This window comes from Bidens hawaiensis, unplaced genomic scaffold (genome assembly GCF_021521415.1).
Source record: "Bidens hawaiensis isolate Kalapana, Puna unplaced genomic scaffold, B.hawaiensis_p1.1 tig00004282_1, whole genome shotgun sequence".
NCBI lineage: Eukaryota > Viridiplantae > Streptophyta > Magnoliopsida > Asterales > Asteraceae > Bidens > Bidens hawaiensis.
This window is the reverse complement of record NW_027491257.1, coordinates 494045-565907: the sequence shown is the minus strand read 5'-3', so window position 1 is coordinate 565907 and position 71863 is coordinate 494045. Positions and strand designations below refer to the sequence as shown.

At 38.3% G+C, this 71863-nt stretch overlaps 6 protein-coding genes and 2 pseudogenes across 7 annotated transcripts; 5 read left to right on the top strand and 3 right to left on the bottom strand.

Moving 5' to 3' along the window:
- Positions 1-15733: 15733 nt before the first annotated feature.
- LOC143625994 (uncharacterized) lies at positions 15734-17187 on the top strand. The gene has a single exon (XM_077096197.1). It carries the CDS (start codon positions 15883-15885, stop codon positions 17185-17187), a length of 1305 nt encoding a protein of 434 aa, XP_076952312.1. The 5' UTR covers positions 15734-15882.
- Positions 17188-27037: 9850 nt separating this feature from the next.
- On the bottom strand, positions 27038-30205 carry LOC143625993 (NF-X1-type zinc finger protein NFXL1 pseudogene; annotated as a pseudogene).
- A 4269-nt stretch (positions 30206-34474) lies between these two features.
- Positions 34475-37158, bottom strand: LOC143626048 (uncharacterized). Its single transcript, XM_077096233.1, has 3 exons — positions 36989-37158; positions 35655-35799; positions 34475-35565 (listed from the first exon to the last, which is right to left on the bottom strand). Exons 2-3 carry the CDS (start codon positions 35791-35793, stop codon positions 34475-34477), a joined length of 1230 nt encoding a protein of 409 aa, XP_076952348.1. The 5' UTR covers positions 35794-35799; positions 36989-37158.
- Positions 37159-38787: 1629 nt separating this feature from the next.
- Positions 38788-41562, top strand: LOC143626047 (putative mitochondrial-processing peptidase subunit beta, mitochondrial). Its single transcript, XM_077096232.1, has 6 exons — positions 38788-39252; positions 40012-40176; positions 40282-40422; positions 40563-40656; positions 40739-40847; positions 41551-41562. The coding sequence occupies exons 1-4, from the start codon at positions 38788-38790 to the stop codon at positions 40653-40655; spliced, it is 864 nt and encodes a 287-aa protein (XP_076952347.1). The 3' UTR covers position 40656; positions 40739-40847; positions 41551-41562.
- LOC143626046 (putative mitochondrial-processing peptidase subunit beta, mitochondrial) lies at positions 40788-42422 on the top strand. Its single transcript, XM_077096231.1, has 5 exons — positions 40788-40847; positions 41551-41649; positions 41721-41774; positions 42001-42108; positions 42336-42422. Exons 1-5 carry the CDS (start codon positions 40788-40790, stop codon positions 42420-42422), a joined length of 408 nt encoding a protein of 135 aa, XP_076952346.1.
- A 14031-nt stretch (positions 42423-56453) lies between these two features.
- Positions 56454-58255, top strand: LOC143626045 (uncharacterized). The gene is made up of 2 exons (XM_077096230.1): positions 56454-56973; positions 57618-58255. Exons 1-2 carry the CDS (start codon positions 56454-56456, stop codon positions 58253-58255), a joined length of 1158 nt encoding a protein of 385 aa, XP_076952345.1.
- A 2137-nt stretch (positions 58256-60392) lies between these two features.
- Positions 60393-65113, top strand: LOC143625992 (putative mitochondrial-processing peptidase subunit beta, mitochondrial; annotated as a pseudogene). Its single transcript, XR_013152353.1, has 9 exons — positions 60393-61033; positions 62312-62476; positions 62561-62698; positions 63241-63392; positions 63624-63732; positions 63822-63920; positions 64011-64076; positions 64209-64316; positions 64923-65113. The product of XR_013152353.1 is annotated as a putative mitochondrial-processing peptidase subunit beta, mitochondrial (transcript).
- Positions 65114-65603: 490 nt separating this feature from the next.
- On the bottom strand, positions 65604-70333 carry LOC143625991 (beta-glucosidase 40-like). The gene is made up of 13 exons (XM_077096195.1): positions 70193-70333; positions 69398-69464; positions 68871-68929; positions 68479-68554; positions 67589-67660; positions 67422-67509; positions 67076-67331; positions 66880-66995; positions 66570-66793; positions 66330-66361; positions 66156-66258; positions 65955-66063; positions 65604-65864 (listed from the first exon to the last, which is right to left on the bottom strand). Exons 1-13 carry the CDS (start codon positions 70331-70333, stop codon positions 65690-65692), a joined length of 1518 nt encoding a protein of 505 aa, XP_076952310.1. The 3' UTR covers positions 65604-65689.
- Positions 70334-71863: the final 1530 nt, after the last annotated feature.

The window sequence follows — 71863 nt, the reverse complement described above, 5'->3', positions numbered from 1 at the left end:
ATTCTCACTAGTCCTTGCGGAGGATGCGAAGCACCCGACGCGCACGGGCTGGGGTGATGGGTGCAATGTGGCGCTTTGATGGTGCACTTTGCACTTCGCATCGCCGCAAGCCGCATTAGTATTTTTGAACTGTGGAAGATAGATCAAGACGTGACGAGCCACTAGGGACTTAAAACAAAAATTTTGAGATTTAAGTTCCTTCGCGCGACACAAAGGAAATAGGTAAGAAACTTCACGCCACGCGAAGAAGCCACGAAGTAACCTTGTCATATGCTGACACGTGTCACCACGTGGCAGGTCTAGGTGATGACATACTGGACCTATATTTGTCCTTTGCGCGACACGAATGGCTATCGAATCAACTTCACGCTACGCGAACGACAAGAAATATCAAAGGCGGCTAGTTTGTCCTTCGCGCTACGCGAAGGAGCACAATTCAACCTATAAATAGGTGGCACTAGGGTGGGAACCACTTCATCACCAGTTCACCACACACCCACATTACCTCGAATTTCGTGCCATAATCCCGTCATTTCCGACACGCTCGTTGTCTAGAAGTACGTGCAAGTAGAAGTGCTGCCCACATCAAGTTTACGCATTTCGTATAGACAAGCCATACAAGGAAGGGGTTTTGCCCGATTATTTTATTATATATGGCTTAGACCCTAGTCGGGGTTATAGTCTATATTTTGATTAGATAAATAAGTGAAATGTAGCTTTCGTAAGATAAGATTATAAATGAAATATTATTTTTTATTTTATATAAAGATGTTTTTTATGAAAGAAGAAATTTGATATAAATATTTCTTCATGAAGAAGAAACGTAGTATATAAATATAAAACAAATGTTTTATAAAAGAAATGAATGTCAAGGTAAAGGTTATGCAAGTAAACTAAAGGTCTAAAGCTAGATTGTAGATCTAGCTATTTATGAAATATTATTCTCATATTATAGGTCCGAGATAAAGATCAAGCATATATCAGTGAGATACATTGATTATAACAAAAGGTGAATTCGCTAAACCTTTTTATAACATGAATATGTTTAAAGTTTCTTTATTATGTGAATACGTCTATGTACTATTTTAAAGATATTTACTCTTTTAGATTAATTATGGAGGGTTATCCATATGTAAAGAGTTATGCAAGTATTTACATGAGGGTTGGTTCAAATCCTCTAAAACATTTTGATAGAAAGTAGTACTAAACACTCAGACTAAAATACGCATGTGTCTAGATCCTTACATATATGTACTGTAGTAGGCACACTGCAGATATGCTAACCATGAGGCAAGTGACTGTCTCTAGGGCGAGTGAAGCCCAATTATGTGGTTTGTGTGTATGTTTAGTTCCGATGAGATGGAATTGAGGCCCAATGAGTCGTTGATTGCTATTGGTGTTGTGTCCTAACAAATTGTGAAAACCTTTTATCGAGTCAGCGTGTTCACCAGCATATAGCTAACGTATTTTTAAAAGTGTTTTCAGGTAATCAGGAATAAAGTATAGAGGTGGATATACCGATGGAGATAGAAGATCACTAGGCATAGAATACAGGTGGTGGCTCAGCTAATTTTGTAATGAAGCATATACGAAACTTGTTTTAAACAAGTAATTTTATAAAACGAAAAAGGGTATTTAATTCCCTATGTTATGAAAAGTAAATATTTTACTTAAACATTTTCCGATGCATACTCAAACTTTGATAAATTGACAGAATTGGTACCAACTATTGGTCACACGCCTAGGTCCAAAGGTCGGGGGTGATAGAGCAGGTGAAAAAACTGCTCCATATGATGGCATGCCAATTTATGATCCATCTACTGGAGATGTTTCAAGAAAAACAAGGGATCTGGATGCAAGTTTAGATGATGAGTTTAGATCCATTTTTAATGTTGATGAATTTGCAAGTACTCAGTCACCGATCAAGGAAACGACGGTCTCTGACATTGATGATGGCATCTTTATTCTCCATGTCATGATACACCTGAACAAGAGGTTGTTACTGCTTTCCCTGCCAACACTGCTGATACCTCACAAGTGCCGAAACCAAGAAAGAAGAAATGACATTGTGTGAGAGATCATGGCAGTATTCGTTGCCGAAATTATTTGTACCATGATGATTCCTTGATCCTCTACGCCAAATGGCACGATGAGAGCAAATCTTGGGCTATCAAAAGGGGAAATGGAGACATCACTTACATGCATCACATCGAGATGCATACACTATCTGATCTTGATATGAACTACTTCCGAAGGACAGTGGGTGATGGGGCAGGAGAGAAGAGACTAGAAGGATGGTTCAAGTGGCACGTGCACAGACAGTCGAAGGATGACTACCCCAACTTCAAGCTAAATAAGGGGAAGACCTACAAACATCCGACTGAGATTGATCCCGTCACAGGCAAAGGAAGAAAGGCATGGAGATACAAAATGCTTAATGACGGGAGAGCAGTCTATCATGGAGAACCATTAGAGCCAAATATGCTTCATGATTTTTTGTGATGGGAGTTCGACAATAGTACCGGTGAAGCAATGATACGACGCAAAGCATGCATCCTCTTCGTATATTTGTCGAACACGAATTGATGGGTCTCAGCAAAAAAGACTTGTTGAAGCTGTACCATTTACCTATGCACACACTTGAAGATTGATGAGTGGGTGTTTGGCAGTGACTTATTATTAATAATATTGCATATTTAGTATAAATATTTGTTAGAATATATCATATTAAGTTGTTTATATACGGTAGGTTATATGAGTTTAAATAATAATAATAATAATAATAATAATAATAATAATAATAATAATGTGACATGCTTGTAAACGAACTGCATTTACATGTTTTTGTTATCACACATGTGAGTTAATAAAATATCATGATTAATACTTGTTTATTAAGCATAGTGACTTTTGATTTGGACGTGGATTTTCGATATTATTGTTAATCATTTAAACTGGATGGAAGGAAAGGTCCACTAAATCAAATTGTGGGCTATTGGGCTGGCTGGACAAACAAAAAGAGAAAAAAGGCTTTTGAGGGGTTGATTGGTAAAACAACACACGTGAGGCTGGTGGGGGGAACGAGGTTTTGGAACGGTGCAAAAATGAGGCAATAGCCTTGCTGCCTGGGTGGCTGCACGCAAATCGAAATCAACGAATATTCTCCATTAAGATGCAAGGCTAGACACACCAGTGGCTTCCTCCAGGCGGACGGTTCGTAGGGTTTAACACTTTTCTCAATATTATTCATGTTTAGATTTGTTTTTGACATTGGCAACGTTGTATGAACATATTGATGTGTTGGTTTATTTAACTATTTGCATGTATTAGTTATCCCTGCTTTAACAACTTGTTCGGTTGATGACAAAACCTAGTAGCTTGTTGGGTGACATAAAGTGGGTTGATTCATACTAGTAAATGGAGTAATTGAATTATAAAAGATCGGATGACAGTTCTATTTTTGATTACCACCTAAATTAACCAACTTTCCAACACCATGTCTATGTGGTGTCCAATTAATAAATGAGTTTTATGTGAACCCTAGAACCTGGAATCCGGAGGAGGTTACATTTTCCTTAAATTGTTTTTAAAATCAATCTTTAAAATTTTGTTTGACATCGTTTGTCCACCTTAATTAGTTAAAAATTTATATTAAAAATCAAACACACTTTGTAATACTGACCACATGCTCCTCGTGGATACGATACCCTACTTACTTTATCTATATAGTTTAATTAGGTTTTTGCATGACTAAAACGACGGTCATCAAAGATCACGGCAAAGAAAACACCGATCTGATAGTTGAAAAATTCATAAAGTTCGTACGTCGTCTTGTTGAGGATCAACTACAAGAAGATGGTTGCCTGGTGTATAAGACGGATTGAAGACGAAAGCGGCAAATAATACTAAAGACTAAAGGAAGATTGTAGGACCCTATCATGTTGTTTAGTCTTTTGTATTGTTTCGTTTTGTATTAGCTTGTTTGTTACACTTTCGTATGTGTATTTGTATGTTTTGGGGTTGACCCATGTAAACAAAGCCTTTTTAAAGGCCCATGAAATAAAGATATGCATACCATACCTTCACTATAAATGCTAAAGGTATGGACATACAAACCAACATTTTGCCAAATACCAATTCTCACCTAACAACTTTCTCTCCTCTTTATCTCTTTCTTTTCTCTTCAGGTAATAACCCAAACACAACAAGATCCGAAATCTCAGTTCACTTGTAAGCGATTTCCGTTAGCTGTTAAAATGGTACTGGAAGTCTATATGTTTTGATAGTATACATGTTTTGGTTGGCTCCTGGTCCGTGGGTGGAATGAAAATTTTTTAAGTCTTCAAAAAAAAAAACAAAAGAAAAGGACGCATGCTATGGTTGGTTGTGGGTATGGGGTTAAAAAAAAAAGTGGAATGAAATGATTGGTATAAGTGTCAATATCGGGTGGAATTCTATGTTGCTTCAGCCGACACAATTTATTCTTCATTTTCTCCTTTTTCCTTTTACCCCTTTATATCATGCATTGCATTGCCGACAATTCTTTTTTCAGCTCATTTTTCTGTCACATGCCATTTTAAGATGCGTTTAATGCTACTGGATATTAATTATTAAATTATAATACTTCAAAATCTATTTAGTTACTTCTGCAATTTATATACACATATATTATATAATGGAAAATGCTTAAGTTATTGATCAGCCGTATCCGAGAACCCCTTAAAATTTTGGGGCCTGAGACAAGTGAAAAAACGGGCTTTTAAAATCGCGTTCTCAATTATACAATAGATACTTTGACAATTTTACCAATAAGATTGTATTTCAAAAGCCTTAAAACAAATAAATAATAATAAACATGTTACTAAAATAACTCATATAAAACACAAATGAAAGTTCTTTTTATGGAAAAGAACATTAATTGTGGGAATTGAACACATGGCCTTTGTTTCCATAGTGTTCAGATTTCAATTCGCATTCGAAACATTCGAAATTTGTTTCGAATTCGATTATTAAGATTCGAATTCGATTTTAAAAAATTCGAATTATATTTGTATTCGAGTATATTAATCGAATATGAATCGAATACGAATTTATAATTTTGTTATTCGATTCGATTCGAAATTCGAATTAAAATTATATATACATATACATATACGTATACGTATATATATATAATTATTTTTTATTTGTATCAAATACATAAATAATAAATGTCCATTACAAATTAATTAAACCCCATAGGTCATATTATTGTTTCTTAGCCCATACTAATATGAGTGTTATTTACTTCTCGTTTTGAATATTTTGAATTTTAGACTATTTGTACTTTAGTTTTGAATTTATTATCATGTAGTATTGTAGTTATGTTTGTTTTGCAATTATGATTTTTGTTTTCGAAATTTTGGCATAAGTACACTTGAATTAGATCGAATTTATTCAAATTAAAATCGAACTTATTCGAATTCGAGTTTCAAGTAAGAATTCGAATCAAATTTCGAATTGGGTAAATAATACGAATACGAATCGAATAGTTCAACTTTTAATCGAATACGAATACTGGCAAAAAAAATAATTATTCGGATTATTCGATTCGATTTTTCTTGAAAATTCATTATTCGATTCGATGAACACCCTAGTTTAGAACACTTTTCATTCAACCAAAGAGTCATCTGTAGGCTTTTGTGTTAAATCGAAATTATATAAAAAAAATATATTTTAGTTTTAACAATTATGGCCTCTCGGGAGAGTCGGTTTGGGACCATCGCCGTCCTTGCCCTCCCATTGGGCCGGGCCTGTATGAGATCATGCCTAAAAAGACGCGAACCCAAAAAAAATAAAGAAAAAGATATGAACAAACGTAGACAACTTATATTAAGTCATCATTAATGAGTAGGGCTCACGGATCTTATCTCGTGTTAATCTCTCCACGTTAAGTAGGGCTCACGGATCTTGTCTCGTGTTAATCTCTCCACGTTAGAAATATATAACCACCCCCCCCCCCCACCTACTCATCATATTTTTTTGCTCACGCTAGCTTTTTCCCTTCTCCCTTTAAGACCGTCCTAAATAAACATCAACATATGTCGCTTTCCTGCAGCTCAACGCCAGTAGTTAACCCTGTCCCATTCCGTATTGTGAACGCCTATGCATTTTAAGCAATAATGGTTCAAAAAGACGTTGCACTATTTTGAATTGTTATTTAGTTTGTCTCTTTTTAGTTTGAAGATATAGCATGCAAAGTTATCCTGGTGAAAATATATTATTTACAACACATATATAAAACTAAGCACATCGCAATGATATATAACAAAACATCCTCAAAGGGAAGGTAGATGGTGAATCAAGACGTTGCGCCCTTCAGCCTATATATATGACCAAAACTCCAAAGGTACTCATTTCAACCATCATACACTCACTACCGCTCTTACTTTCTCTCTCGCAAGTAACTTATTATCTGAGTCACTGATTCTTACGTCATAGGCTGATCGCAGAAGGTCCCCTCTTACAGTAAAACTAACGATCTTTCTTTCTTAGCAACAAGTCCATGCTCTCCGAACGAAGGCCCTCCCGAATACCATAATCAGACTCAAGATTACCTTGTATCAACACTACTAATAATAAGTTAATAATAATGCATACCGAGTTGGTGATGTAAGGCCCAACAACGGAAATGAGGCTTTACAATGTACATGCATGGCCCAAACTTCCAAAGTAATGAATTATTGTGCTTGTGAAAAAGCAGAAATTAATAATTTGGACCATAAATTAAAATTATGTTGGTGAGGTATTTTTCCACTGTTTTTCTGTCCCATTGTTGATTTTTCTACTTTGAATGTTCTTGTTAGTTGTTATGTCGTTTATTAGGTTCAGTCGTCATAATTACATTAAATAGATTTTGATACAATAAATGAAAACCATAAATAAGATAAAAATAATGTGGATTATTTTGGAATAAGGAAATTGTTTAAACTTTTATATTTACAATCTTGTATTTGCAAATTATGGAGTAGTATTTAGCCGTGTGAGCTATAGCTGATTAACGAGCTGGTTGAGCCAAGCCAGTAAGCTAGCTACACCTCAAGCTCGAGCTTGAGGTAAAGAGTAATCTCGATTCAATTTGTTTATTTTTATCGAGTTGAAATTTGAGCCCGCGCTAGCTAATGGAGTAATGGCTCGACTAGCTTGCTTGTGTTAATTTAAAATAAATGTTTAATATTTATTTTAAGATTTTAGTAGCAATAAGTTAATGTTAGGTTGATCTCTAAAGGGCTTATAGACTGTTACTTGGGCTTATTTTTTATAAATGGAGTTGGGTTGTAAGTTTATAAGTTATAAGCTTTAAAAATTGGGTGTATAACAAGCAAGCAAGCAAGCGAACGAGCAAGGTTTCCTCGCCTCGAGCTCACGTTGATTACAAACCGATTCAGCTCAGTCCCACTTGTTTATAAACGAATTAATATGAGTTTTTTTTTCAAACGTGATTTGAGTCGATGACTTTTTAACCCATCAATAGTCGCTGTTGGATCATCCATTAAGCCCAACTGACCCAAGTCATATTCAGCTAAAGAAATAATATATGTAGTGGGCTGACTTGAGGCCCATTTTCATCTATGAAAAGTCCAATACACAATACACTCACTCTCATTTTAAGCGGAATAACGTATAAGGTTATAATTAATTAATAACAATTTGTTAAATTCATAAAAAAAAAAACAAAACAAAACAAACAAAAAAACTTCTATTATGTTTAAGGAAGTTATCATACTGCAAAAGGAAATATCAGTTAATTTTATACCAATTAAAGTACCCTTAGAACACTAAGCTAAGGCTAAGTGTTTAGGAGAACCACCAAAGGTGCGCTAACATTCCTACTAAGCACCAGGTGGCACTGTAGTAGCCCGGAGGGGCGTTAAGCGGCAAAGATAGAGGCGCGGAGGGGCGGCAGATGGGGTGGAGGGGGTTAGCTGATGGGGATGTGCGGATGGTGGTTGTCACACCCCGACCAATGAAGGCGAAAACGTCGAGGCGCGACATGATTGTTCATTGCACAATGACACTATAAAGTTACAATATTTAAACAACTCATTTAAATCCATATCATCATAAATAACACAACAATTGTTCATACAAAATGCCAAATAGATAGATAAACAAATAACTTGTTCTTTTATTTTCTAATATCCTAAAGCCAAGATAATAAGTTTCTTCAAGTAATCCAATCAAGCTAACATCAAACCTGTAACATTGCATAAAATAGAGTTTGTCAACACAAAGGTTGGTGGGCAATTTTCATAGGTTTGGACAATAAGTATATAGTATGAAATCCACAACTAGTATATGAAAACAATAAATAATAGCAACTATTTAGATAATAAAACCGTCAATAAGAATACATTGACGAACCGTCAATAAGAATACATTGACGACAATAATGAAATCGTCAATAAGAATACATTGACGACATCTTTCTATATGGGGATAACATATATACTCGGAATTAACGTATGATCATACTTTGATGAGGCTACCCGCCTTAGCATTCAAGAGGCTACCCGCCTTAGCATTCAAGGATTTGCACATAATCATGTAAAGCATATAACACCAAATCGAGCATTTATTTAAGTAAACATATACAATACGTGTTGTGGTTTAAGACTCAAGTATAAATCATTTGAATTTGAATAAGTATGCAATGCCACCCCCAAAACGAAAGATGGAAAACGGGGGATGAAAAAGTACTCACATTAACAAGTAACTTGAAAGATAGTGTTGTGAATAATTGGAGAGATCGGTTTAACGAGCAAGACCTATATTAAACAGGTCTTGTGTTAGTAGGTAGTCCTGGAAGGGTTTAAAATAAAATACATGACAAATAAAGTAAATAAATAAAGTTTAGGATTTAAAATGTAAATATTTGAGAAATTAAAGAAACGAGTTTTGTAAAATAAGTTTACTCGAAACCGGGTCTCGGTATTCTATTCATTAGTTTTTTTCTTTTTTTTACTCAACCTATGTTAAGTAATAATGTGGGTTAAAATGCGATATTGCAAAACCCTTGGTTATAAGAATACCAAAACGAGGTTTAAACGAGTGTTCGGGTTTGTCGGTTGGAGACTTGATAATTGACTAAGCTCACAGTTAACTTCCCAAAATAATAAATGTTATAAGATAACTCAATAAAATCAAAATAGACTTAACCAAGTATGTAGTTCTATTGTGAAGAACCTTAACGTTCGTTAAGCGAGTATACGACCTTATCGGTTCGAACTTGTTATAAGATCAAGTTGGTTACCGACATGCCAAGTATGTTTAGACATTAACTAAAATTGATTTAAAATATAATCTTGAAGAAAAATATGAGTTTTGGTGGCTAAAAACACACTTGTGTGTCTTAAGCGAGTGAACTAGGTTTAGTTCGGTTATTGGTTCGGTCCTTGACTCGGAATAAGACCGAGGATGGTTACCACATACCCAATTACCATGGAACTTGTAAAATAACTTATAAATAATAATACTCAAGTTTTACATTCAAAAAGTTAACAATAAAGCTTTTAAACAAAAGTTCGGTTTTTGGTTCGGTCCTTGACTCGGAATAAGACCGAGGATGGTTACCACATACCCAATTACCATGAAACTTGTAAAATAACTTATAAATAATAATACTCAAGTTTTACATTCAAAAAGTTAACAATAATGCTTTTAAACAAAAGTTCGGTTTTTGGTTCGGTTCTCAACTCGGGATGAAACCGAGGCTAGTCACCACATACCCAATACCATGGAACTTGACAAATATGAACAATAAACTAAAATATGTAGAAGTTAAGCAAGTATAACAAGTTATATGGTTAGATTTGTTAAATATATAAACAAGGACTACAAAGTCCTCCATGTAACCTTGCCTTACTAGCCCGACATTTCAACCGGCCGAGACCGGAGAAATGAAAGACCGAAGGTAAATAAGGAGTGCATATTATATATATGTTGTAACATCAAGCTTTAAGTATTGAGAAGTTACTTAAAATGAAAGATTAGCTTGTGAAGAACAACCTTAGAATTCAAGAATTTGAGAGAGAAATGAAGAAATGAGCAAGCACAAATGAAGAAGATGGGTGTGTATATATAGGGTAAGTTGAATGGGTCTTTCATAAAGGGTGTTTCATGAAAATGGGTTGATTATAGACCCAAGAAGACACAAACTACAAATGGGTCCTTCAAGTCTCCATTTTGGTAGTTTTAGTCCCTGGAGTTCGTTTTGAGCGTTTTCGGGGAATTTTAAGAACCGAAAAGGGTGTTTTTTTTTATCCAACAACTATAAAACAAATATTTAACATACAATTCATTATTTTGATAATATTGAAAGGTTCGGGATACAAAACTGGTCGGGTTTACATTAAGAATACAAGTATAAAATAACCCGAAATTGACAAATGTCACAGTGGTGACATGGCTCTGACGTGGATGGTGTTAGCACCTCCGACGTTAATCCAAACGAACAACCTAAGAGCTGTTCAATTTATTTATTTCTCTCTTTTTTAATAGAATGTATATGTATATAACCGGGTGAAAGTTACAAGCATTTAAAATTATTAAAACTTAATAAAAAATATATGAACTTATATTTTTTAAGACCGGTCTAGTTTACTCCTAATATTACATACGCAGGACTTGATCCCCCAACCTCTTAGGAAACGTCACCACTTTCCATTACTCATGGAAACCGCTAGGCCAATGGCCAATAACTCTATAATATAGGCAATGTTGTAAAACTCTCGAGTAGGCGGCCGAGTACTCCCCGATTACTCCCCGCCTAGATTGAGTACTCCCCGCCTCGGCCGAGTACTCCTTAGGTATTTTTTGAGTAATCCCCGACTACTCCCGAGTACTCGCAAACTCTCCAGTCGACCGCCTAGGACCGCCTAACGACTTTTACAACATTGAATATAGGGTAAGTTTACTTTTTTTTTTAACAAAAATAAAGAATTTCATATTAGAAAATTTTATTTATACAACATTAGAAACTAAATTGGTTATTAAATTAAACAAATGGTTGTAAGAAAATAAATGTAAATGTTAGATGATAATATGAAAAAAGTAAGAACATTTTTGGAATTGTATGGAACAGTAGTTTGAGAAAAGTTTGCGACTATTGAAAGTGTTTAAAAACTGCGGTTTTCGTCTTTTGGTTTGTTTAATTATGCGATTTTAGTTTAATAGTTTCAAATTTGCGATTTTCGTCCCTGTGGTTTCATTTCACTTGCAATTAAACCCGATCACACTAACCCTGTTAAGTCTAGCCGTTCACGTGAGGGGCCGTTTGTCCCTTTTCTCTCCAAATAAACCCTAGCTCTAATTCGCAAATCCCCTTACGTAAGATGCTGGATGTATTAGGTCTCATAACACTTTGTACCAACACAGTCTTTGGACCTTGAAAGTACTATTATTTTTGTTGGGTATCCCCAGAAAAGAAATATATTTTCAGATAACTATTTACTCAAGCTATGGTCTAGTCCTCATCAGTTTTTATTTTTTATTTTTGAATAGCGGTCCTCATCACTTAAATTCTTACCTTTAGTACTTTACATTGCATATTCTTCAATAAAAGCCCTAGTTAAATAATTTTAATAATATGATAGTCACTTGCATTATTGGAACCAGAAATCTATGAACTTTACAAATCAGTTATAACTTTTCTATAGAAAAAAATAATCTTCATAAAATTCTAAATCTTGATCAAATATGACAAATACTTAAGAAAGCTTGAGTATGACACACTTCTTAGAGGGGACAAAGTGGGGTCGGGATTAGGGATGAGTAACATGTACCGAACTGGTACCGATACCGAAATCGGTACTGATTTGGTACCGTTGTATTGATACGGTACCAAAGTTTTGAGTTTCGGTATCGGTACTGTGCAGTACAGACTGTACAGTACCAGTATTTCCCGAATTTTACCATAAATACCGGTACCAAACCAAAAATTTCAGTACTGGTACCAAGAATTTACGTTTTTCGGGATTGGGATTTTTGGTACCGGAACGGTTTCGATCTCATCTCTAGTCAAGATTAGCCGGGTTTTTTCTCTTGGATCTGGGGGGCTACAAGTCGGTTAAAGGGCGAGGGAGATGGCGAAAACATGCCTACAAGCGATCTTTTATTTTGCATCTGACATGAAAACAATCTTTCTGGATGTGATATTAATAAACATGCATATTTATTGGCATGTTGAACCGTCAACCAATTTACGACCCATTTAACATTTTTCTATATAAACGATCAACCTGTTTAACATGTTTACAATTTGAGTGGCTGGGAAGAATGATAGATGAGATAGTGAGATGACGCTGATATGACGAATAGTTTAGAGTGTTGAATGGTATGTATAACACATAGCCTTGGTGGCATCTAACCTACACACTTTTGAACAGGGCTAACAAAATATGTCTTATCGTGCTAAGCATGTTAGAGACGACATGCTTAACATAAGTGACAACTATGCATACTACTTGTTTAACTGCTTTATATCTTATGCCTATAACACAATTTTAAGTTTCATGTATTAATTAGGAGAAATGATCGAGCCTAACCTACTAATTCCAATTATTTAGAAAAATTAAAAAAAAATCATATAGCGTACTTTGATATTAACATTTTTAATTGTGTCTTAAGCAGATGTTCAATTGACAACCAACCCTCACTACTTTTAACAAGGGAAATACTTTTTCAATTTTTTTTTGAACGACCAACAAACAGAATTGCCTAGGTACTCTGTATGGGGTGACCCAATGGCATAAGACCACTGACAGTTAGCCCAATCCAGCCGTACGGAGACGTTAAACGCCTCCAAGTTATCTCTAGTTGCGGGAAAAACCTACCCGCCTAAAGGCCCACTGGTGGTAAAACCCGGACGACCTCCGTATCAAACTGGAGATCACAAAGATCTCAGTCTTCCTTCGTTGAGCCACCTATGCCCCCTTCAAAATATTGTTAGTAGGGTTTAAACTTTAGTCTCCAATAAAAAACTCATACTTCTTACCACTACACCATATTAAAAACGACTAAATACTTTTTTAATTAACTTAAAAATGTCACTTATAGTAAAATAAAAAACTCCATAAAAAAAAGTCAACTAAATCAAAAATCTTGAAAGGTGAAATATGCGTTACAGCATTAAACTTTTGAATTTATTATGATATTATTAGAACTTTAAAGTTATTCTTTACCCTAAATTTAGTATTCACTATTTTTGATACCCAATAACTTAAGGATGCTTATCAAGGCAGGTAACTTGAGTTAGGCTGAGGGGTGTGGAGCGCTAGGAAGGGCGCAAGAGGCCAGACGCTCGCGCCCCGGGGCGCGAGCACCACACCACCGAGGCGCGATAGGGGCGCGAGAGGGGTGCGAGAGCGGAAAACGAGGCAGGCGCCAGGGTGCTAGCGGCTGAGAATGGCGTGAAGTTTTCTTGGAAAGCGTGAATAGAGCCGTTGGGGGGGTGATTTATTAAAAAAAAAACGTTTTTTTTTCCTATATATAATAACAAACCCATATCAAACCCATATCAAACCTATATCAAACCCGATTTTGTTTCTCTGTATTAAACATATATCAAACCCAAACCAATATCACATACCAAGTGGGTTGAGCTGGTGGCGCCGGACCTTGATGCGGAAGTAGGGCCGAAACGGACTAAAACTAGTTCGTCTGGAGCGTACAGCACTTCCGCCGGGTCGGATTGCCGGGTTGGATTCGACCTAAACGTTGCGGGGGAGGAAACGTCTTCACCGCCGAGGAGGCGGCCATTGGGAAGGGACGCCAGGGGGAAAAAACCGGCTGAGGGGGAAGCCGTAAACATCAACGATCTTGTTGAATCCCTCAATAAATTCAACAAAACCATGGAGGTGGTCTCTATTGACAAAAAGGAAAAAAAAAAAGAATGAGAGATTTGGACTTCCTTGCAAGAGACTTCAGCCACCTAAATCCGGTCGACCAAATGCTGATGGAAAAACAAAAGGAACGTATCCGGAAGAGGTTGATCGAAGAAGACGAAGCCGAATAATAAGAATAATGTTTTTCTTTAGTACTTTAATTTTTTTTTATATATTAATGTGTTTTTTTAATTAATGTGTGTTTTTTTAAATAATTTCTTGTTTTTTTAATAATACGTTTTTTTAATACATTTATAAAAAAATAAAAAAATAAACCGCTCGCGCCCCCTCTCGCGCCCCTCCACACCATGGCCCGGGGCGCTATCACCACTACCAACACCCATCTTATCAAGTTTCTCTCTCTGCCACACGTCACAATATTATTGGCTGGCGCCCCCACTCGCGCCCCCTCTCGCGCCCCCCACACCCCTCAGCCTTATTGTTCAAATTATACAAAAAAATTAAAAATAAAATTAAAAAAATGCTTGGTGCTGCAAGCATGATTTTGTTTTGGTGTCACAATCCGATATCGATCGAATTTGTATCTAGGCTGTCATCATAATGCGCGGGTTTTGTTTTTTATTTTTCTAAATACGCTTATTTGTTGTATATGGTGTTGACATTTTCTTTTTATGTTATTTAGTTCCGGTGCCATAACCTACTACCGACCGAATTCGAGTCAACTCACACCCGTACCGTGGGGTTTTAAATATGTTCTTTTATTATTAGTTATACAGGTGTCAATACTCTTTTGTGTATTTAATTTTTTTGGGGGTTTATTATCGTTACCATTACGAACCTAAGCGATATCCATCGAATTCATGCCAAGTCTTTTTACCCAGTTCTTTTTTGAAACTGAACCAGCAACCGAACACACATAAACGGACTCTTTCTGTCTATTTGAACTGCTTTTACTTGAACCGACTGGTTATTGGTCAAACTGAAGAATCATACGAAACTTCAATTTTTTTTTTAAATTATTCGTCAAAATCTCAATTACTGGTGAACGGAGGTATGGTTCCCGGGGGAACGTCCATGCCAAACACAGAAATGAGCCCAGTCAAGATAACATAGTCTGGGCATAGTAATGCGATGACCAAAACACAAGAAAATCGCTGTTTAAAAAACGCAATTCAATATTTAAAAACTCATCCCTTTAAACTTTTAAATTATTTACGACGTTACCTGATTTTTTTTAAACAAGTTCGCCTGATCCGACCAGTAAAACACAGAATTTAACACCGGTTCGTTACGCGGGCCCCTTATTAAAAAAAATATATTTTTCCTTCAACAAATCCTCTGCACAACTATCTGTTTCTCTCAGTATAACCTTTCTGAAACCCTGGGATCCTCCAAATTCGATCCAACTAATATTCTTGACCGTCAGATCAAATCAACAAGCTTCTCTCTCTTGATTACACGTGCTACCACTCTCTCTCTCTCTTTCTCTCTCTCTCTCATAACCCCTCTTATTAGTACTTTGCTTCCATGCATGAACAATAAACACACAGATGAAACAGTCATGGAGTCTGTTTTCATTCCTCCAAAAAATTAATTTTTATTAAAAAGTTCCAATTTTTATTTTCTGGGCTTTCTTTATTTTTCAATCTTTAGCTATTTTGAGTATTACAATTGCATAGTATTGCTTGTTTTGTGATAATCTTGAACTTGCCCCAAATTGGAAAAAAATAAAAAGTTTTGATTTTTTTAGTTTAAAAAAAAAATTACAAGACACATGATCTGCCTTGGAAAGTGAAAAAATCCCTGAAATTGATTGGCTTTTGGGAGTAATTTTGTTAAAGTTTGAAACTTTTTGGCTTTGGGATTTGAGCCCTAAAGATGTTGGTTCAAGAATAAGCAAATGTAGTAAGTTGATCTTTTTTCTTGATTTTTTTTATTTCTTGGTTTTTACAATTTGGGATTTTTATAAAGTTGTGATCTTTACATTAAAAGATCCAAGATGGATGAAGATTGTTATTATGAGTTGAGATTTGTGTGCAAGTTGTGTTATAAAAGGTTTCCTAGTGGGAAATCATTAGGTGGACATATGAGGTCTCATGTAGTTGCTTCGGCTTCTGCGGTTGCTGTTGCTGGTGCTGGTGCTGATTCCGATGAATCTGATGACAAATTCATTGGAAATGATAAGAATTTGAATTCATATGGGTTGAGGGAGAACCCTAAAAAGAGTTGGAGGGCATCTTCATCTTCAACTTTAACTTTACCTTCACCAAATGCGAAAACTTGCAAACAATGTGGCAAAAAGTTTCAATCTTTGAAAGCTTTATGTGGTCATATGGCTTTCCATTCAGAAAAAGACAAGGGTTTGAAGGCTTATGATGATGATTCTTGGACAAGTGAGAATCTTGATGATGAAGATAAGTTAATTGGGAATAATGGGAATAATCATAGTGATTCCGATACCGATGAGAACGAGGTCCAAGATCCGGTTTTTGTGACAAGATCCAAGTCAAGAAGGTGCAAGAAGGTTAAAGTTAAACCATGTTCTTTGTCTTTGACCAATACTAATAGTACTAATAGCAATTACAATTATGGGTCATCATCTGTTTCTGAAATTGATGAGTTTGAACAAGAGGATGTGGCAATGTGTTTGATGAAGTTATCTAAGGATTCCGCGAACTGGGTCGGTGTTAATTCGGTTGGGGAGTCCTCAGACAACGCCTCGGTTGACTTAAAGACTAAAAAGTCTTCGGTTGAGATGAACATTAAAAAGGAATGGAATTTGGCCAAGAATGAGAATTCGAGTTCCGGGAATTGTAGGAATGGAGTCAGGAAACTGGATTTGTCGTATGAGGAAAAACAAGAAATTAGGCGAAATTTGTTTAGGGAGTTTATGTATGATAGTACTTTAACGAAAAGAATTCGAGACGACGACGACGATGATGGTTTATATAAGAAGAAAACCAAATATGAGTGTCTGAATTGTAACAGAACTTTTAGTTCATTTCAAGGGCTTGGTGGACACAGACCATGCCACAAGAAGAACAATGGTTTTATCGCGAGTGAATATGCGAAGGCTAAAACCGAGAAGAGAGTGCCGAAAAAGAACAAATGGCACGAGTGTCCGATTTGTTTCAGGATGTTTAAGTCAGGGCAGGCTTTAGGGGGTCACAAAAGGTCTCATTTCATGAATGGTTCAGAAGACAGGAGTGATGACATGGCAGCAATGGAACAAGTGGATGCAACTGCAACTGCAACTGCAACTGATATGTTTGATCTTAATCTCCCTGCTCCGGAAGAGGATTAGCAGCGTAAACCGTCCATATCGGGCTTGTTTTTGTGTTTTTGGTTGTTTATCAGAGTATGTTAGAGAGGTGAAAGTTTTATCTTTTATTTTACTGTTTATAACTTTTGAGCATTTTCTACAATTCATTCAAGAACATTAAATTAAATTTCCCAGTTTTGTTAATAAGTTATTTTCAAGAAAGTTTAAATCTTTTGTCCAATTCTTGAATTTATGCCTAGTTTTCAAGAAAGTTCATAGCTAACTTCCCACTTTTTTTTCTTTTTTTTTTAAGTTCTGATAAAAGTTATTTTCAAGAAAGTTTCCCACTTTTGTTTTAGTTTTTTAAAGATATTGTCATGCTTTTTCTTAATTTTTAGATATTATAACTTCTCTCTGCAATCATCAAAATCTTGAATTTATGCTTTAAATTTCAAGAAAATGTAAGCTGAAGAAATCAAGAATTTAAGGTGTTCTGTTGTTAACTGTTGGAATTTGTTGGCATCTGTTTTAGTGGGAAGTGCTATGAATAATGGAGATTTACTTTTTGAAACTACACCATGATTCCATGTTTTAATGTATGCATTATGTGTGTCTTTATATGGTGCATTTGTGTGTTTTAGTGTGTGTGTGGTAGGCAGCCAAAGGAAAGACTTTCTTGAAGTTGTTTTTGGAACATTGCAACCAAATGGGCCCTATAGAATTGATTTTACTTAAACTACAAAATGCAACTTAAACTACAAAATGCAGGGGTGTGCAAGAACCGAAAAAACCGATCCAAAATTAAAAGAATCGAAAAAACCAAATTAAAACAAAAACCAACGGTTTGGTTTTATGTTTTTGTAGAAACCGATCTTACAGTTTGGTTTAGGCCCAAATTCATTATCTTGGGCCGGGCCGTTTTCTTTAGAGTAAAAGTTTTAAGCTCAAATGACAAAACCTAAAAGACTGAAACCGAATGTAACCCAAAACGAAAAATTGAAAGCGAACGGTTTTTAAAAATTCCAAAACTGAAGTTTTGATTTTTGGTTTGGTTTTTTAGCCCAAAACAGACCCAAACCGAACCATGCACACCTCTAACAAAATGATACTAATTATGTGCAATCTTTTTAATTATTTATTTTGTTTTTCATTTAATGACCTCTAAACTAAAGGATTACTCAAATGGTGTTAAGTTTTTAGCAATTGTTGTATCTTTTTAAGGGTTTTTTATCATGCAAAAATGATTTTAAAGAGAGGGGCCATGTTTAACTACCCTAACCAAAAAGGTATTCTTTTCAATCGGTCCTTTGCAAAAGGTACTGAAGGGGTATGCATCCGCCTTAACATCGAGCGAAGCGGGTCAACCCACAAGATATAGACAAGAGGCTTGAAATCAAGATGTCATGAAGACACAAAGCCAAAACCTATGCGCGTGGCGCATATCACATATGCTCACGCATATCACATATGCCCACGCATATCACATATGCTCACGCATCACATATGCTCACGCATATCACATCTGCGCGTGGCGCACATCACATATGCTCACGCATATTACATATGCTTACGCATATCACATGCTCACGCATATCACATCTGCGCATGAAACATCTGCGCGTGAGAATTAAGAGAAGACCTTGCGCATCCCCGGGATAGGCGCATAAAGGACAACACAACAAATGAGACAATAGTCTAATCCAAATCAGGATAAGGACAACCATGATTGTACTCATCAGACAACCTTCCAGAAGGTATCTTTTAAGGAATAAAGAATGTGCTGATGTTGACAGCTGCCAATGAAGGGTGGACAACTCAGCAAAACCCATGTGCCACCACGTGATGGCACATGGGTCAGGTAAAATACCTTGGTCAGAGAATAATCAATGAAAAAGCACCAGGTGTCCTAAGTACACGTGGCGCGAAGCAATAGGAGGAGGCCAAAAAGGCCCTAATTGGGTCTGAGCCCAATCATTGGAAATCCTAATATTATAAATACCACACCACCTCCACAGTTGGGGTCAAGCAAGAAATACATTCTGAATCCTTTACTCATTTTCACATTCTTATCTTCTCCTGCAATATCTTATTCTCACACCGGAGGGTTACCCCAAAGAGGACCCCTCTGTCCCTTTCTGAGGGGTAAGCTCACGGTGTTGTTCGTTTTGTAGGTGGAAGAACTCGTATCTCGGAAAACCATCGGTGATATAGCACACTCATACCCGAGGAACGTAGATCGAATACAAGTAAGTCGATACACGTTTCTTCATTGGCGCCATCACCTGTTACAACGGCAACAAAACTACTATTTCATCAGTTTTCTCTCTGAAAATCTTCACCATGGTTTCCGGTGTTCGAAACAATGATCAAGTTCTGGAGGATAATGAGCTTGAGGATGTTAATGAGGGACATCAGGTTCTGAGGGTGCCGCGTGACACTGCGCGCACCACCAGTAACCATCCCTTCAACACAACACCTCATAGCCAAACTGAAACTCCCCCAGACGATCTCACGTTCCAAAATCTGACTGGTACAAAACAAAAAGGACCAATGGGTCCGGAAGTTGAAACCAATGACCCTAAAGAATGGCTCATAAACGAACAACGGCGTTTAATGGACAAATACAATGAGCTGGTAAAACACAAAAAGTTAGCCGACTTAACACAAAGGCTCGCATTTGATAAACAAACCATTCAGGGAACAACAAAAAAGGCGCGCGCGCCGGAAGACGGTCATTCTGTTCACACCGAACACGCTGATATTAGTGATGAGGAAGAGGTGCACAGCATGAGGAAGACGCGAGATACTCATGCAGGAGGTTCACAGCTTCGTGCACACATGAACATAGCACCTGGAGCCAAAGCTGATATGGATCTATACACACCATACAACCCACAAGCGAAAGAGCAAGTGGACGTAACCACACCATATAGGCCAACCATCTTGGTAAAACATTCAAAATTCACTGAGCGCATTGCGAAGGCTCCCATTCAACACAAAACCAAGATGCCAAGTGGTTTAGGCAAGTACGATGGTACAACAGATCCAGATGATTTCTTACAAGGTTTTTACAACACTGGAAACCTAGAAAGCTGGACGATGCCAACATGGTGTCACATGTTTGCTCGCTGCCTCACGAGCGCAGCGCGTGTCTGGTTCGAAAGCTTGCCGACAGGACAAATCGATGGGTTCGAAGAGCTATTGGAAAAGTTCCAGGCTCACTTTGTACAGCAGCGCAGACACACGCGCGACCCCGATGACATCATGCACTGCGTGCGCAGGAATGATGAAACCATTGAGGACTACATAACTCGTTTCAATCAGGAATCTCTTGCAATTGGAGGCATCACTGAACAACTCTTGCGCGTTCTTTATACAAGGTGCGCGCAGTGATCAACTCCGCAGAGCTCTCGTGAGCAGAGAAGGCATGCCAACCACTTGGGCTAAGCTTATGGAAGCATCGCGAGTCTTCGCGCGAAATGAAAAACAAATTGCCCAAGACAGAGCAAGAGATAGAGGGCATCAAACAGAAGCACCACGCAACAATGAAAGGAGGGGCAAACAAAACTCCGTATGGTCCAGGTTGCAACAAACCAATTATTCTCCCGCAGAAAAGCAAGCGCAACAAAATTCACCCCAGCCCCAAAAAGACATTCTTAATCGCGGAGAGGGTGACAAGAAGGAAGGCGGCAGAGAGCCTAATAGACCTCTACCAAGAATATGGACTCCCCTCACCAAAACGCCTTCGCAAGTGTTAAGCGCAGAGAATGTCCAGTTTAAAAGCCCCAGGCCATTACTCCATAAGGGACCACCAAACAATGGCAAATATTGTGAGTTTCACAAATCCACAGGACACAACACCGATGCATGCCACCATTTGAAGGATGCGATCGAAAAAGATGTGAAATCAGGCAAGTTGGCTCACCTAGTAAAAAACCCAAGACCAGAGAACGAACAACCAGACGGAGCCTCAGCCAGTAAAAAATTCAAAAGAATCTGTGTAGCTGAAGGAGGAATGCAAGGGCAAAGATCGAGGAAGAGAAGCGCGCAAATCCAAGGGGATTGGCGCAAGCAACAAGTAATCTTTCCAAGAATCAGAGGAGGCCCGTCTATCAGCAGTCCTCTAGTCATCACTGCACACATCGCTCATTATGAGGTGTCAAGAGTCCCGGTGGACACCGGTAGTGAGTCAGACATCATGTATGATCAATGTTTCGGGAAGTTGGATCCAGACGACCAAGCAAGGCTCGAAGTTGTGAGTGCACCAATCTCAGGTGTCTCAAACGAAATTATTCACCCCCTAGGTCAGATACAATTCGAACTAACTATGGGGGATGAGAAGCACAAGCGAGCTGAAATTGTCAACTTTCTGGTCTTGCCCACCACTTCATGCCATAGTATGATCTTGGGTAGAGGAACGATTGCCCAATTCAACGCCATACCGTCACCAGCACATGGCGCGTTGGGGTTCCCAACACCAACAGGAGTAACATTTGTGTATCGAGATCATTTATGCGCAATAACAAGTATACCTCGAGAAGGGAGAATGAAGCTTCCAGTGGCAAACAACGCGCCAGAGGAATGGATTCTCAACCCAAAATTCCCAGAACAAACAATCACAATCGGAGCTACGATATCAGATGACACAAGGGTGAGAATGAAAAGATTGCTCACAACTTATACGTCAGTCTTCGCGTGGCAACATTATGATATGACTGGGGTTCCGCGAGACCTGGCGCAGCACTCTCTCAACACATTCAAGTCTGTAGAGCCAATTGCTCAAAAGAAAAGAGTCATGGGAGACGAGAAGGCAAAGGCCATGAATGAGAAAGTAGAAGATCTACTGCGCGCGAATATCATTCGCCCAATACGATACCAAACATGGGTAGCCAATCCTGTGATGGTAAAGAAGAGCAATGGGTCATGGAGAATGTGCATTGATTTCAAAGACCTCAACAAAGCGTGTCCAAAAGATTGTTACCCCCTCCCAAACATTGACGCGAAGGTGGACTCTGTGGCGCCATTTAAGCTCAAATGTTTCCTGGATGCCTATAAGGGCTATCACCAAATTCAAATGGCACCGCAGGATGAAGACAAGACTGCTTTCAGAACTGACGAGGGTGTTTTCTGTTACACAAAAATGCCCTTCGGTTTGAAGAATGCAGGAGGCACTTACCAAAGACTCATGGATGCAATTTTCAACGAGCAAATTGGGAAAAACTTAGAATTCTACGTGGATGATTTGGTGATTAAAAGCAGGGAGGAAAAACAAATGCTCAAAGACATCGAAGAAACCCTTCGGCGCCTAAAGGAAGTAAACATGAAGCTCAACCCGAGCAAATGCACATTCGGCGTGGAAGAAGGGAAATTTCTCGGCGTAATGGTCACCAAGGATGGTTTCAGGGTGAACCCAGAGAAGGTGGAGGCTATCCTCAGCATGCCCTCACCATCCACCATGAAGGAAGTTCAAAAGTTGAATGGTAGATTGGTATCAATTAACAGGTTCCTAGCAAACCATGCAAGCAAATCTACCCCATTCATTAACACATTGAGAAATTGCTTAAAGAAAAGCCAATTCAAGTGGACGCCTGAGGCCGAGCAAGCTTTCAGTGAGATAAAAGAATGTCTGATAAATCTGCCTGCGCTCACAGCTCCACTACCTGGTGAAACTTTAACGTTATACCTGTCAGCAGGAGAACGCGCCATTGGCGCAGTATTGTTGGTGGATCGCAAGGGAATCCAAACACCAATTTAATATGTAAGTCGGGTGCTGACAGATCCGGAGACGCGCTACACCATCATAGAAAAGTTAGTTTTATCACTAACGCATGCGTCGCGCAAGCTTCACAGATATTTCAATGGTCATCTTATTGAAGTCCTGACTGGTTACAACATCCAGCAAGTCTTGCGGCGTCCCGCGCTCTCAGGAAGGCTGACAAAATGGGCGCTGGAATTAGGGGAGTAAACGATCACCTATAAGCCTCGTCCAGCAATCAAGGGACAAGTCTTAGCTGATTTCATCGCAGAAATCCCTGAAGGAAAAGTCGAAGAGGCTCAGCGCGAAGTAGACCCTCCGCAAGCCAATAATGAAGAAAACGTTTGGAGATTATTCACTGATGGAGCTTCAAACAACGAAGGGTCCGGCGCAGGCCTCAAACTGGTGGATCCAGAAAATCATGAGTATACCTACGCAATCAGGTTGGATTTCAAGAGCACCAACAATGAAGCTGAGTATGAAGCCCTGCTGGCTGGTTTGCGCATCGCGCACAAGTTCGGAGTTAAAAAGCTAGAGGCTCATGTAGATTCATACCTGGTAGTAGCACAAGTCAATGGCCTTTATGATGCCAAGGAGAACACCATGCCTCTGTATCTAGAGCAAACGAAGAAACTCACCGAACAATTTGACTTTTTCAGAATCATACACATTCCGCGCAGTGAAAATAAGTCCGCCGACGCGCTAAGCAAAATGGCATCAACCAGCTTTGATCATTTTGGCAAAGATGTCAGGGTGGAAGTAATGAGCAACCCGTCAGTGGGAGCGAAGTCTGTTCTTGTAATTCATACAACACCTTCATCATGGATAACTCCAATAATGGAATTCTTGAATGAGGGAAAGGTACCAGACGATCGCGCACAGGCGAGGAAGATAAGACACAAGTCGCAGAACTACGAACTGCTCGATGGTACGTTATATCGACGCTCTTATCTTGGACCACTCATGAAATGCCTAGACGCTGAGGAAGCAAGCTATGTGATCAGAGAGATACATGAAGGAATCTGCGGAATACATGCTGGCCCGCGCATGGTGGTCGCCAAGGCAATGAACGCAGGTTACTATTAGCCAGGCATGTACTTGGACACGTTAAAAGAGATCCAAAAATGCAAAGCGTGTCAGAGCCATGCGCCAAATACCATGCGACCAAAGAACAACTTGATTCCGGTGACCTCTGCATGACCTTTCCACAAGTGGGCAATCGATATTGTGGGTCCCTTGCCGCAAGCGCCAGGGCGAGTAAAGTTTTTGGTAGTGGCAGTAGACTATTTCACAAATTGGGTTGAAGCCAAGCCACTGGCAAAAATCACAGCCGAGGCAATGAAGCAATTTATTTGGAGCCACATCGTATGCCGTTTTGGCCTGCCCATGGAAATCGTGAGCGACAATGGCAAACAATTCACTGACAGGAAGATATCCAGTTGGCTCAAGGAATTGCGCATCAACCAGGTCTTCACTTCAGTATACCACCCTCAAGGGAATGGCCAAGTGGAACGCGCGAATCAGAGCTTGCTGAATGGGCTGAAGAAAAGGTTGGAGGGAGAGTCCCATGCAATGTTTATATAGCACCTAACAAGCGTAACTCAAACTGTCCAAATTCGTGCCAACTCACCGCCACAACGTCGGGTACCGACAATGCTCAGATCTACCAACGTTTGGGTTTTAACGGCCAAATAAACGTCGTTTTAAATATTTTATTTGTTTTAAAGCTTGTGTCTTAAGATTTAGAGTAACGTGACGGGTATATCTGATGCCGGGTAATTTACTAGTTTAAGCAGATTATCAAATTTAAATGTTGCATTTAGGTATTACCAAATTTAAGTCTCAAACAAAAGACCATGATACTCTTTTAAATACAAAACACGATAATTAAATAAAACACACCATTCTAAGAGTCCACCCTTTTACTATTGTCTTTTTAGAATAAGCTCACCCAATTCTCGTCATTAATTACAAATTTGTTGGTTCATAAAGTCAACGTCGACTTAAGTCGGTCTTTCTTCCAACAAGACTGGGTTTTATGAATTGACATCCTTGAAATAAAATATGGAAGAATGTTGTTTTTTAGTCTATTACAATTTTAAATAATATTATAGGTCATAGTCTAATTGAAACTTTAATGAAGTTGAGTATTCTAGTGTATATGGTTTTCTAGTCTAGTTATTAGACACATTTCTTTAATATTTATTTTAAAGAAAACTTAAATTTCAAGAGTAAAGTTAAAATACAAAGTGAGACAAAATAAGAAGTGTGAGAAGGATTTTTGATTCAAAAAAAAAAAAAAAAAACTCTTTAAAAATAAATTTTATAAAAATAATAAAAAAATCATAACTTAAAATATAAATAAAAAATGAAGAAATTTAAAAAACAAAAATGTTTATCCTCATCATTCCCGTTAAAAAAAACGAAAAGACACAATACCGAGATCAAAGACACAATGCGAAAATGAACAAAAGACACAATTATATAACTAAAAAAAGACACAATAGATCACAAAATATAACACAATGTTGAATAATATAACACAATATCAAGAAAATAAGACACAATGTCAAGCAAAAAAAAGATACAATCAGTGACGAAAATAAATACAGAAACACAGTGATAAACAAAAAGACATAATTATGTTTTTCACTCAACATTGATTTTTTTTAATGAGAAAGACGGTAAAAACATTTTTGTGCATTTACTTTTTTCGTGTTTTTATTAAATTTTGAGTTATGGCTTTTTTATTAATTTTTTTAGGGGTTTTTTGTGTGACTACAAATATTTTTCATTCTTCTCATTTTTATCCTCATTTGTAGAATAACTTGACCATAAATTTCAATATTTTTAACTATGTTATTAATAAGTTATAAATTAATAATTTTTATAACCTTCACTTTCGTTCACAAAAGTAACAATTTTCATGTAAACGTAACAGTAACACACAATTTCTCTCGTATATTTCTTTTATTTTGGTTTCGCATGTGTCTTAAAATTTGTTTCGACCAATCTTCATGTAGCAGATGCATTCACTAAGGCTGAGTGTTATGGACGTTAAACACACTAATGAGAACCACAAATAGTTTTATTCTGAAAGTGTGACCATGACTCTCAGAAATCCAAAATACCCGTTTTTTCTACATAATTCCCCAACAGTATGTTACTTTGGGATAGAACTTGCGCTCTTTTAGGTTGGAGAGTATAGGTATTATAAGAGTCGGTGATAATACCATAGATTCGAGTCGGATTATCGGGCTGACGGTTTGAACAATTCAAGTGAATGTTATGATTACCATTTGATTTCAATCATGATTCATGAGTATAAGCTACTGAATCTTTTGTGATCACATTCCATAAAATAATAATCTCTTATTAATAAATAAGGGTTTTTAATCCGGTATACAATTAAAAATCTCAAAAATGCTATCGCTTAGTAAAATCAACTATGATACTATGAAAGTTCGTTCTTAGAAATTTACAAGACTCTCAATATCCTATATCGAATAAAATCATGTAAAACAGATCTTATGTTATACATGAAGCCTTCAAAAACGACGAAAAGACAAAAAACTAAAGATGGATTCGAGCCTTTGTTAAAATTATTTTATACACCGTTATTCATACGACATTTTAGTGGTGTACGAATCTAACTTATGTCTTAGGATCTTTATGCAATGATTCAGGATGCTTCTTGTAAAACTTATTGATATAAACATCCTTCGTTCGGTAGGCAGATTCGCTCAACTTTCTTTTCAGCCCGACGAAAGACTGCAGAGAAAGCCAAACAGGTTTCGGCGTTTCGCCATGGCTAAACCGTTTACTAGTTTTTGTAAGCAAGTCACCTGTCGTAAACGACATGATATTACTTCTGCAGCAACGGTTCATCGGTTTAATAATTAACACTCACTTCAACCAACAACAAAATCAATTCATTCAAAATCATATATCATATTAATAAAATGTTGAATAAAACTGCCTTCAACATCATCATACAATAACAAGTTCAAAGTAACTAAGGGTTTTTATAACATTCCCAAAATCGCAGACCATTAAGAAATGAAAAACACATACTAAAAAAACAAACATTTTAATAAAACTAAATCTGGCAGCATTAAGTAACCATTAACCGTAAATTTACTCGTAAGCCTTTTCCCAGTCCTCCACAATATCATCCTGTTTTGCTGCATCCGAACTTGTTGCAGATGTTGCAGACGGGCCCGATTCATGATCCGACTCCAGAACACTCCATCTGTTTGCAGCTACAGTAGTAACAACCGAACCTTCGTTTGCCATCCACGGTGATGACGACGACGACAATGGTGCGGTAGTTTCTGAGTCGGCCCCACCGCTCCAAGAACTCTCCTGCACGACAGCTTTCTTCCATGGATTTGCAGCTGACGCAGCCCAAACGTTGCCAGACAAGTTCGACGACGACGACGTTGTTGTGCCAGTGTTTACAGCAGCAGCTCCGTAATAAACAGACCCGTGATCCAACCGCCTCATGGCAGTCGCAGCTCTAGCCGGATCACTAAACACCGCCAACGCATTCTTGTCATTCAACCACACGAGCTCACACTCGCCGCCGAACCTCAACACCAAAGCACTCACGTCCGCATCACTTGGCAGATCGAACAAAGCCACCACCAGCCTCGGGTCCATATCTACCAAAGGATCGAAACTAGGCGGATGCGGATGCAACCCTTTCGCTCCAATCACCCGACTTGGCGCCTTGGACTTTGGCGTCACATGAACCACAGTAAACCGCTTCGGTTCCCAACCAGCAGCGCTTATGGAAAGCTTCCACCTTTCAGCGATCACTCTAACCGCGTCTCGTTTCTCTTTTAACATAGGACAAAACACGTGTACCTTCACCCCACCCCGACCCCTACCGCCACCCCCCGTAACAAACATCTTGCATCTTTCTTCAACCGCCAACACCCACTTCGAATCGCGTCTGAATAAGTCACCCAACACATCCGAAACCGCGGGATTCTCACCAAAATGAAGCGCTTCTAAGCTGTTTGTCACACCAAAAGCATCTGCGAGAACCTTCTTACGCTCGGTTTTCGCACATTCGTCGTCACACATGAGCTTCCTCTGTCCAAGCGGGATCTTTTTCCCGTTCGCTTCAGCCGGTTGAAGCGGCACCGGTAGCTTCTGAATCGCGGAAGCTTCTAAAACAGAGTCAGCACTGTAACCGCTGGCGTTGCCGCCAGCGTCACACGGAACAGTTGCGGTTATCCTACCGCAACCACAAGCTATCGTGACCGGAAACTCACACCTTACATCCGGACACGCACCAAACGGGTGACAAAGAGACGTGCACGTGTGCCTACAGTCCCTACGCGGTGCACCACACGTCTGACCACACGAAGCCTTAACCGAAGCGAACCCGGAATCACACGGAGCCGGGTGGCACGTCCTCAAACATGCGTGCATTCCACACTGCCTCGTTTTCCCACAAAGTTTATTACACCTAATATCTTTCGAACCACACGGTATGTTTCTAAGCACAACATGTCCACCAATGCATTCTTTCGGTATAGGAACCGAACAAGGCGGACAATCCCCAAAGTGACAGCTGTGGGACGACACGTGACCGCACGGTTGAGGAACCGAGCACGGGTACTGACACGAAGGAGGCGGTGTACCGCAAGGTAACGGCGGTGGGATCGAAGATCGTCCACACGCACACGTCAGGTCGGTGAATATTCTCTCCGGGCAAGGCGGGCAGTGACCACTGTGACATAACAATCCACAGTCATGCTGCCCGCATCTCAGCTTCTTCTCGCACGGTTTGGAACACAAGTGCGGGTCTAAACCGTGCGAGACAGCAACGCTGTTTGCGCTTGAGAGCGGGCAGCATTTGTCACTGCAACGGTGTCGCCCGCAGCTCTTCTTACGCCCACAAGGTTTATCACAAGTAAACGTGTGTATACCTAGTGTCGTGGTGTTGAAACATTCGACAGACCGAGAGGTCGACCCGCACCGGCATTTTTGAGTAACCATCACTCGACACGGCGCGCAGGGTCCCGGATGGCACGTTTCCTTGCAGCCGTGTAACCCACATGGGAGCGTTTTCCCACACGTCTGTGCACAGGTCGGTATTGAATCCAAACAAGTCCGCCGCTCCTCTTGTAAAGACGATTTCCCGCAGTAGCAAGACGTGATCTTTCCTGGTAACAAATCGCAGTCCTGACAGACACCGGGATGACACGTTTGTTCGCAGACATGGTTTCCACACGCAAGCGGCTTTTCACAACACAACCCGCACGAAAAGATCCCATCTTTATCCACATTTACGACCCCTTTCACCGACATCTCGCCACACACAACCTGTTCAGTCTTTTTCCTGCAAAAACAAGAAGCGTCGATACGAATCTCACACGAATCACAAACACCCACATGACATATCTTATCACAATAATGTCGAAGACACTTAAGCGGTTTCCCACACCGCTGCCCACACGTCGAAAGCAAAACCGATTTCTGATCCGAGCATCTAATCGTAATCACTTCCTTCCCACACGGGCAAATCCTCGGTGGGGCAAACGCCTTACACGGCGGGCAAGGTCCCGGGTGGCATTGCAGCACGCATTTATGCGGACAAAGATCATCCCTCAAATCCCCCGAATTCGAATTATTCACAATTTCCCTCTCGAGCGGCCTCCCACACGGCTCCCCACACGAATGCGGCGTAAGATACGGGTCCGAAGGCGGATCGAGCCTTTCCCCACAAAAACACAAGTACCGAATCTCCTTCGACGACATCAGCTGGACCGATTGGCACCCGGGGCACCGCCAATTAAACCCTTGGTTCTTTTCGGCCGATAAATCGATCGAAGTCGGCGCCCGCGCCCATTTCTTGATACAATGCAAATGAAATATCGAAAAGCAACTCGAACAAGACCAAATCGAAGCGGATCGCTTCACCATATCGTAACATATCATACACTCAATCGTCCCCTTCATTAACTTGTCCTGAATCTCCTGAACAAGCTGCGGTTTCGATACCGAACCCGGACCCGAACCCGAACCCGAAACCCCCCTATTCGTTTCTTGCTTTCGTCTCTCCCGATTATTATTATTATGGTGCCTCCTTTGAACCCCAACATCAACCCCAATAGTATTATTATTAGAATTATTGTTATTGTTATTATTATTATTATTATTATTATTGGCATCTGGGTTTGGATTAGGGTTTGATGATGATCCTCTGGGGATCCATTCTTGACGGCGAGGAAACCTTGGTCGATTGCTGTTGTTATTATTATTATTATTATTATCTCTTCTGGAGCTCATATCAAGCCGCCTGCAGTTAGGTATTGGTGGGATTAGATGAGGCTAATTGGAAATTGAAAACCCTAATTTGATTATTTGGGAATAAGGAAGGAAATGAAAATGGAACCTGATCGGATCTGAATATATGAATATGAATATGAAATGAATGAAATCAGCGAGCAAAAGTTGGATTGGACGAATCAAAGGAAAGAAATGAATGGTATTGTTTATGTTTGGTTTCAATAGAGAAAATAAATAAGAGTGTAATTAATTATAGGTGGGATTTAGCCTTGGGAAGCAAGCCAAGAAAGAAAATCAAATCAAATCAAATCAAATCACCTGTTTGGCTATTTGCATTTGTGTGGTGGCCAATCAAAGGAATTATTAGTTTGGAAAATTCATAAATTCACGGGACTTCATGCATATGGCTGTCTAAATAGCTCGTAACTTGAAACTCGATCGAACTTGGTCTGGTCGTACAAGAGCTCCCGAGCTAGCTCAGCTTCTAAACGAGCCAAGGTTGGCTCGCTTGATTAAAATAGCCCAACTTTTAATATTTTATAGATAAATAAAAACCTTAGATTTTTTTAAACCTAACTTTTCTTCATTATCAAGTCAATTTCACATCAAGACCTTTTTTTTTCTATTAAGTTCTAACAATCTACTCAAACCAAAACCATCGGGCCAAACCGGAATTCAAGTTTTCATACATGGGAAAGTTCGTGTTTGGTGTTCTTTTTGTGGAGATTACGAGGAGTCGGTGGAACACTTTTTCGTCTCATGTAGATTCGCACAATCGGTTTGGGGGGGGGAGATAATAATGTGGTGTACGATTCTTGATGCGCGACATTCTAGAGTTACACAAGTTTGTTCTGATCCATATAAGAGTTACAAAGGCCTCACAAAGTGGTGGGTTAAACACTTAAACTAACTAAAGCCTTGAGCTTCCTTTGGATCCATAGCAGGTCGAGACAGTTGGGCTTAACTTGGGAGGAGTGGTGGAACTTCAAATTTGTGGAAATTTCGAGAGATTCCAATTTTATCCTCATAAATAAAAGTTTTTAGAAATGTTTCATATAAACTCGTCTTTAACGACGTGTTAGGCATCAACGCACATCTTTCACAGCATGTTAGTCTCTAGCACATCTTTCACGACATGTTTGCCCTATTAATTGTTTTCTTTAAGATTAAATTATTATAATTAATTTTACTCGTATTTGATTTTTTAATAACTTGTAATGCATAAAGTTTTATAAAGATCCACAAGAGCATAACTCTCTATTGTAATACACGGTGGGACAAAACCCACGTGGGCTTAGGGTTCGAACTGACAACCTTTGCACAAGGTCTAGTTCAAATATTTCATTGCCAATATCCACCCAAAAGTAACACAAATGAGATTCGAACTTGAGTCTCCACTGAAAAACATCAAGCTTCTTACCACTAGATCACAAGTAGGGGATAAAGGAATTGTTAGCCAACCTCACTTTTTTTAAACAAACATTTTTAACAACCAACGGAAAAAAGTTTAACTCGGGTGGCGTTAGAGAGAAGGAATGTGTTGGTTACGAATGGAATTGTGTGCTCTTTGTGAGTTGGAAAACGAATCACCTGATTATATTACTATCGGGTGTATGGTGGCAGCGAGTATGGAATCACGTCAGTCGTTGGTGTAAAGTCTGTCATATTTTTGGCTTATTGGTGAGAGACGTTTTAGATCTTCATAAATCCATCAAGCTCGGAGCGGTCGAGAAAGAGGGGTTTCCTAGAATTGTGATAATTGCTTGTTGGAGGATTTGGAAGGCGATGAATGAGAAGGCATTCGAAGGTAAAGAGGTCAAGATTGAGGAGATTATTGGGGATATAAAATCATTTGGCTTTTTATGGTGCAAATATAAGTCGAAAAAGAGACCGTTAGATTGGCCAAGTTGGTGTAAGTTTGAGTTAATGTAATTTTTCTTTGTGTGATTGGTGGCTTTCCTCCCACCTCTGGAGATGGTTTGTGATGGTTGGGTAAAAGTTAGCTATTAGTATATATTAATTAGTTTTATTTAGATAAATAAATGAATGAACATTGGTACTTGAAGCGTTGTTATGTGTTTCAGGACATTGGATGCAAGCCAATCAAAGAAAGAAAATCAAATTACCTATTTGCATATGTGTGGTCGCCAATCAAAGGACTTATCAGCATTTACCCCCGTTTTTAAACGCCGATTTTCTGGTATTTAAGTTACCGCACTTTTTAAATTTGGAGAGCTTCAATGCTCCACTCTGGCCAGACTATGTTGTCTTAACTCGGCTCACGCTGGCTTCAGAGTTTGGATTGGGCGCTCCCCCTAGAAACCATACCGTCGACGGCCACTTAACAATCGTTGTGCCACCACTTAACACACGGTGGGATGAAAACCCGGGTGGGATCAAGGTTCGAACTGACAACCTTTGCACAAGACCTAGTTCAAATCTTTCATTGTCAATATCCACTCAAAAGTGACACAATTGAGGATTCAAACCTGAGTCTCCATTAGAGAACCCAAGCCTCTTACCTCTAGGTCACAAGTAGGGGATAAAGGAATTATTAGCCAGCCTCACTTTTTTTGAACAAACTATTTTTAACGACCAGCGGAAAAAAGTTTCAAGTGGCGTTAGAGAGAAGGAATGTGTCGGTTACGAATAAATTGTGTGCCCTTTGTGAGTTGGGAAACGAATCGCCTGATTATATTACTATCAGGTGTATGGTGGCAGCGATAGTATGGAATCATGTTAGTCGTTGGTGTAAAGTCTGTCATATTTTTGGCTTCTCGGCGAGAGACGTTTTAGATCTTCATAAATCCGTCAAGCTCAGAGCGGTCAAGAAGGAGGGGTTTTATGGAATTGTGATAATTGCTTGTTGGAGGATTTAGGAGCTGCAGAGGTCAATATTGAGAATACTATAGGGGACATAAAGTCGTTTGGCTTTTTATGGTCGAAAAAGAGACCGTTAGATTGGTCAAGTTGGTGTGAGTTTGAGTTAACGTAATGTAATAAAAATCTTTTAAAATATTTTGAAAGCATTTTGGACTATCTGTCATGAGTTTAATAAGTTTAAAAATCATCATGACAATATTAAAAAACTAATTCTCTCACGCAAATGTGAGTTGTATAGAAACACGAATGTCTCACCTTGAAAGTTTACAAATAAAGAGCTTCTTGGTATTAAGCACCTAGTTAAGCACAATGTAATATATCTAAATTAGTATAAACCCAATAATCATAAACGATAATCACGAGATTAGAAACTTTACACTATAACACAAAGTCTTACCTTGTTCAAACAGAACTTTTGGATTCCTATACAAAGCTTCTTTCGATCGGATTAGTTACGACCACTCAAGGGTATTATACCAACACACTTAATATAACAGAAAGTGTGAGAGAGATTGAGAAATCTGGACGACGAAACTGAGCATGGATTCTGTTCCTTTTATAGCTGATTTTCGAACTGGTTGTGTATCGCGATGGCCTTAAAGTAAGGTCATTGCGTAGCACAACGAGACCTATAGGGTTGCCGGGTCAGCCCTAGCCAGGCCACGTGGCGTGCCGGTGACAGGCAACGTATCTCGCCAGCGCAACTTTCATGCCGTGTATCGCGATGAGTTAGTTACAGATTCGTCGCGTAGCGCGACAGGCACAAAAGTTTTCCGGATAACTACACGACATTCGCACTTCGCCCGAGCCCAAGTTTGTGAGATGAAAACTTCCATCTTCTACTCATTTTGACTAGTTTATTTATTTGTAAGTTGTTATAACACTTAACTATCAATTAATTGTAAATAATAATTTTCATAATTAATATAATATTTACTACCTTCTTTAAAAAAGAACCCTAATAACAATTAACACTAAATTTACATTAGTTTTGTGACTTTTGACATGCTATATATATTAATACAAGGAACAGAAAAGAACAGGCTCCGCCCCATCCAAACTGAACCAGAGTTTTGGGCTGGGCCCATGATATCTACGGCCCGTCCAAACCAAACCAGATTTTCAGGTTGGGCCCACGATGTCTACGGCCCGTCCAACCGAACCAGATTTTCAGGCTGGGCCCACGTTGTCTACAGTCGGGCCCGAATCTTGTCAAGGACTCAAGGTACAATCTAACATTAGTGAGTTATTCATAACAGATACCAACTGCAATTCAGAACACAACAACAAAATACAACTCAAAACCACAAAATTAATATACAATAAAATACAGTGGAATCCGGGTTAAGGAGCGTCGCCGTGCAGTTGACCGTTGACTTTTGACCGTCAAGTACTTTTACTGGTTTTCGAAGACCCAAAGATTTCTTCAATCATGCTGCACGTCGGCAACAGGTCAACACCTTTCGTTGAGCCCATTGTCGAATACGGCGGGTCCCAGTGCAGATACGATTCGGATCGTGACATGTTTTCTGATACCGGCTTTTCTAGCCCGTTTTCACTTGTGACTTTCTCATTGCGTACATTACTCGATGAACCGGCGTTCATTACTTGGTTTTCTTTAACACCCGTAGCAATATCTTCTTCGGATGAACAATCATGATCATGATATTCATGGTCAACGAAAGGTCCAACTACAAGATCATCGTCATCGTCTATTACCGACCCGAAAGACCCTCTTTTGGTTCCCCACCATTCGTCGTCGTCACTGTCGATTGCTAGTAAATGTGATCGGTTTTGAATAGCTCGTCTTCGGTAAATAAACACGTTAAAGTAATAACTTACGAGTTCCTTTTTCGTACGGGTCGGGAACTCAACCGAAAGCACCTCCCAGAATCTTTTACCGTGTGAAACGGGATTCGAGTAAATAATATCTTGAAAATGCTGTTCTTCTTCTTCGGTCCAGTTCCCGGATACTTCCTCTCCCATGTTATCAAATCCCAAATTAATAAACGTCTCATGTCCTAAAGATTGTTTTAAACTTAACCGGGCTTCGATGACGTGTTGTTGTACGCATATAATAGACCCATTGTCCACGCATTTGCAATCCGTTTGTGGCATTACGATCTCGCCCTCGCCCTCGCCCTCGCCCTCTTGGTTTGAAATGACGCAAATGCCCATCAAAATGTTCTCTCCATTGCTGGAAGTGTAAGTTCTAGCTGAATCCGAATCGTATTCGGGAACGTCAGCTTGATGTTCGGGTCCAATGGGAACTTCTTTTCTTGGAAGGCCATCTAATAAAGACGTATACGTTTCATCATAATGAACCAGCGGACGTCTTGGCAAGTTGAATTCATAGAACTCTGAGAAAAGATTTGGGCAAAACCCGGGCCCGGGCCCGGAAGCTTCTTCATGGCCCGTGACGCCGGTCGCTAAAGGTAAGTCAGCGCTTGTTTCAAACACCTTTTCATCGCCTTCACCTGTAAAGCGAAATTTATGCATGACATCTATGTGTTAATATTAATAATGCCAAAGATACGCATTTAACACCTTATGATTTTATTCTAACCTGCAATCACAACGTTTTGAGATGGTTCAAGAGGCGGTTTCTCCTCAAAGAGCGTATCAGGCTTATTCCCGTTATCAAGATGCTTTGGGTGTTTAATAAACTCTTGGAGGTCCTCATCAAAAGGTCGTTTAGTTCCCATCACAACCTGAAGCACGTGCACACGGCATATTAAAATCAACAGAACGCGGAGAAAACTATAACCTTTTTACTGTAATTTCACACGTAATGCGAGCGGACTATTCTCAATCCAATTCTAAAGGAGCTCAATACGTAAATCCTAGATAATTTTCTAGTTTTCAACAGCTAACTCGAGTAAACGGATAAAAACAATAATACTCCATAAAAATCAAACCCTGAGTGTTGATTTGTGCTTAAAAGTTAAACAATAAATATTTTACCAAAAGTAATACTATAGTTTAATCCAATATGCAGAAAAAGGTATGTAATTGTATGGCAGGAGGAGTTCTGTTAATAATAATAATAATAATAATAATAATAATAATAATAATAATAATAATAATAATAATAATAATAATAAAAATAACAACAACAAAAAAAAAATAATAATAATAATAATTATTATTATTATTATCAAGTTCATGCAGCACTTGCTATGTATATACATGCGTCAGTATCGGGCAACCTACTAATACTTAAATTCTAGTAAATACGATCACGACTACACGTCGGTTCAAATACGTAACAGACGTACAAATGTATGTATCATATACTTGTTTGCATGTAATTCAAGTGCATGCATGGCTACAGCGCTACACTACAGTATATAAAAATTAAAAATCTACTAAATTCATTACAATTTTAACAAAATCACATCTAAAATTAATAAACATCATAATTGTCAGCAGCTAATTTAACTAAACAGATAAAAATCATAACTTTCCACTAAAATCAAACCGTAAATACTAATTCAAGCTGAAAACAATAAACCCTTCACCAAAATCAATACAAAATCATAATTAAGTCCATGCAGTACTTCAATTTTTAGTAAGTACGATAACGATTACATGTCAATTTAAATATGTAACAAATGTGCAGCTGTTAAATACCATATAACTGTTTGCATGTAATTCAATTGTATGCATGGCTGCAGTATTAAAATATCACATGTAAAAATTGAGCTAAATTTATAACAAGTTTAACTAAATCACATGTAAAAATAATAAAAAAATCATAATTCTCAGCAGCTAATTAAAGTAAACAAATAAAAATCAAAACTTTAAATACTAATTCAAGCTCAAAACAATAAACCCATCACCAAAAGGTCCAAAATCAATACAAAAAATCATAATTAAGTAATTAACCAATAAACTCACCAAACCGGTAACTGAATTAACAGCTTATCCCAAAATCACGCGCCAAAAAACCCTAGATTCAAAATTAAACCAAAACCCACAAATTAAATGACGGTATGATTAAAACCCAGATCGGAAATTAGCGGGTTTGGATCCGAACACCGAATTGCAAACCCTAACCCTAGAATTTGATTGTGTCAGAATTGGACGGTGAAAATTGGGTTAATGGGTTGAGAGAAGATGGGATTTGATGGGTATTGGATTGGATTAAGTGGGTTTGTGAATTGGTGTGTGAATTGAAGGTTGATTTGAGAGAGTTGGATGATAATGATGAATTGGGGAAATTGGATACGGTTCTTGTTTATTGGAGGTGATATGAGCGGTTTATTAAACCGGGTTTGGTGATGGAGTTGTGGAATACTGCGGGCGAAATAAGCCGGTGCACGTGTACACACGTGAGTTGTAAGTTTTGACTTGTGACCCGGTTCAGGTATACGGGTTTGGGACAGGCATTTAGGGATGCAAAGGAATCGAGCTACTCGAGATCGGCTCGTATAAAGCTTGACAGAACCGAGTTTAATTGAGCCTGAACTCGGGCCTAAAAGTAAGCTCGTTTAATAAACGAGCTCGAGCCCGATCTTCAGTTATCGAGCTCGCGAGCGTAAACAAACCTGTCATTTATATGAATTTTTAAAATATATATTTAATAACTATTAATATATATATATATATATATATAATATTATGAAAATATAAATAAAAATAACTAAATAATATATTAAACATAAAATTATGATAAAAAAATATATGAAAATAATTATAATTATAATTATATAAAAATAATTGATAAACAATAAACGAGCCGAGCCCGAGCCAAGCTCGAGTCTGAAAGTCTGCTCACGAGCCGAGCTCGAGCTTTGAAAATAGAGCTCGAAATGAGCCGAGCTCTGTGCAAGTTAAACGAGCCGAGCTCGAGCTCTATGCAAGTTAAACGAGCCGAGCTCGAGCTCGGTCCAGCTCGCTTGCACCCCTACGAGTATTGAAGATTTAAGTTTCGTATCTGATTGTAAAATTGAGTTTCGGGTTTGGACTAATACTCATTTGTCCATTTGAGGATTGGATATACCGGTTAATTTATTAAAAAAATACTTGTTGGAATTCTCTAATATATTTTTAACTAGTTTAATTTGTGTATATAAAAATAAAAATTAGTGAACTTGAGAATTCAATTACCAAGGAGGATAGTAGGTGATCTACCTCACCATTTATAAATAAATAAAGAAAAAAATTATATTTGCGAATATGGTTCGGATAAACATATTTGTATATTTTGACATTTCTAGTAATCAGGTCGGGTATCATCTAGTTCTGCACCTATCACATACTCGCAATTTTTTTACTTTTGTACTCGGACACCCGGGATGCTGTTCCCGCTCTCTTGTGAACATGCAACCCGAATCCCCATTCCGCTTGCTTCATTTTCTTATTCATTTCTTTAATATCTCGGCTTGGCTAACCCGATCGACTTCATTTTGGCCCGCACCAGTAACAAAGATGTCAGCACTCAGCAACCGAAAAACAAGCAGCTATTTCACTGCCAAATGCAGGCCATGGACGGCAAAGGAATGAGACAGCCGCCGGACGGCAATCTTCGTCCGCATATTAATAAGAATCATTAACATAACCGAACCACACATACCCCACCCATGGCCACGTGCCACCTTTTCACACGCTTTCATTGCGCTTTATCGGTACCAGTATTCATCTTTTCATGTTCTCGGTATCCGTGCCATTCACTTTCATCATTTCAACTATTTTCAATGGTACCTGTACAGAAAATGAAAATTTGTGCACGGTATTCAGTACACAGTTTTACTCATTTTCAGTACCGGTGTTTTTCAGCACGTGTCACCACTCTCTCTACCGGCCTCCGTGTCGCCACCGAGTCCAACAACCTCTCCCACACCGCCACCGTCTGCGTGTGGGTCGACACCGGCTCGCGGTTTGAAACCGAAGAGACTAACGGTGTCGCTCATTTCGTCGAACATATGGTGTTTCGAGGCACCTCGAAGCGGTCTAGTAGTGAAATGTTTGAGGAGATTGAGAATATGGGGGGTGAAGTATGTGGGTATACTTCAAGAGAACATACAGTTTATGTTGCTAAAGTGATGGCTGCAGATGTGTGTAATGTGGTTGATGTTATGTCGGATATGCTGCAGAACTCGACGTTTGATGAAGATACGATTAAAGACGAGCGTAATGAGATTCTTACGGAGTTGTTCGAGGTTTGGTTCGGGCGGTTTTGAGTAATTTATGGGCCGGACTGATAAATTCGGTTTTTAGAAAAGTTAAACTGAACCGGCTGGGTTGGGTCGGCTGGACTGGCCAAAACGGTTCGCTTTTGGCGGGTTGGGCTGATTTTTATTTGTATAACTAAAAAGTTATTTATTTTTTTAATATTTTGGATGTTTGGTTTACTAGTAAACCGAACCATTAGATTTTCAAAAGTTTAGTAAAATGGCAGGTTTAAAAAAACTAAAACATTTTACCTTTCGACTTTCTGAGCAAAAGGTAAAATCTTTACCTTTCAAAACGGCAGGTTTAAAAAAACTAAAATCTTTACCTTTCGAAAGTTTAGTAAGGATTTTCCAAAATTTAGTAAAATGGCAGGTTTAAAAAAACTTAACATTTTACCGAATTTAAAGAGTTTGCGAAAAAACAGTGAAATTTTTTTAGCAGCACGAAATCGGTTAAATTAATAATATATATGCATTTTATTTACAAGCACGTGTACGTATATTAACTGTTAGTTTTCTATACGTGTATAATTATTTTATATTTAATAAAATTATGTAGACTAAAAAAGTTATATATATATTTTTAATATATTTCGCCTGTTCGGTTTACTTGGTTTTTCAAACTGTAAACCGAACTGGTGTACTCTAACCTGACCAAACTGGCTGATTTAGTGATTTAGCTCGGTTTGGGCGGTTCGGACAGTTTCAACGGTTTTTATATGTCTTAACGTTTAATGTCGGTTTCAGGTGATGGCACAGCCAGATGAAGTAATTTTCGACCGTTTGCAAGCTGCTGCGTTCCAACACAGTCCCCTCGGTCGGACAGTTCTTGGACCTCCTAAAAACATCATGGATATGACAAAGAATGCTCTTCAAGATTACCTTTCAACCCATTATACACCCCACAGAATGGTATTCAACTAATCATTAAATAACATTTTAAATGCTACCTTGTTATCTTTATAGTTTATATAACTTTATACTATTAATATGATCTGTCTTTTTTTTTTGTTACAGGTAATTTCAGCCTCGGGTGCGGTTAACCACGAGGAGATTGTACAGCAGGTTAATAAGATGTTCACAAAATTATCGACTAATCCAGTAACTGCATTGCAGTTGGTGGAAACCGAGCCTGCAATATTCACTGGTTCTGAGGTGGTGTTACATTTTTTTTATGGCTTGAAGTATTTGCATTATGCAAGTAACTGAAACTGTGAATGTAATATTTATAAATGATTAGATTCGTAAAAGGGACGATGACATGGCTTTGGCTCATTTTGGCGTTGTGTTTAAAGGAGCATCGTGGACGGATCCTGATTCGATCGCTTTGTTGGTCATACGAACTATGCTTGGATCATGGAACAAAGTTACAGATGCTGGCAAACATATAGGGTCGGTACCATTTTCTTTAATCTTATTATATATTGATAATTATAGTTTTTTTAAAACTTTTTTTTATACTTTTGACTCACAGTTCACAGTTCGCTCAGATTGTCGGGATTGATGAAATTGCTGAGAGTGTGATGGCTGTGAGCAGTCACTATAAAGAAACCGGGCTTTTTGGTGTCTATGCTGTTGGTAAAGTGAGTTTTGAACTTATAAATAATTGCATATAAATTATTGCTTCTTACTGACTGCCAACTACGTTAGGCCTGTTAACGAACCGAACGTTTATGAACGGTTTGTGAATTGTTCGATGGGAAGCTCGTTTATGCTCGTTTATTTATTAAACTAACGAACATGAACAAAATTTTTTGTTCACTTAACTAAACGAACGAACATGAACACACACTTTGTTCATACATTTATGTTTGTGAACGTTCGTTTATGTTCGTTCAGTTCTGTTCGTTTATTTATGTTTGTTTGTTTAAATTTTAATAAATACAAAAGTAGTTATATTTATTTAAATATAAACATAAAAGTGGCTTAGTTTATGTTTTTGGATGAGTCTTGCTCGTTTGTGTTCATTAATGCTAACTTAAGCTCGCTTGTGTTCATTAATGCTAACTTAAGCTCGTTTGTGTTCATTTATCTTTGGTCAGTTATGCCTACTTATGTTTGTTCAATTATGTTCATTTTAGTTTGTTGTTTATGTTCGTGAACTGTTCGTTTAGGTTTTAAACGAATGAACATGAATGTAGACAAAAATGCCTATTTTCTTAATGAACGAACATGAGCAAAAAACTGTGTTCACGTTGATATGTTTGTGTTTGGTTAAAAACAAAACACGAACATGCCCATATTTAAGTTAGTTCGGTTCATTAATGCTTTTTATTCTTTATGTAGCCAGATTGCTTAGATGATTTGGCTTCTGCAATAATGCAAGAGATAAGCAAACTGCGTTATCGAGTCACAGAGGAGGATGCTATTCGTGCTCAAAATCAGGTAATTTCGGCACTAGTAGTCATATGCAGCTATTTGCAGCTTAAATCTTTACGGTGCTTCATTATTTGCAGCTAAAATATTTAATTTGTAACGAACAGCCCACTGCCGAAGAAATTGGACGTCAGGTACACCCGACACATGATATTATTTATCCTAATATTTGAAGTTATATTTGTAATAATTATTCTTGTTTACACACAATCACAAAATAGAATATATCCTTGTAGATTTATTTAATACTTTTAGTTCATCTATGCTTACTAATAATTTGAGTCATGCCTTATTTGTAGTCTGCAGTGATAAAACTCTTAATATTATTTTTTTTAACTTGTTTTAATATTTATTATACAGTTGCTTGCATACGGGCGTATAATCCCGCTTGCTGAACTGTTTGCCAGAATTGATGCAGTGGACGTTGCCACCGTTAAACGTGTAGCTAACAAGTTCCTGTTTGACAAGGTTATTCCTCTTTCTACACAACGTTTACGCACAGTGTTATTATATACTCCGCCATATTAATTAGGATTTGTAACATTCCTTTTGCTTGTACATTTTGTTAATCTTGGTTGATATGAATATATAATATTACTTTCAAAGAAAGTTTAATTACTAAACTAAAAAGAATTATTATTATTATTATTATTATTATTATTATTATTATTTGTTTAAACTTGTGTGGATTGCAGGACATAGCGATTGCAGCGTCTGGCCCGGTGAAGCTATTGCCAGATCACAACTGGTTCCGTAGTTGCACTTCCATGCTATGTTACTAGGCTCTTTTGTATTTCCTCGTGTATATGATGTGGACCTTGATTTATACATTTGAAACGTTCAATGTGTCGCGCGCCTTTATTGTATGATGTTTTGGTTGAGGTCATGATATCATATGGTCATGTTAGTAATTGCCTTTGAAAGGTCCTAATGTTATATTTTCGATTTGAGTTGGTTCGGTTTGATTATCGTCTTAAAACAAATCATAAAAGAATGCATAGTGGTATCAAATAACCATAATCGGTTACATTTAAGTCCATTTTAAATGGTTGGTTTGGTTAACCAAAGTTTTGTGGTTAAGGCCGCTTTTGATCGATTATTGTGTGTATATATAGAAAGCTATTTGCTTTATTCGTTTACAAAAATACTTGTAATCGATATCAAACCGTTAGTTTTTAGAAAAGCTATAATTGAACTACAGATTTCTCAGTTGATTGGTTTTTATATCAAATCATTTATGGTTCGGCTCCGTTTTTTTTTTAACCAGATGTAATCATTGATGCAAATGTTTAACTAGTGTGGTAAATTAAAGCATTTTAGTTATAATCAACTAGATCCGTTAATCTTAAATATATATAAACGAAACTTTAAAATTAAAAGCTCTATGGTCACTACTCACCCCCTCTCAAGCCACCAGATTGTTTCATTTCTAATGGAGACCTCTCATACGTTTGACCCGAATTCACAATCAAACCCAGATAGCTTTAAACGGGTTATAACATCTTATTAAATGAAAAATTGATGCTGCAGCAAGCTAATGGTGTCGCGCGACCAACAAAGGGGTACCTGGTTGCGTGACGCCACGAGAGGTATTTTCCAGAAAGTTTATTTTTTGACGATTTTGGCGGCTGGACTTGTTTAAAACCAATTTTTAGGGTAAATTAAGTGAGTTTAGGACCGGTAAGAGTAATATAGCAGTACGACATGTATGAAACAAGATCATGACATAAAATCCATCATTTTGTTAATATCTAAAGACCCAAAAACCAAAACGGGCCGTTTTACAATACGAAAACAATTATAAATCGAACCGAAAATGACAAATGTCACAACATATATGTTGGCCAAAAGGCATAAATGAAGCCTAAAAGGCAACCCAAACGCACTGAGGTAGCCACAAACGCACAAAGATAGCCCAAAAGGCACAAAGGTAGCTCAAAAGACACAAATGTAGCCTAAAAGGCACAAAGTTAGCCCAAAAGGCATAAAGATTGCCCAAAACGCACAAAGGTAGTCTAAAATGCACAAAGGTAACCCCAAAGACAAAAATGGAACCCAAAAAGGCAAAAATGTAAACCTAAAAGGCATAAATGGAGCCCCAAACCCACAAATGAACGAAAAGGCATAAATATTGCCCAAAATGCATAAAGGTAGTCGAAACGCACACATGTAGCCCAAAAGGCACAAAGGTAGCTTAAAAGGCATTAAGGTAGCTTAAAAGGCAAAAATGTAGCCCAGAAGACATAAAGGTAGCTTAAAAGGCATAAAGGTAGCCCAAAAAAAACACAAAGGTAGCCAAAACCGCACAAAGGCAACCCAAAACGCATAAAGGTAACCCATAAGGTACAAAGGTAGCTAAAACACACAAAGGTAGCTTAAAAGGCATAAATATTGCCCAAAAGGCATAATGGTGCCCGAAAGGCACAAATGAACGAATATGCATAAAGGTTTCCTAAAAGGCACAAAGGTAGCCCAAAGGGCACAAGTGTAGCTTAAAGCGCACAAAGGTAGCCCAAAACACACAAAGGTAGCCCAAAACGCACAAAAGTAGCCAAAAACGCATAAAGGTAGCCCAAAAAGTGCAAAGGTAGCCCAAAATGAACAATGGTAGCCCAAAACGCACAATGGTAGCCCAAAAGGCACAAATAGAGCCCAATAGGCATAATGAAGCCCTAAATGCACAAAGAACAAAAAGGCATTAAGATTGCCTAAAGGGCACTAAGGTAGCCCAAAAGACACAAAAGTAGCCTAAGACTTACAAAGGTAGCCCAAAAGACACAAAGGTTGTCCAAAAGGCAAAAAGGTAGCCCAGAAAGACTCAAAGGCAGCTCAAAAAGCTCAAAGGTGGCCTAAAAGACACAAAGTTAGCTCAAAAGGCATAAAGATAGCCCAAAACTCACAAATGTAGCCCAAAAGGCACAAATGGACAAAAAGACATAAATGTAGCCCAAAAGACACATAGGTAGCCCAAAATGCTCAAAGGTAGCCCAAAAGGCATAAATAGACCACAAAAGTCACAAAAGTGTGTGTTTCTAAACAAAGTTTATAATTAAAAATAGGGATATTGGTTTTTAATACTCCGAACTTTCACCCATTGGTAGATAACACTCTCAACTTTCAATTTGTTAGCCACCGCTCCTAACTTCCACTCTTTTTGTTTCTGGCACTCCCGAACTTAACGAACCTTAACTCCATTATTTTATTGCTGACGTGAAATTTTGTATTAATAAAAGGTAGGTGGTGGGTCCCACGCCATCTTCTTTTTTCAACATATTACCTCTTCACCACCTTCAACAATTCAAAACCATATATCTCAAAAACCCGTCACCATTCCACCGTGCCCCGTTCACCACCACCACTCCACCGACAAAGCGACCACAATCTCCACCACCGCCATCACTGTAACACCCCGACCAAAGGCGGATTATACATCGGGGCGCCACATATTGTTTCATTACTCGTGACACTATTGGGTGTCAATATTTAATAAATACATTCATTCGCGCACGCGCAAAGTAGACACAAGATAACATAAATCATCATAAATCAATATATTATAAATCATAATAATAAAACAGCAATAACTTGTCTTGATACATTTTAATCTAGGTCCAAAATAAAGAAAACTTCCTAGGTGTCCACAAGCTCCAAAACAGCTACTGCAAACCTGAACATGTGTTAAAATAAACGTCAAACACTTGCGTGTTGGTGAGAAATCAAGTTTAATACAATACATAGATGACAATAAATCTGCGCGCAACATGTGTATGTCTGGGTTTCAACAAGGGTGTAATCAGATCGGGACCAACTCTAAGAGACAAGACTGCCAGTGCTCACAATTGAGCTCACAAACAAGACTAACTGTGCAAGTGTAACAAAAGAGAAAATCATAAACGATAGTTCTCCCGTGTTCATCTAATGGTACCATGAAAACTGCGGAATAGACCGACAAGACGGTTAATGATCCACACATACAAATAACAGCCAAGTCTACGTCCTCAACACATGGGATACTGCGCGACTAAAGTTCATAAACAAGTTTAAGACTCTAAGTTTGTATGAACACATGAACATCCCAAAACATTAAAAGCAAAAAGGGATTAGGTACGAGATTACTCACTTGATAAAGATGCGATGATAGATAAAGCAAGAACCAAACAAGCAAGTTAACCTATAAGTAAAGATTATTGTTTTAACGATCAGTTTTAAGTCTTGATTATAAGTTAGCATAATTAATAAGTAAATTATTATATATATATATATTACCGGAAAAGCAGGGCAGAACCGGGAGGAAGACGGAGGCAAGAGAGGAGGGAGGCGGCTGAAGAACAACGGCAGAGAGCAAAAAGGGAGGAAGAGAATAAGTGTAGTGTGTGAAGTGTTAAGAAAATAGTACTATATATAGGCAAACCCTAGGGGACACAAACCCTAGAAAAGATCTCCAAAAGTAAAAGAAAAGATATCAACAGTAAAAAGTTCTGAAAAGTAAAGATATCAAAAGATATGGTAGCAGGGAAAAAGAGGAAAAGGTTGACAGGATCCAGAAAAAGGCATGGGAGAGGACAGATAAAGTTACTGGTCAAGCATGGCAAAAGCAGATTCTCAAAAGATTATGTCAGTCACTTTATCTGTCAACCAATGGGGTTGGTGCGCATGCTGCGCTGAAAGTAACTTTTCAGACATAAAGCAGATTAGGTCAACAGCTCAAAAGATAAGACAACTCAAATGCAACGGCTAGATTAAACAGAAGAAAACTCAAAAGGTTTAGCGCGAGAAGGCTAAGGCGCTAAGGCAAAAGTGCGCGAGCGCGAAGGCGGACAGAACCAACCTTAACGCGTCGCGGGAAGAATCACATTTCTTAGCGCGCCGCGGGAGGAACTAAAATTCCTAGCGCGCCGCGGGAAGAACTATAATTCTTCGCGCGTCGAGGGATGAACTATGATTCTTAGCGCGCTGCGAGAAGAACTACAAATCCTTAGCGCGTCGCGGGAAGAACTACCGTTCTTAGCGCGCTGCGAGAAGAATTACAATTCTTAGCGCGCTGCGAGAAGAGTTCGTCTCGCGAATCGCTGTACAGGTGGTCTTCACGCAGGATTCCTTGTAAGGGGTCTGGCGCGTGGAGCTGCGCAGACAACCTTAGGCGGGAAGGAACAAAGGACAAGCAAAGAGTTAGAAGAAAAAGAGGGAAACAAGGCGTAAGGGCGGGACGGCGACAAGAGGGAAAAGAAGGCGGAAAGAGAGAAGGAGAGGGACGGGACGGCGGAAAGAAAGAGAGAGAAAGAGGCGGGAAGGAAAATATATATATTATTATTAAAAATAAAGTATAAGTATAAATAAATACTAAATCATAAAAGAAAGAGATCGGGTCAGAGAAACGGGTACCTGGGTCGGGTCGGATCGGGTCAGATGTCACAGTCTCCCCTACTTTAAGAAATTTCGTCCCGAAATTTATCTCGAAGTAGGTTGCGCAGAGAACAGGTGCGGGTACTTGATCTTCATTTGATCTTCCCTTTCCCATGTAAACTCGGCTCCGCGCTTGGACTCCCAGCGAACTTTCACGATAGGGATACGACTGCGCTTGGTTTGCTTAACCTCGCGATCCATAATCTCAACAGGCTTCTCAACGAAATGCATAGTTTCATCAACTTGAACTTCATCAAGTGGAATGTGAAGGTTCTCGTCAGCTAAACACTTCTTGAGATTGGATACATGGAACGTTGGATGCACATTACTGAGCGCGGGCGGCAGGTCAAGTCTGTAGGCAACTTTTCCCACACGCGCGAGAATCTTGAATGGACCAACATATCGAGGAGCAAGCTTACCTTTCTTCCCAAAGCGGACAACACCTTTCCAGGGCGACACTTTGAGGAGAACAAGATCACCAACTTGAAATTCGAGAGGCTTCCGCCTACGATCTGCGTAACTCTTCTGTCGGCTTCTGGCAGTCAGCAGGTGATCACGGATCTTGGCGATTTTATCGGTTGTCTCTTGAACAAGTTCGGGTCCTGTGATTTGAGTTTCACCCACTTCGCTCCAACAAATCGGGGAGCGGCACTTACGACCGTAAAGTGCTTCAAATGGGGCCATACCGATACTGGAATGATAGCTGTTATTATAAGAGAACTCGATCAAAGGCAGGTGCGAATCCCAATTACCTCCAAAATCAAGAACACAAGATCGGAGCATATCCTCAAGAGTCTGAATAGTTCGCTCAGACTGACCGTCAGTCTGAGGATGATATGCCGTACTCATGTCCAAGCGAGTTCCTAGCGCAGATTGGAGAGATTTCCAAAAGCGAGATATAAAACGGCCATCGCGATCGGATATGATGCTCAAAGGAGTACCATGGCGGCAGACAATTTCCTTGACATAAAGCTGCGCGAGATGCTCAACACGGTAGTTTTCACGAATGGGCAGGAAGTGAGCAGACTTAGTCAAACGATCCACTATTACCCAAATGCTATCATGTTTGCTTGCTGTCAAAGGTAACTTGGTAATAAAGTCCATCGCTACACATTCCCATTTCCACGTAGGAATTTCTGGTTGTTCGAGCAAACCAGATGGGCGTTGGTGTTCAGCTTTTACTTTAGAACAAGTCAGGCATCTAGCTACGAACACAGCAATATCCTTTTTCATACCGGGCCACCAATAAGTAATGCGCAAATCCTTGTACATCTTATCAGCGCCAGGATGAATAGAATACCGAGATTTGTGCGCTTCACTCAGGATATCAGCGCGAAGATTCTCATCAAAGGGAATCCAGATGCGATTAAGATAACAGAGAATTCCACACAGATTGGGCACAAAATGCGCTTCCGCGCCACACGCTAACTCGGCGCGAAGGTTACCATTACTGATGGATGCGCGCTGCGCGTCACGAATACGCGATTCAAGGTTGCTTTGAATCGGCGCGAAGTGAAGCTGCGTGCGCGGCAAAATACAGTTAAGCTGGCAGGGTTTTCGGCTGAGCGCATCGGCTACCACATTAGCCTTACCAGGATGATACCGGATCTCACAATCGTAATCGCTGATGAGTTCGTTCCATCGGCGTTGCCTCATGTTAAGTTCCTTTTGATCAAAGATATGCTGAAGGCTTTTATGGTCAGTGTAAAGGATACACTTAGTACCATAAAGGTAGTGTCTCCAGATCTTTAAGGCAAAAACAACTGCACCAAGTTCGAGATCGTGAGTTGTATAATTCTTTTCATGAACCTTGAGTTGCCTTGATGCGTAAGCGATAACCTTGCCTCGTTGCATAAGAACACAACCGAGACCTTGGTTGGAGGCATCGCAGTACACGACAAAATCATCATTACCCTCAGGTAGCGCAAGAACAGGAGCTTCACACAACAATCGCTTGAGCGATAGAAAGGCTTCTTCTTGCTTCGAGCCCCAAATATATGGTTTACCTTTGTGCGTTAGAGCTGTTAAAGGCAAAGCGATCTTCGAGAAGTTCGAAATGAAGCGCCGGTAATAACCAGCTAAGCCCAGAAAGGAACGGACCTCAGAAGGAGAGGATGGCGTAATCCAGTTCTTGATTGCTTCAATTTTGGATGGGTCGACATGAATACCCATCTTGTTTACAACATGACCAAGAAACTGTACTTCATCAGACCAGAATTCACACTTGGAAAGCTTAGCATAGAGTTGCTCAGCTCTAAGCTTTTGCAACACCAACCGAAGATGTTGCTCGTGCTCGGCCTTGGTCTTAGAATACACCAGAACATCATCGATAAACACAATCACGAATTTATCCAAGAAAGGCCTACACACCCGATTCATTAGATCCATGAAAACGGCGGGTGCGTTGGTTAAACCGAAGGACATGACCAAGAATTCAAAATGGCCATAACGAGTTCGAAAAGCAGTCTTCGGAACATCTTCATCGCGGATGCGCAACTGGTGATAGCCAGAGCGGAGATCAATCTTCGAGAAACAAGAGGCACCTTGGAGTTGATCAAAGAGGTCGTCAATACGCGGTAAGGGATACCGGTTTTTAATGGTGAGTTTGTTCAACTCGCGGTAATCAATACACATGCGAAACGATCCATCTTTCTTTTTAACGAACAACACCGGAGCACCCCAGGGCGAAGAGCTAGGGCGAATGAATCCTTTAGCAGTCAACTCTTGAAGTTGGCTTGCCAATTCTTGCATCTCAGCGGGCGCAAGACGGTAAGGAGATTTAGCTACGGGGGAAGCACCAGGGACAAGATCAATACGAAACTCGACTTCACGAGCGGGAGGGATACCAGGAAGATCATCAGGAAAAACTTCAGGGAAATCACGCACAACAGGGATATCGCGAAGCTTCTTCTCTTCAGCAGGTTTGACCACATGGGCTAAGAATGCAACATACTTCTTCCGCATGAGTCTTTGGGCTTCGGCGCAAGACATAAGTTTAAGACCACTGGAGGGTTTTTCGCCGTAAATATGAAGATCACCATTTTCTCGAGGTATGCGAATCAATTTCTTGGCGCAAATAACTTCGGCGCGATTCTTCGAGAGCCAGTCCATACCAATGATAACATCAAAGCTTCCAAGAGGCATGGGGATGAGGTCAATCAGAAAATCGTTTTCGTTAAGGTTAAGCGTGCAATCTTTAATCACTGAGTTTATTAAAACAGTTTCACCATTAGCCAATTCAACTGAAAAATTTTCTTTTAAATCGTTGCGCGGTCGCGCAAGCTTCTGCTCGAAGGCGCGAGAGATAAAACTTCGATCGGCGCCAGTATCAAAAAGTATAGAAGCATAAAATCCGTTAAGCAAAAATGTACCATTAACTACGTCATTATTCGCTTGCGCTTGGTGCGCGGTTATATTAAAAGCTCGTCCACGCGTCACTTGGTTCGAAATCTGGTTCACCGGATTCGCTTGTGTGATTTGCACTTGTAGTCTCGGGCACGCGTTCCGGAAATGACTGGGATCACCGCAGTTAAAGCACGATCTGGGTCGTGGGTTTTGGTAGATTGATTTTGGGTTCTGCGGGTAGACTGGTGGTGTTGGCGCAATTGGATTAGTGGGAAGGACTCTACAGTTCTCAGCAGTGTGACCAGTACGGCCACATCGGTTACAAAGTCGACACGGGGTTTGGGTTGGGTGGTGAAATCTACAGGTTGGGCAGAAGGGATGGTTTCCTGTGTAAGGTTTCTTAGTTGGTGGGGCAGGGAGTGCTGGATTGGTTAGGGCATAGTTGTGAACTACAGGGGGAGTTGGGTAGGCTGACAGTGGGTTAGGCGCGTAAACTGGAGGTTGGTAGATGGGTTGCTGGACAATGGGCGGGTTGGTAAGCGCATAGGCCTTGCGCCTGCGCTTGAGGTTGTTACGGTTTGAGGGTTCAGGTTTGGTTTCTGTTGGTTCAGGGGCAGTCTTGGTGAGTTTGGTCTTCTCAGTTCCCCGCAGGAACAGGGTTCCTGCTCTGACATGGTTGTCGCTGAGCACAGCGGCCAACTCAATAGCGTCAGGGAGGGTTACTGGGTTTCTGGCCCATACAGAATCTTGAATTTCCATGGGGAGACCCCCAAGGAATTTTTCGATGGCTCGGCGGGAAGGGGTAACAAGGTGAGGGACAAGCAGGCTTAGTTCATGGAAGCGCGTCGCGTACTCGCGCGCTTCGCCACTGTATTGCTTAAGGTTCCAAAATTCCTCCTCCAGGCGCTTAACTTCGTTGGGAGGGCAGAATTCTCGCGTAAGAATTTCCTTGAATTCCTCCCATGTCATGCTGGAAGCAGCCTCTGCGCCACGCGCATGAGCTACTCCATTCCACCATGTAAGCGCTCTAGATTCCAGGACACTGGAAGCATACAGGGTTCGTCTGTCTGAGGGGCATTGGGTATGGAGGAAAGTGTTTTCTATTTTCTCAAGCCACTGGAGCATCACGGTGGCTCCTTCAAGACCTGTGAACTTTGGAGGGTTACCCGCGTTAAAGGACTTAATGTTATAACTCGAGGTATTGTTTTGGCTCAAGGCTTGGGCTATCGCGGCGGCCATTTCCTGGGAACGTTGCTGTCTACGCATGCGCGAGGCTTCTCTTCTCTGAAATCGGCGAGATAGCGGAGGCATTCTATAAAAGTTTTAATTTTGGTTAATGTCTTAGCGCAAAGTATAATCTCATAAAGCTTGGTTTCGCAGGGTTAGATACTATCAAAAGTTAAAGTAGAATAAATGACCCTAAATGCAGACTTAATAAAGGTAACAAATTCGAATCAAGAATCGACAATTCATGTATCACCATGACTTTCCGAATTCCCAATTTAAAATATACGAGCAAACGAGTATTGGAGATTGACGATTCATGTATCACCATGACTTTTCAATCCTCAATATAAAATATACAAGAAAATGAGTATTGGAGGTTGACAATTCATGTATCACCATGACTTTTCAAGTCTCCAACCTCAGAACATAATCGTAAATGGAAATTGAAAATCAACTATTCATGTATCACCATGACTTTTCGGATTTTCAAATCCAACAAACGAATATGTAAGTAAAATCAATAAAAATCGAAATTCAACAAAAATCGAAATATCGTGAAATAAAATCATATACTGCGCAAGCGCGAGCATATTCATAAATAACGAGTAATTAACAATAAGCGCGCAAACATGAGATTTCTCTCATGCGCGAGGAGGGACTCTTAGGTATTCTAGGCCGTTACGTCTAACCACCTATCCTAAAGTCAACGAGCTCTGATACCAATCTGTAACACCCCGACCAAAGGCGGATTATACATCGGGGCGCCACATATTGTTTCATTACTCGTGACACTATTGGGTGTCAATATTTAATAAATACATTCATTCGCGCACGCGCAAAGTAGACACAAGATAACATAAATCATCATAAATCAATATATTATAAATCATAATAATAAAACAGCAATAACTTGTCTTGATACATTTTAATCTAGGTCCAAAATAAAGAAAACTTCCTAGGTGTCCACAAGCTCCAAAACAGCTACTGCAAACCTGAACATGTGTTAAAATAAACGTCAAACACTTGCGTGTTGGTGAGAAATCAAGTTTAATACAATACATAGATGACAATAAATCTGCGCGCAACATGTGTATGTCTGGGTTTCAACAAGGGTGTAATCAGATCGGGACCAACTCTAAGAGACAAGACTGCCAGTGCTCACAATTGAGCTCACAAACAAGACTAACTGTGCAAGTGTAACAAAAGAGAAAATCATAAACGATAGTTCTCCCGTGTTCATCTAATGGTACCATGAAAACTGCGGAATAGACCGACAAGACGGTTAATGATCCACACATACAAATAACAGCCAAGTCTACGTCCTCAACACATGGGATACTGCGCGACTAAAGTTCATAAACAAGTTTAAGACTCTAAGTTTGTATGAACACATGAACATCCCAAAACATTAAAAGCAAAAAGGGATTAGGTACGAGATTACTCACTTGATAAAGATGCGATGATAGATAAAGCAAGAACCAAACAAGCAAGTTAACCTATAAGTAAAGATTATTGTTTTAACGATCGGTTTTAAGTCTTGATTATAAGTTAGCATAATTAATAAGTAAATTATTATATATATATATATATATTACCGGAAAAGCAGGGCAGAACCGGGAGGAAGACGGAGGCAAGAGAGGAGGGAGGCGGCTGAAGAACAACGGCAGAGAGCAAAAAGGGAGGAAGAGAATAAGTGTAGTGTGTGAAGTGTTAAGAAAATAGTACTATATATAGGCAAACCCTAGGGGACACAAACCCTAGAAAAGATCTCCAAAAGTAAAAGAAAAGATATCAACAGTAAAAAGTTCTGAAAAGTAAAGATATCAAAAGATATGGTAGCAGGGAAAAAGAGGAAAAGGTTGACAGGATCCAGAAAAAGGCATGGGAGAGGACAGATAAAGTTACTGGTCAAGCATGGCAAAAGCAGATTCTCAAAAGATTATGTCAGTCACTTTATCTGTCAACCAATGGGGTTGGTGCGCATGCTGCGCTGAAAGTAACTTTTCAGACATAAAGCAGATTAGGTCAACAGCTCAAAAGATAAGACAACTCAAAAGCAACGGCTAGATTAAACAGAAGAAAACTCAAAAGGTTTAGCGCGAGAAGGCTAAGGCGCTAAGGCAAAAGTGCGCGAGCGCGAAGGCGGACAGAACCAACCTTAACGCGTCGCGGGAAGAATCACATTTCTTAGCGCGCCGCGGGAGGAACTAAAATTCCTAGCGCGCCGCGGGAAGAACTATAATTCTTCGCGCGTCGAGGGATGAACTATGATTCTTAGCGCGCTGCGAGAAGAACTACAAATCCTTAGCGCGTCGCGGGAAGAACTACCGTTCTTAGCGCGCTGCGAGAAGAATTACAATTCTTAGCGCGCTGCGAGAAGAGTTCGTCTCGCGAATCGCTGTACAGGTGGTCTTCACGCAGGATTCCTTGTAAGGGGTCTGGCGCGTGGAGCTGCGCAGACAACCTTAGGCGGGAAGGAACAAAGGACAAGCAAAGAGTTAGAAGAAAAAGAGGGAAACAAGGCGTAAGGGCGGGACGGCGACAAGAGGGAAAAGAAGGCGGAAAGAGAGAAGGAGAGGGACGGGACGGCGGAAAGAAAGAGAGAGAAAGAGGCGGGAAGGAAAATATATATATTATTATTAAAAATAAAGTATAAGTATAAATAAATACTAAATCATAAAAGAAAGAGATCGGGTCAGAGAAACGGGTACCTGGGTCGGGTCGGATCGGGTCAGATGTCACAATCACCAGGGTCGTCGGAATCGTCTGCTTGCCGGAAAAACGAGTTGCAGGTTTCTGGTGAGCACCATATCCATCATTTCACCGCCCACCACCACAACAACCACAACCTTCGCCCTCAACCACCACCAGTGTCACACCCAACCACCTTTCGGAATCGTCTGCTCACCGGAAAAACGAGTTGCAGGTTTCTAGCGAGCACCATATGCATCATTTCACCGCCCACCGCCACAACAACCACAACCTCCGCCTTCCGCCACCACCAGCATCTCACCTAACCACCATCCTGAATCGTCTGCTTGCCGGAAAAATGAGTTGCAGGTTTCCGGCGAGCACCATCTTCATCGTCTCTTCACCGGTGCACAATCTCCATGATCCATCGTCTTTCTACACCTCTGGACCATCTCCATTGTCAGAAAAACGAAGTCTCCGGAAAAACAAATTCACCGGCAAAACGAGGTTGCCAAAAATGGAGGTTGTTGAGGTTTTATGTTGAAGAAAGAAGATAGCGTGGGACCCACAACCTACTTTTTATTAATAAAAAATTCCACATCAGCAATAAAACTAACTGAGTTAGGGTTCGTTAAGTTCGGAAGTGCCATAAACAAATAGGATGAAAATTGGGAGTGATGGGTAACAAATTGAAAGTTGAGAGTGTTATCTACCAGCGAGTGAAAGCACGAAGTATTAAAAACCGATATCCCTTAAAAATACAAAAGGCATAAAGGTAGCTCAACATGACGTATAATTAACTTCATTGCAGCTAGCCATTTATGTATGAAAAGAAAATTTCTAATTAAGGATCTTGAATATTACAAGTTATTAACAAAGTTTATAAATTTACATATGGATCCAAATGACATAAGTATCACATACATAGTATATCTAATTTACTATAATCATCCAACATAACCTTTTTAAAATAAATACTACATAATCAATAGATCTATTCACTAACATTATAACACTATCCACATCAGATGACATGTTTCATGTAAAAAAATATTTTTAACTGATAAGTTCTTGCAAGAACGACCAACTCAATATTTTTTTAAGGTAAATTGGAAATAAATAATTCAAACATTTGTGGATTGACCAATAATAATTCTAACTTAAAAACCACTACCAGCGGTTCCAACTTTCAATTATTTTTATCTCCATGGACCTCTGTTAAAAAACACTTAACGTCGTTAAGTTTTTTCCTGAGTTTCAACCCGATGTTTTAAGTCTTTTGATCAAAAGAACGATGCATGTCCACCGGTGTAAAACTTATCTCGAAACGGTTATCCCAGCGACGAAACAATGTTTCAATTCGGGTGTTTGAATTTCCAATTAACAAAAATCAAGTCATGTGATTCGCTGATTCGAGATAAGTTTTACATCGGTCAAATCGTATTGTTTTTTCGATCAAAAGCCTAAAACATCGGTTTGAAACTTGGGAAAAAACATAAAACGGCGTTAAGTGTTTTTTAACGGATGTCCATTTAGACAAAAATAGTTGAAAGTTGGACCGCTGGTGGTGATTTTTAAAGTTGCGATTATTATCGGCCAGCACACAAAAGTTGGGATTATTTATTTCCAATTTGCCTTTTTTTAAATAACCTATTTGTATTTTTTATGAAATTAGTATGTGACATACTTTAATATGCATTATGCAAATTGAATTAAAGTTTCCAGATATCCTATGTCCACACGTTTTCTAGTTGACTATACATCCCTTCCACATACATATTTCATTCAATTTAATTATGTGATGCCTCAAGTCACATCTGTTGAAGAAGTAAGTACCATTTATCACGGTGGTTAGGAGAGGACTGATATAACAGATTTTCAATAATACACATTCAAGTTAACAAAACGCAGTTCGTGTGCGTTTCTAAACCACATGCTTCTATCTTGTTTCTGGTCACCGATTTGGACGTGGTCACAATGAACTTTATTATGTTGATTTAAGACTTAAAGACGAGGACATTGTTTATTTAAGACAATCTTAGCATGCGTTTAACGAAACATAACTTAAAGCCTTACCTTAATCCTTCTATATTGTTTCAAATACTACCACAACTTTTGATATTTGTTTTGTTTCAAATCCTTCTATTATGTATTCCTTTTCATTTTCCAAACTTGAGAAAGATCTGTCATCTAATTGCAAGAGCTTTCCAGATGGATTTCTAGCTTTCTTGAAGAAGTTAATGTCCGAAACAGAGTTAGAAAACGAGTTCAGTAAACCTATGATGTGGATTGGGATGTACATTGCACTAGCTTCTCTTTTCTGCATCCTACCAATGCTGGCTGATCTGTTACATGGGTTGAAAACCAAAAAACAATGGTTTCTGTGTAAATACTTTACTCTAAATGCTGCTTCCCTCACTGTCATAGCGGTTACAATGAAATTTCCCGTGGATATAAGTAATTCAATGCCAGAAGATGTGGACCAGGCTGCAAAGCTCGGAAGCATGGCGTTTATGTGCACCATGATGGCTAATTTATTGCCTTCTTTAGCAACCATGGACAGTAAGGAACTCCCCACAAATGCCATCGCTCTGGGAGTTTTAGTAATCACTTTGGTTGTGAATGTATGCATTCAGATAGGAACCGGTGTGGTTCCTGATTATGAAGGTGATTATTTCACTATTTTAACTTTTAACACTTGGAAGATGGCAATTGGTTATGTAGCTATGTTACTTGCTTTGCTAATGATACACATATGTTCGACTTTAATGATTATAAATTCAAAACAAATATTAGAATTCAAATACAAAGCATGTCATGAATGAGCTTTGAAGGATCTGGAGTTGCAACAACCAACTGTTGAGAAGCTAAAGCAGTATGTGAGCAACCACTGGATCATGGCAGGAACTGGCAGCCCACAGTTTATAGCAGTTTGCTCTGCTACGACCTCTGCTTCCGGGGTAATAAGTGTTTTAAGCACTTTCATACATGCTAATATTATGATTTACACAATACCAAGTATGAACTATTATGGGTCGGATTATAAGGGGTCAATTGTCTTGATTCTTATTACACAATTTACCGGAGTAATATTGGGTACAATCGCTCCTCTTTGTCGATGTTTTGAATCCTTAACCTTTGAAGTGTCTATAAAATTGATTTGGAACCATATAAGCGTCTTTAAAGTGAGAGCTACTATACCCAAAAGTTATCCGAGTGGAAACATAGTAGCATACCGTTGAAATTTAGTAGCCGCAGATGCAAGATTGTCATCCAGAATCTAAAGGTCCTGATTTTGAGTTTTTGTATAGGAATCCAAAAAGCAGTTGTGGTAGCATGTAAGACGATAGCACTGATCCCGATTTTGTTTGTGATTGGTATCTTGTGCGGTTTTCATTGCTGGAAGCGGTTAAATAATGTGTTGGTGGAGAGACCTGCTCAGCCACAACTTAATAAAGATCTCGGCCCGTATGTTCTGCGACTTCAAGATGATATAGAGCTTGCCGAGAGAACACTGAAAAGCATTTCAAAATCTGTGAACCATGTGATCCAAAAGGCTGAAAAGCAGAAGCCAAACAATCTTATAGAGCTTCTAGAGGAATATAGTGGTTTTGAAGGAGTTGGAGAGTATGACATGCATCAAGTCCCGCCTTTAGCTGAAGAAAAATACGTGGACTGCTGGAGCTTACCTGTAGTAACCCTGACAGCCGTCGCCATATCACTTCCTAACATCCAAAAAGACATTGTCGATAGGTTGTTAAAGAGTGTGAGCGAAGGCCTTACATATGTAACACATATGGTGGCAGCCCTCAATGCCACCGATGAATATGTAAGCATTCAAAAGGTCGCAAGATCGTTGTGGCTAGAAGTTGAAGTTTACCACAAATGGTTAGGATACAAGTTGCCCAACCCTGATCTTCAAGCTAATGCAACAAAAACGATCGTTTAATGGTTCAATGATAGAGCTAAAAACATGGTCACTGAGGTGGAAAGTAAGAATATGAAAGGCTCAGATGATAACACACTTTACATGCCGGTTTCTGCCAACTTAATGTACTGCATCACCCAAACAATCCTAGTTTCCAACCATGCCGACATAGATCATATTAGCCAAGAACAGTTGTTTGTGCAATTGTCATCAATGAATTCTCACATACTGGCTGCTTGTCTCACCAACTTACCCCGAGTCATAGCAATGAAATGCCACACAAGTGTCATAGATAAAAGGGAACACAGTGTACATACTGCAGCCCGACTTCTTGGTGAGACTACGGAGATAATCAATAGCCTTCAAGATCGTGCGCTCCCAAGCTTAAATCCGGATGAGTTGTCATTTATTTATAAGTGGTGTGATTGTTTTCTACATCTTTCTTCTTAAAACAATTATTGTCTCTTTACCAAAAATGATTAACAGTCTATATTAGCATTTAAATTTCTTTTCCATCCCTTTTTCATTAAATTCAAAACAATTACAATAAAGTGGCACGCAAACGGGTAACAAGCTGCGCCGCAACCCTCTTTTGAATAGTCATGGTCGTTTGTTGTTTGCATTTTTTTGCATTCATATTTATTATGTATAGCTTAACCTTTTGTTAAAATATGGACAGTTGTTTTGAGTCGCTTGTGACAAAGTTTATAATTTTACATACTTGGATCCAAAATAAAAATTACATAATCAATCCACCTATTTTAACATGTTTTAAAAATATATTTTTTGAGTAGATAATTTCTTTTAAGTGACTGGAAAGTTGTTTATAACTTTAAATAACTAATTGTATTTATATTCTGAAAATATGTAATATACGCTATTATAGTCGACGAGCTTTAGCTCAACTGGTATTGCAGGGGAACCAAAGATTTTGGCTCAAGGCTGCAAAGCCTCAAGTTCGAATCTGATCTCAACCGTATTTTACTTTAATCGGTGTTTGGGGTGGCAAATTTTCAACGGAACAGAAGATGATGGGCTTGGACTACCTGGCGATGTGTGTGATCACAAATGTATTAGGTCGTCTTTTGTCATAGAGTTATCTCAGGTAGCCGGACTTTTATTTCTTGGTCATTCAAAAAAACATATATGTTATTAAAACTTTAATATATTTACCTTTTTGCCCCCAAACTTTAGTTTGTTTGATTTTTGCCACACAACTATAAAATATTTACTTTTCACCCCTCAACTTTCGTTTCACACACACACACACATATATACGAGAACTATAGTTTGAAAACCCTCTTGAGTTGAGAAAACCCGTGAAAACCCTATGTAACATCGTTTTTTTTTGTTACATGTAATATATGTTGTTACATTTAATACAAAATATCGAAAACATAAAAAAAATGTTTTGCTATTTTTTTTACATTTTTTTAGTAATTCTTATATATGTTTTCAGGAAAGAGAAAACGTAAATAAACTTTTACATTTTTTATTAACTTTAATTGTGAACCACAAGATTTAATTATTAATTAAAAACATGTAGTTGTGAATCAGTTTCTAGAGTTTTCACAACTTAATTGGGTTTTTATTCAAACCTAACCCTATATATATATCTTTCAACCCTCAATTTTGGTAATATATCTTTCCCCCCTTTAACTTACATCTTTACATTTTAGCACATCAACTTTCACAATAAAACTATACCACAAAAAACTTTTACTGTAACAAATTAACCAAATACCAAATGACATTCTGCCCTAACACACAGTAACTTTCAAACATATAATGGATTTAATCTGTTCCACCGCAACGTATAAATTAGAGATAACCAAATAACCAAATTCGATACCAAGTTTTGAGTATTCGGTACTGGTACAGTACCAGTATTTTTTGAATTGTACATGAAATACCGATACCGAACCAACTTTTCAAATACAGGTATCAAAAATCGTAATTTTTTTGATATCAGTATTTTCTGAATTTTACATAAAATACCGATACCGAACCATACTTTTCAATACAAATACCAAAAATTTATGAATTTTGATACCTGTATTTTCATTACCGGTACCGACCTAAAACTTTTGTTTTCATTAAAATAAAACTCTTTTTCTTCTTATTATTTACTTCTTACACCAATCGGAATCACAGAACCATGGCCACGCGCCACCTCCTCACTCTCACGCGCCGCTCACACCGTCCTCTTTCCACCACCACCAGACTCCATTCCACCGCGGCCGTCGCCGCCGTCACCTCCGACACCCCCACACCATCAATGCTCTACGATCGCATATCCTCACAAGTGAACTCAAAGCTCAAACGCCTGCAAAACCCTAACCCTAACTTCCTAAAACACAACACACCACACCCAACGTTAACCAACCACACACCCATCCTCACCTTCCCGGAAACCCACGTCACCACACTCCCCACCGGCCTCCGAGTCGCCTCGGAGGCCAACCTCGCGCCTCGAACCGCGACCGTAGGCGTCTGGATCGCCTCCGGGTCCCGGTTCGAGACGGGCGATGCCATGAATGGCGTCGCCCATTTCGTGGAACATATGTTGTTAAAAGGGACTAATGAGAGGCCCATTAGGGAGTTGGAAAAAGAGGTTGAGAATATGGGTGGGCATTTGTACGGGTATCGGGTCGGGAGCAGACGAGTGTTTATATGAAAGTGATGGCGAAGGATGTGGCGAAGGCGGTGGAGATTTTGGCGGAAGTGGTGCAGGACTCGGCCTTGGATGAAAGGTTGATTAAGCCGACGCGGAAGGATATTCTTCGGGAGATCGAAGAGGTAGTAAACTAGTAATCGACTAATCGTATATTCGTATAACATTGTTTAAATACTGTGCCATTATACCAATGTAGCATTGATACTTGTTTATGGTATTTAGAGATGATATGTTTATATGTAGTAGTGTTAATGTAGAATGGATTAGAAATTAGGGGCGCAAACGAGGCGAGCCATAGGCGTGTTTTGAGCTCTATTTTCGAAGCTCGAGCTCAGCTCGTGAGTTGGTTTTCAAACTCGAGCTTGGCTCATTTACTATTTATTAATTATATTTTATATATTTATGATTATTTTTATATATTTTTTTCAGTTGTAATTTTATGTATAAAATAGTATATATTATTATTTAGTTATTTTCATTTAATTTTTCATAACATTTATGCATATTTTAATTAATAATTATTATATATATTTTTTAAAATATTATATAAATAACAGGCTCATTTAGGCTTGTGAGCTAGATCGAACTTGAGCTCGGCTTGTTTTGAGCTCATTTTCAAAGCTCGGCTCGTGAGTTGATTTTCAAACTCGATCCCGGCTTGGGCATGGCGCATTTACTATTTATTAATTAGTTTTGTATATGTTTATAATAACTTTTATATATTTTTTTCAGTTATAATTTTATGCATAAAATAATATATATTATTTAGTTATTTTCATTTATTTTTTCAGAACATTATATATATTTTAATTAATAATTATTAAATATTTATTTTAAAAAATTATTTAGCTCGAGCTCGACAAGTGAAGCTCGGGCTTGTTTATTAAACAAGCTTACTTTTAGGCTTGGCTCGATCAAGCTTTTTAACGAGCCGATCTCAAGTAGCTCGCGGGCGGCTCGGCTTGTTTGCACCCCTAATGGCACCAAGACTAAGACCACCCGAGCCCACTGAGTCACATTTGCTAACTGATAAGTTAAGTAAATAGAGAAACATGAAGTTTGTATAAACATGTAGTAGTGAATGTAGATTGGATTAAAATGACACCAAGACCAACTGGCCTCATTGACTCACGTTTAGAATGGAAAATGTAGGTAATGCGTCTAAAGACTACATCTTTTTTAGAATGTGTACATGCTGGTTAGTTATTATAACATTGTTTAAATGCTGTGCCATATCATTGACGCTCGTTTTTCATATGTAGAGACGACACGTTTTGCAGCAGTGAATGTAGAACGGATCAAAATGACTCTGAAACCACAATGTTTCGTTTCCTATAGGATAATCTAATATCTTCTATCGTACTAACTGCATCTTGTTATTTTTGCAATGTTGATTTTAGGTGGCCAAAGACGCCGAAGAAGTAATTTTTGATCATTTGCATGTCACTGCTTTCCAACACACTCCCCTCGGGAGGACCATTCTCGGGCCCGTTGAAAACATCCATAAGATAACAAAGAAAGATATGCAAGATTACATTGCAACCCACTACACTCCCCACAGAATGGTACTCAGCTTCAATATGATAGCAGTTCTTAGGTTAATAATATAGTATAATATAAAAATTTAATTTTTTGTATATCTATTACAGGTAATATCAGCTTCGGGAGCAGTTAAGCATGAGGATCTTGTAGAGCAGGTGAAGAAATTGTTCACAAAACTATCTTTTAATCCATTGACTACGACGCAGTTGGTAGAAAAAGAGCCTGCAATATTCACTGGTTCTGAGGTATGTATTTATAGTTTTTGAGAACAAATTTTGTTTTTTTTGATAAATATTTGCAATGTTACTGAAAATTTGATATAACCGTCTATGTTACTTCATTAAGATGGTTTATTTCTGATAAAGATAGAAACTTTAAAGTTTTGAAGTTGAAGAGGTTAATCTTTTGGTGAAAAGTTTTGAACTTTGGATTGAAAATGCTTGAAGGTTGAGGAATTTAGAAGTTTTCATATAGGCATGTAAATGAACCGAATGAACACGAACAATAAACGGACAGGGTTTCTTGTTTGTGTTTGTACGTTAAGAAAACGAGTGTGTTCGTTTGTTAATAATAGAAACAAACGGTTAACGAACGTATATAAACGAACATCGCTGAAAAAAGATCAACGAGCATAACCATTGATGAACATATAAATGGACAAACTTAAATAAATGTTAAAGAACGAACGCAAATGAACAATGTTCGTTTGTTTAACGAAATGAACAAAAAGTTGATAATCGGATTCGCGTTGGTAATAAAAATATTACTGAAAATGTGAAATAATCAGATTCGCATGAGGGATGATGATGCGCCTCTTGCTCACTTTGCTGTTGCCTTCAATGGAGCATCATCGACTGATCCCGATTCAGTTGCTTTGATGGTCATGCAAGAAATGCTTGGATCGTGGAAGAAAAGTGCAGGAGCTGGTAAACATATGGGGTAACTAAATATCTTTCAACTTTGCATATATATATATATATATATTGGATGAGTATCATTACCAGAACTCTTAAATTATTTAAGAACTTGAAGGAACTCCTAGTAATTAACGTTTTTTATAAAAAATTTTGTATGTTAGTGTTATTTGAGTGTAGTTTATATATATATATATATATATATATATTGTTTGGTTCCTTAATAATTGTTTCGTTTTTTGGAATTTGCGTACAGCTCACAACTTGCTCAACTGATCGGGATTAGTGAACTTGCCGAGAGCATGATGACTTTTAACACTAACTATAAAGACACCGGCTTATTTGGTGTCTATGCTGTTGCTAAGGCGAGTTTAACTTCATATTTTTTCAAACACAATGTGTTATATGTTTGCATATCGTTGAAAACAATAGTGCTTTCTTATTATTACTGTAGCCGGATTGCTTGGATGATTTGGCTTTTGCAATAATGCAAGAGATAAGCAAACTATGTTACCGAGTCAATGATGAAGATGTTATCCGAGCTCAAAATCAGGTGATTTTATTATTCCGTGTCTTCACTTAAAATCGCAATAGAGTGGCATCAAATAGATATACTGAACTTTATTTTAATAACTGGTTGCAGCTTAAATCTTTATTGCTTCTTAACTTAGATGGGAGCTTCCATACCGCTGACGAAATTAGTCGATAGGTATCCCGATACAGAATCATTATGTTGCAATTTTATATTTTCATTTTTTTTGTTAATCAGTTTATGTTTAAACACAAGTAAAATAGAAGATTTAGGCTGCAAATTTAAATTAATTTATTATTTTTTTTTCAGTTGATTTCATATGGGCGTAGAATCCCGTTTACCGAGTTATTTGCCAGAATTGATGCAGTGGATGCTGCTACCATCAAACGGATAGCTAACCGATTCATATTCGACCAGGTTATCCCTCTTCCTGATGTTCTCACTCACCTTTTAAATGTCATGTTTAACTTGTGTAAACGGGTCAACATGTTAATGACGGCATTAATAACAGGTTTAAGCATATTTAGCCCGCCTAACTAGAGGTGTAGAAAACCGAGTTTAAACCCAAACCGAACTGGTTTAGTCAACGGGTGGTCAAAATCGGTTTGACTCAAAACGGTTCGGTTTATAAACCGGTTTAGAAGCAAGATAGGCCGGCCTGGTCACGTCGGTTCGGTTTATAAACCGGTTTTAAACCGATTTTTCTCAAACCGGTTCGGTTTTAAAACTGGTTTGGTAGATCTTAAGGGGAACCGGTCCTGAAACTGGCGGTTTGGGTCGGTTAACCCAAACCAGTTCGGTTCGGTTTGCCTAAAACCGGTCTGGGACCGGTTTTTTTGTACACCTCTATGCCTAACCCGTTTATGACACATATAACATTTTTAGCTCAACGTGTTAATATCACATGACACGTTTAATCAAATCAGCACAGTTATGGTTTTTGGGTTCAGTTATAGGTACGTCATTTTTAACATGAATATTAAGTTTTTTTTTTTTTATTTTTATTTTTATTTTTATTTTCAGGACATAGCGATTGCAGCATCTGGGCCAGTGAAGCTATTACCCGACTACAACTGGTTCTGCCGTCGCACTTACATGCTCCGTTACTAGACTCTTGATGTAATATCTTGGTGTCATCCTTTTTTGCTATAAAGTTATGGAAACATGAGTGCCCATTTGCCAACATAAAGCCAACTTTTTGGGGTTCTTTATGAACTAACATAAAGCCAACTTAGCCAAGGCTTTGTTTGACTTGACTTTGTATAACTTGAAGTTAAGTTTATACAACCAAAGGTTCACTACTTCACTGTTTATGCTCTTCATTTATTATGTTTTATTCAAGTTTTTAGTCCTAAAACAGTCAAATCCTTTCATTATCACATTAAAACTGCAAATATTTTTCATCTTGTATATCACGAAACCGAAGTTAATTCGTGTAAATCTTTCAGTCCCGGTCGGGCGTTTGTATTAGAAACAAGTGACCTGCAAATGACCTGCAGTGAAGGCCATCTATGATAAATTTATCTTTTTAAATTGTTTATTAATTATAAAACCAATTATTAACACGCCCAGCTTTGAATCAAATGACCCCTAAAGGACCGCCCTTGCATAGTTGTGTCGAACGTCATTGTCATGTCAACTTTAAAACACGTTACATACAATAAAAACGTAAATATTTTTCCGTCTAGTATATAACAAACCCGAAATAACAAATATGTGTAAATCTTTCATTTCCGGCCAAGAAATTCGTATGACGAGGAAGTGACGCAATCCCATAAAATCATAATCTTTTAACCGACGGTCAAGAAATTCTTGAACCAAACAGCAGAATCCTTAGCGTATCTTTTTAGCTTGTCATTATAATCAACGAAATACAACCCGAATCGTGAACTGAAACCCGCAGCCCATTCCCAGTTATCCAGCAATGACCACGCAAAATACCCCTTCACATTGCACCCATCCTCCCTGTTACACCAAACAAGAAATTAGCGCGTTGATAGTTGTACCGTACAAGCTTTAATGCATGTTGGAACTATAATATCCAAATGGGCTTACTTTATGGCAGCTATTAAGTTTGTGAGATAGTCGTTATGATACTTGACCCGCTTTTCATCCTTTAGTGCGTCTTTGCGTGAGATAAATGGGCTATTCGGGTCGTCCATCCCTATGTGAACAAGAACATATAAGTAACCGTGCTTTAGATGTTGTACTTTATGCATAAATGTTGGTACCAAAGGTCGAAAATATGAAAATTACCATTTTCAGTGATGATCACTAGAGGATTCCCATATTTGTTTTTGATGTAATTTAATAGGCTTCTAAACCCTCCGGGCACTATGTATAACCATATTGAATTTGCCTGTAATATACAAAATATATTAATACTGTAACAGTAGCATGCCAGCCCATACAATATAAAAACATGCATACCCGATCACCAATAGCTTTCCCGTCCTTAAATGCTGAAAAAAGTACGCAAAAAATTGCGGTGTTAGACAATTTGTCATTTGTGTCACATGAAAATATAACCATATTACAAAACCCGTACTTACCAAAAAGAGGAAGTGTATATTGTAAGAGTTATATGGTGTAACTCAGCAATATAACCCCGGGTTCTGTAATATGGTTTGGATTAACAAAAAAGATAAGATATATTTTTAAATGACTTACGAAGGGTAACAGCACCCGAATCTGCAATAGAATCGTTTAGAAGCACGCCAATGATGCTAGTCGAATTATGCCACGCGTACCACGTTGTGTAGTGATTTACACCGACAAAATCAATTGAACCTTTGAGAAGATCGGATTGAAGTTTAGAAAACCTTGGTAACCGGTCCCCGACTCTTGTTCTCATTGATGTCGGGTAATCTCCAAACATTATAGGATCAAGAAACCTAATGTCGTATAAAAACGCTATGTATCTTATGATCAATAATATAGTAAGAGAAGTTCAAAAAATAATATTGGTTTAGAAATGTACCATCCCAATTGAAAATCTTGTGCTCTTTGTGTCGCCTCAATATCCTCGGTTTTGTTTGTACCCGACACGTACCAAATGACATCAAATGCAATCCCAATACGCCCGTTTTGCTTGGCCTAAATAATAATAAAACGTTGATGATTTTCTTATATGATATTTTAATATCTGATTCTGATTATTTAATAACGCACTTTACCTTGTACTTTCTTTTGTAGATATCGAAGGCGGCTGCGTGGGAAAGTAGGGCATTATGAGCAACAATGTAAGGCTCAGTAGCCGAGTTTCCGGCCCTACATAACAACCTAAGAAGTATCGAGCAACGACCCGGTGCTTGAAGGCCAACATCGTAGCCTTGTACCGTAAAAGTATGAGGTTCATTAAATGTCATCCAGTTCTTGACCCGATCACCAAATTTCGTAAAACATGTCTCCGCGTAATTTGTAAAATCGTTTCTGTGTTATAAATTATAATAACAGGCAAAATAACTTAACAAGTATATTTTAAAAAATAATAATAAAAAAATAAAAATATTTAATATTTACATGATTCTTGTGTCAAGCCAGCCATTATATTTGTCTTCCAATGCTTGAGGAAGGTCCCAATGGTAGAGTGTAACATATGGTTCAATATCTAATATTTCATTTCAAACTTTTAATAAAAGAAAATTAAAATTAAATTAAATATTTAAGATATTTAAAAATACGCATACTATTCGCTAATAAAGAATTAATAAGCGCGTTGTAGTGATCGACTCCAGCTTGGTTGATCTGACCGTTTCCATCTACGACATAGACAAACAAGAAAGTATATCGATTTAATAGTTGCTTCGAGCTACACGAAATTATTTGATATGATCTAAGAATACACTCTAGTTTTAAACTAAAGTTTTGAGTAAACATAGAGAAATTGTGTAAGTTTTTATGTGGCTTTTTTAACCTATTAGACCAAACTTTTGTCACATTTCCATGAAATGTTAAAATACATTTTCAATAGCTACACTTCCTAAATTTGAATCATCATTACGACTCATTTTTTATAGGTATATTGTTTTTTATTATCCCAACTATTGCATTTTAGTCACTGCCGGTCCCAACTAATAAATTGGCTACTAACGGTCTCACCTTTTAACGTATTTGTTCCTAATGGTCTGCGACTAACAAAATCTTAACGGCGTTAGTTTCAGGTCGTCGGAAAACTCAAATTTGTTGCCGGAAAACACCACCTGAACACTGCAGCCACCACCAATTGACTCACCGCCAACCAACTACCACCACTTGAGCACCATCAACCAATTCCGACGATGGTTCTAGGGTTTCCGGCGACCTCAATAATTGGGGCTTTTACTAAAAAAATGTTCATAAAGGTCCGATACGAAATTACCAAGATGTTTGGGATGAAAATGTTGAGTTTTTGGGGAAAAACCGGCGACCTGAAACTAACGACGTTAGGATTCTGTTAGTCGTGGACCGTTTGGAACAAATGCATTAAAAGCTGGGACCGTCAGCAACCAATTAGTTAGTTGGGACTGACTAAAAGACAATAGTTGGGATTAATAAAAACCAATATACCTTTTTTATATAAAAAAATATATTTAATTACCTGGGAAAATCCTTGGCCATGAGATTGAAAACCTATATGCATCCATGCCCATATCCTTCATCAATTTTATGTCATCCTGCATTTGAACTATCAAAAGAATTTAACTTTTGTGGGGTTGGCTGGTTGAACTTTAGAAGATAGTCTAGCACTCTAGCCCGAAAGAACCCGAAAAAATCATGGTCTGTTTCACTTTTCACAATGTTTTAACGTGTTACATTAATTTAAACATGACGAGTGTTACGTTATTTAACCGAACAGTCGAACACCATTGGATGGAGACACATTTAATGCCGAATTGCTTAAAAAGAAGATATTGTTGCATCATGAATATTCATGAATAGAAAATGACACTTAACTCCATGAAACATATAACAGAATGAAAGATTACTTGCCTCATACAAGTGGTATTGATCAACTGCAACATCAGCATTGCTAAAATCGGATACCTTACCTGCAAGATTACAAGGTCAAAATTGTAATTTCACCCTCACACGAAACAAAATAATAAGGTTTTGAGTTGTTACTTGTAACCCGTTTAATAATCAGGTATTGTTCGGGTTTTAACTGTTTAACAAAACATGTTACGATGTAATCACTACTTTTCAGTTTGCAATGCATAAAACAAAAATATTCAAGTTTTTTTCTTAAAAAAAATGATTACAAATTTACAACTCATTTATTACAAGCAAATTTGTTTGACTCATTTAAATAAACGGTTTAAACCAGTTATGTTCTGGTTACACGATTTTAAACATGGTCCGACACGAAAATATATATAAGTCATGTTCGACTGTTCGTGTTTATGAACAAATAAATAAATACCAAATGTTCCGGTTACACGATTTTAAACATGGTCCGACACGAAAATATATATAAGTCATGTTCGACTGTTCGTGTTTATGAACAAATAAATAAATACCAAATGTATGAGCAAATTTGTCCCAAGTAGCCTGACCCCTTCCATCTACCTTCACGGCTCCTTCATACTGTCAAGTAACAAATCAATGAATAATGTATTGTAATATCATTTAGATATATGATGTCGTTTAATGTAGTAACAAAACTTGGTTAGTATTTTATATCCACTTCTAATATTAAAATAGCATATAGTACTATAATTTATCATTTTATGTCCTCCACATTCATAATAAATACAAATACTTAAAGTATGTAACATTTTCCCTCCCCATAAATTAGGTATGTGTAAGAAGTTTAGAAAACCTATTCGAAATCGAAAAAACGAAACCGAAATCATCGGACTGAACAAAAACTGACAGTTTGGTTCATGTTTTCGTAAAAACCAAACTTATAGATTAGTGTTTTTATTTAAATGATCAAATAGTTATTAGCTAATTAAAAAGCTCAAGCCAATTTTTTTCCCCCGCTATTTCCAGCTCAAATGGCAAAACCAAACACAAGCAAATACAAAGAAAACCAAAACCGCATGGTTTTCAAAAACTTGAAACCTACATTTTGGTTTGTGGTTTTAACCCATAACCAATTAAAACCGACTCATGCGTGCACTATGCACACCCCAAGTAAAAACAGAGGGGGTCCCACTCGTTAGATTGGTTAATTGCAACGTCAATCCATAATATAATAAATGTAATTAATTCAATATGTTTGTTTTGATTGGAAATTATTCCATGGATTATTTAAAACCATTTACTATAATAATAATAATAATAATAATAATAATAATAAAAGAACAAACCTGGTAAGCAGAAGATGCAGTACCAAAAACAAAACCATTTGGAAAGCTTTTTCTGTTAATCCCATCAGCAAAACATCCATGAATAAGAACAAGTACAATCCCAAAAGCTAATAGTACAACAGTTGTTAATCTCAACGACATTTATGTAACAACTGTACGATGAATAAGAGATTGCTAAGGAATGTTTGTGTGTTTTAAAACCGAGTTTTGTGAGGATTTATATAAAAACGGCGGAGAGATAGTGGTGCTGGAATGTAGGAATTAGGAAGTCATGGTTTCACACTTTATAAAATACAAAAATGAATATACAAAAATAGTATTAATAAATGTAGACTTAATGCTTATTATGGAAATACAACTGTTAAATTGTCAATCAGAGGTGTCACACACTACATATTAATATTAATAAAATAATCATATATTTATTTTAACTGTAATAATATAAAGGACGGTGAAGAAACACCAAATTAACTCTTGGTCTAATCATTTATACTGTATTCTTGAGTTTTTTATTTAAGGGTTTAGAAAAGAAAAGATAAGAAAATTTTTTTTTTTTCATACTTGAGTTTTTTCATTAAAAGAAAAGAAAGAGAATGAAAATAAAAGTTAGGGCTTTTTTCTTCCAAAACTTTCCAGCCAAATATGGCCTGATTTGGAAGGAAAGTTTATAGTCATTTATAATATTATTAATTTACTCTATTTTTTCCTTCCTATCTAACTCAACAATAAGGACATGATTGTAAAGTTACAATTTTTTTCCTATCTAACTCAAGAATGTAATTAACACTTTTTTTTCTATTCTTTTATTTTAACTCGAGAATGTCTTTTAAATATATAATTTATTTTCCTTTCTTCCCCTATCCAATCTTATCATTTCTTTTCTTTGTATTTTAAACCCGAGAATACAGTGTTAGTCCTTAGGCTAAAGCTTAGTCTTTCTCACGGGGTTGAGTATCATCCGGCAGATCTGAGTGGATTTATCTACAAAACAGCAGGCCCGGCCCAAGGGGAGGGCGGAGAGGGCAACGGACCCAGGCCCACTCTTTCAAGAGGCCCATAATTGTTAAAAAAGAAAATTTAAATTTTATATATAATTTTGTTTTAACACAAAAACCTACAAAATTACTCTTTGGTTGAATGGAAAGTGATCTAGACTATGGAAACAATGGTCATGGGTTCTACTCCAATAGCTAGTGTTATTTTTTATAGAAAAAAACTTTCATTTTGTATGTCATTTTAGTAACATTTTATTATTATTTGTTTGTTATGGGCTTTTGAAAGACAAACTTATTGGTAAAATTGTAAAATTAAATACTGTATAATTGAGAACGTGATTTTAGGGGCCCGTTTTTTTACTTATCCCAAGCCCTAAATTTTAAGGGGTATTTATGGCCGGATGAGAGGAGAGAATGTATGTGTCGCCTGCCGTGTCAGGAGTTCAACCAATCAGAGGCCTTGCACGTGCCTCGTGGAAGTTGGTGGATAAAGTGGTCGACTGATTGTGACAATCCTTTGGCGCCACTATGGGTGTTTTCAATCCTTTGGCTGAGCGTCCTTTCAACATAATTTCTTTTTAAATCATATTTAGGAAGATCTTTGGCGCCACTATTCTCAAGATGTCATGTATGTTTAGCGCTTGGTAGAATGGTTGTCGACGCTTTTGTACTTTGC

Coding starts and splice junctions, on each gene's coding strand:
- LOC143626047 (XM_077096232.1), top strand. CDS start 38,788: ATGGTACCTGTACAGAAAATGAAAATTTGTGCACGGTATTCAGTACAC. Junction 40,177..40,281: donor ATTATACACCCCACAGAATG/GTATTCAACTAA, acceptor TTTTTGTTACAG/GTAATTTCAGCCTCGGGTGC. Junction 40,423..40,562: donor TATTCACTGGTTCTGAGGTG/GTGTTACATTTT, acceptor TGTTTAAAGGAG/CATCGTGGACGGATCCTGAT.
- LOC143626048 (XM_077096233.1), bottom strand. CDS start 35,793: ATGGGAACTAAACGACCTTTTGATGAGGACCTCCAAGAGTTTATTAAA. Junction 35,566..35,654: donor TCAAAACGTTGTGATTGCAG/GTTAGAATAAAA, acceptor TTCGCTTTACAG/GTGAAGGCGATGAAAAGGTG.
- LOC143625991 (XM_077096195.1), bottom strand. CDS start 70,333: ATGTCGTTGAGATTAACAACTGTTGTACTATTAGCTTTTGGGATTGTA. Junction 68,930..69,397: donor CAAATTTGCTCATACATTTG/GTATTTATTTAT, acceptor GTAATCTTGCAG/GTAAGGTATCCGATTTTAGC. Junction 66,996..67,075: donor TCTACAAAAGAAAGTACAAG/GTAAAGTGCGTT, acceptor ATTATTATTTAG/GCCAAGCAAAACGGGCGTAT.
- LOC143626046 (XM_077096231.1), top strand. CDS start 40,788: ATGGCTGTGAGCAGTCACTATAAAGAAACCGGGCTTTTTGGTGTCTAT. Junction 41,650..41,720: donor CTATTCGTGCTCAAAATCAG/GTAATTTCGGCA, acceptor CATTATTTGCAG/CTAAAATATTTAATTTGTAA. Junction 41,775..42,000: donor CCGAAGAAATTGGACGTCAG/GTACACCCGACA, acceptor TTTATTATACAG/TTGCTTGCATACGGGCGTAT.
- LOC143626045 (XM_077096230.1), top strand. CDS start 56,454: ATGTATTCCTTTTCATTTTCCAAACTTGAGAAAGATCTGTCATCTAAT. Junction 56,974..57,617: donor TGTGGTTCCTGATTATGAAG/GTGATTATTTCA, acceptor GTTTTTGTATAG/GAATCCAAAAAGCAGTTGTG.
- LOC143625994 (XM_077096197.1), top strand. CDS start 15,883: ATGGATGAAGATTGTTATTATGAGTTGAGATTTGTGTGCAAGTTGTGT.